This window comes from Ceratotherium simum, chromosome 35, assembly GCF_057802395.1.
Source record: "Ceratotherium simum simum isolate JZ-2026a chromosome 35, ASM5780239v1, whole genome shotgun sequence".
Taxonomy (NCBI): domain Eukaryota; kingdom Metazoa; phylum Chordata; class Mammalia; order Perissodactyla; family Rhinocerotidae; genus Ceratotherium; species Ceratotherium simum.
The window spans coordinates 6,372,325-6,443,117 of record NC_141934.1 but is presented as its reverse complement, the minus strand read 5'-3'; the positions used below and the strand labels follow the sequence as shown (position 1 = coordinate 6,443,117).

At 46.5% G+C, this 70,793-nt stretch overlaps 2 protein-coding genes and 1 long non-coding RNA gene across 4 annotated transcripts in view; 1 reads left to right on the top strand and 2 right to left on the bottom strand.

The window, feature by feature from the left end:
• The window catches only part of ZNF280A (zinc finger protein 280A), a 5,640-nt gene extending 2,226 nt beyond the window's left edge, over positions 1 to 3,414 (bottom strand). The window contains exon 1 of the mRNA XM_004444036.2: positions 2,525 to 3,414. The gene's annotated coding sequence lies outside the window, so the exon portion shown is untranslated. The remainder of the gene's footprint in view (positions 1 to 2,524) is intronic.
• Positions 3,415 to 22,978: 19,564 nt separating this feature from the next.
• On the bottom strand, positions 22,979 to 36,725 carry PRAME (PRAME nuclear receptor transcriptional regulator). The gene is made up of 6 exons (XM_087423927.1): positions 36,546 to 36,725; positions 35,821 to 35,948; positions 28,381 to 28,447; positions 26,021 to 26,340; positions 24,994 to 25,602; positions 22,979 to 23,862 (listed from the first exon to the last, which is right to left on the bottom strand). Exons 3-6 carry the CDS (start codon positions 28,414 to 28,416, stop codon positions 23,286 to 23,288), a joined length of 1,542 nt encoding a protein of 513 aa, XP_087280053.1. The 5' UTR covers positions 28,417 to 28,447; positions 35,821 to 35,948; positions 36,546 to 36,725; the 3' UTR covers positions 22,979 to 23,285.
• Positions 36,726 to 48,719: 11,994 nt separating this feature from the next.
• LOC147912442 (uncharacterized) lies at positions 48,720 to 56,377 on the top strand. 2 transcript variants are annotated; one of them, XR_015549859.1, is made up of 4 exons: positions 48,720 to 49,425; positions 49,702 to 49,926; positions 52,418 to 52,519; positions 55,921 to 56,377. It is a non-coding gene; the product is annotated as an uncharacterized LOC147912442 (long non-coding RNA). The 2 variants fall into 2 exon arrangements; XR_015549860.1 differs by lacking the exon at positions 52,418 to 52,519.
• Positions 56,378 to 70,793: the final 14,416 nt, after the last annotated feature.

Below are 70,793 nucleotides of genomic sequence, written 5' to 3'. Positions count from 1 at the left end.
ACACAAGATTTAAGGGCAAGATTTAAGGAGGCATAGATTCCACATCTCAGAGTACCTGCCTCCTTCATTTTTGCACCCTGGGTGTCTCACTGGCCTCCTCCTACTCCCAGATGTACCCTCAGGGATAGCTAAGATTTCTAACCAGTCTTACCAAAACTCAGCTCTAGACAGTCCCCTAAAAAAATTGCTCCTCCTGCAGTGTTCCTTTTCTCAGTAAACTCTTCTAGTCACTCAGGTCACAAACTTTGGAGACGTCCTTTGCCAGTCTTTCCCCCACACCCTACAGCCAATCAATTAGCAAACCCCGTCTGCTCCATCTTCCAAAGGTACCCGGAATCTGACCACTCTCTACTACTTCCACTGCCCCCTCCCTGTTCAAAGGCACCATGTTCTCTCCCTGGATCATTGCAGAAGTTTCCAACCTTATACCACCTTTGTTATTTCTCCCTATGGCAGCCCCAAATGCACCTGTTAAAATATGTAGAAGAGCTGGCACGCACTCTCCAATGGCTTCTCATATCACTCAGAAGAAATGCCAGGGAACATAAAATGTCCAAAAGAGCCCTAGACCACCCATCCACGCCCACTGTTCCTCATCTTTTCTGCCCCTCCCTTTCTCCACTGCAGCCACCGAGCTTCATGTGTCTGGAAGGCACCAGACCCTGTACTTTCTCAGGACTTTTGTTGCTCCCTCTGCCTTGGAGGCTCTTTCCTCAGATATCCCCAACCCAGCTTTTGGCCTTCTTCAGGTCCACAGCTTCTCAGCAAGGCTTCCCTGACCAAGCTATCAAAAATCAGAACCTCCCCCAATGCACATGCTCTCTTCACTCCCAAAGTTACTTTTCAGCTTAGCATTTTTCACTTGCCTAACACCCAATATATAAAATATATTTTGCTTCTTCTCTATCTCCACCCACTAAACTGTAAGCTACTTGAGGGCAGGGACTCGTGTTTCATTTACTGCTGTGTCCTTAGCTTCTACAGCAATGCCTGGCATACTGTCAATGTCAAATCTTTGCTACATAAATAAATAATAGCTGTTATTAATATGATCATTTTTGTGTACAACAGCCCAGAATCCACTAATTCCAGGCTTTCCAAGCATTTAGTGAAATTCAAATCTAAATGATTTAACAATATCATGCAAGGGTGAAATTCAGCCAGTATGTAGGGATATGTGTGTGTGTATGTGATTGAATGAAAAGTTTTATAAACTAATATCCTCCCTTACAATGGATATGATGATACCTTTGTCAATGCAAATAACTAATGACCAATCTATAGATAAGAAAGATAGAGTGATATTTATTGAGCTAATGTGAGCACTAGCCCAGAAACACTCTCTTCCCCAGGAAAGAAAGCACTCCAGGGAAGCCTGGTTTACAGCATGGTTATATACCATTTCAGACCAGAGAACATACATCAAGCATGATAGGAATACAATTTTTTTCCCAAAGTCATAAGGAGATGTTTTGCTGCAGTTTTAGCACATACACAGCACGTCAATTTGGCCTTAGATTTCTGGGAAGAAAAGCTTATCTTCAAAGAAGTACTGGTATCAGTGTCAGAGAGAGGGAGACATTACATGCCTATCTTTAAAGAGTGCATTCTTAGCTTTGGGAGAAAATGTTTGAAGCAGATGTACCATGCTTTAGAGAGCATTGTACATTATTTGGTTGGGCCATAAGTCAGGTTCCTCCGGGAAAAAACAAGTTTTAGGTTGAATCAGATTTAAACCAGAATGGCTTCCCGATATAATTCAATATGTGAAAACTTTTTATTATTCTTATTATTTTCATCACCTTCTATGCCATAAATACATTTCATTGATGCTAAGGGACATGCTAATATTTACATTTTACCATTTCTGAAATCAGATTGTACCTCATCAGTAGCATTTCATAGTTTGTTTGGCAGCATATGTTCTTTTTATTTTATACTGATATCAGAAATAATGTATCTTACAGGTGATGGCATCTTAGATTCATCGAAAAATTCTATTTCTTTTCATAAGCTGAATACAGCCCACTGAATTTATTTCACAATTCACTAAGGGGACGCTAGCTGCATTTTGGCAAATGGTTTAAGACAGGGACTGGCAAATTGGCACATCCCCTGTTTTTGCATGGCCGGCAAGCTAAGAGTGGTTTTCACATTTTTTTGGGTTTTTTTAATTTTCTAAAACATTTATTTTTTTAATTGGGGGAGGGACCCAAAAGAATATTTTGTGACACGTTAAAATTATATGAAATATAAAATTATATTCACAATATAAAATTATATTCAAGTTTCAGCGTCCACAAATAAAGTTTTATTGGAACACAGCCGTGATCACTCATTTACAGCTGTTGTCCATGGCTGCTTTTGCATTCCTAGGGCAGAGTCAAACTGTTGCAACAGAGACCACAAGGCGAGGCCCTGTACATAATGCTTTAAATATTTACTCTGTAGCCCTTTACAGAAAAAGTTTGTGGACCTATGGTTTAAGAGAACAAAATGGAGAATACCAAATTTCTTAGCTCACCAGTTCCTGAAGTTGTGTGTCCAGATGATTCACTGAGGCTCAATAGTTCCCATTCTGGGCCACGAAGCCGGGTGAAGCTGGGGAGTCCTTGACTAGTTCCTTGTCTTCATGTCAGGGTGAAATTTCTCTAAAGTCCAGGAGGGCTTCTTCCTGTGCCCATGGAACTCTTACCTTGCCCTCTAAAGGGCTTTCTGAGTGAGGCCAGATCAGAAGATCCCACCCCCTTTTAAACTAAAGCCCATTATAATCCAATCTATAGCCCCCAAACCGGGCTCCAATCACATTCCGGAACCAGTTTATCCTGATTGGATTTTTGGCTGCTGTCCAGAGTGATGGCTGAAAGCTTTTATCCAAATTGCCAAAGGAAAAACTGTGGGCAGGGCCTCAGGGCCAGGCCCTGAGGTGCCTTCCTGGGTGGGTCCAGTGGCGAGAGGCCCCCCTCCTCTCTCTGTTGTCCAGAGCCCCACCAGCTTATCACCAGTTTACCTAAATCTTGAGCTGTTGAGGGTCAGCAGGGACAGGGGACGGCGGTCCACACAGCTATTCCAACAGAGCTCGGGCTGAGGTAAGGAACCTAAAAGGGCAGATGTCTTCTTCCAGATGCCAGGAGGTTCTCCCCTGATCACTCCAGCTGCAGAGAACAAAAACCTGCTCTCTTCCTGTCCCCAGGGGCAGCCAGGGGGCAGATCTGACTCCCAAGTTGACCAGGTGGTCTGCACTGAAAGACTCAACTCCCATGGGATTCCTGGATGCCCAAGGCGGGTCCTCACTGGGAGTCTTCACACTTAACCTCAAAAGCTTTTTCTAGATAGGGGCCCACTCCTTTTTTAATCTATTTTTCAGGGGTCAAAGGTCATGCTCTGGCTTGCTCTGGTCACCCTTCACTCTCTCCCCTCCACTGTCCCTCCTCCTCCTTCACTGTCCCTTCCCTCAGCAACTTCTAGATTGAATCTCAGGCTTTCCCTCCCACTGAATTTACAGCCCTTTGCATACAGATTCTTGAGGGAGGGGACTGCTTCAAGCATCCCTGACAGGCAAGAAATATTTGTACTTCCACTCCATCCAATGCAAGCAAGTCACAGAATTAAAACAAAAATTCAGTTTGTTAATTAAACTGTTCCAAAATGCCTTAAACTTACACAATGTTATATGTCAGTTATATCTGACAAGAGATTTTCACATATTGAGGTATATGGGGTAACTGATTTGGCTTGAACTAAAAAGCCTGACTTACGGCCTATCAAGCAGGCATTGTACACCTGCTTAACCATTAAAGTAAAGAATGCCCTCTCATAAGATAAGAATGCGTACTTCCCCTCCTACGCCCTGTTGGTAACACCCAGATTAGTCCCTTTCCTGACATCAGGGTCATGTTGACCTGCTAATTTGCAACTAAATACCTCTTTGAAACTTTGATGAAAATGTATCCTGGGTGTGTTTAATGTATGTTCTTTGTTCTAAAAAGATAGAAGACTACTGAAAACCATGCTTCTCTGGAACGCTTTCTAAGGCATTCGCAGGTTATAATCCTCATGCTGGCTCATATCTCAATAAAAGTGGAAAAATTAAAAAATAAATAAATGCGTTTCTGTGTAAATATGACAAGTGACACTCAAGGTGGTATAAAAGTATATAACAGAGGGTCGTTAACCGTTTCTGGGGGCTACAGAAGGGCTGCCTTTGGACCTTTTAAGTAGCCAAGGGCATTTCCTGTTGGACAGCGGGGTTAAATGAAGTGACAAGGTTTGAACAGTAGAAAGTCCTTATGGTGACCACAGGCCTAAGCCATCTGGCCCGGCCGCTCCTGGACCCCCAGGGGCTCCTATTACTTTGCCCTTTGCCACTCTGTTGCAGCCACACTGCACTTCTTACCCCAGAACCTTTGTAGTAGGGAATAAATATTCCTTATGTCTTGAATATTCTTCATCCAAACATCCTCTTGGCTCTTTTCCCACATCCTCCAAGTCTTTGTGGCAAAGCTGCTTCTCCATGGAGCCCACTCTGACCACCCTATTTAAAATGGCCACTTTCCCTCACCTAGAATGCCCTGTCCCCCCTGCCCTGCTATACATGTGTCCTGTCTTTTTCCATGCTTTCCACCTCTTCTAACGGCATATGTAATTACTAATTTGTTGTGCTTATTACTTGCCTCCCTTGATGGAACGTAACCCCCATAAATTAAGCAACCTTTTGTCTGTTTTATTCTCTAATATGTACCTGGAATGTAGCAGGCATTGAGGAATATTTGCTGATTAAATGTATGTAGTGGGTTTAGAAATAGATTCAGGGGCCAGCCCCGTGGCTTAGGGGTTGAGTCCGTGTGCTCCGCTACTGGCGGCCCGGGTTCGGATCCTGGGCGTGCACTGACGCATCACTTGTCCGGCCATGCTGAGGCCGCGTCCCACATACGGCAACTAGCAGGATGTGCAGCTATGACACACAACTATCTACTGGGGCTTTAGGGAAAAAAAGGAGGAAGATTGGTAATAGATGTTAGCTCAGGGCCGGTCTTCCTCAGCAAAAAGAGGAGGATTGGCATGGATGTTAGCTCAGGGCCGATCTTCCTCACAAAAAAAAAAAAAGAAAAGAAAAAGAAATAGATTGAGCCATTAAAGGGATTAGATGCTATTTCATTTTATATGATTTCCCGCTGGTGGCCATGCCAGTAGTTGCCGATGTGTTTTCCAAGCACAGCATTGAAAATTTGAATTTTTATGTTGTCTCCTAATTTTAAAACACTAGAAAGTAATTTGTAAAGTTGTAAAACGTGGTGAAGACAAATAAAGCACGTCAGTGTGCTAATGTGGTCTGTGAATTGCCAGTTAGCCGCTTCTGGTTGAAAGACATGTAAATGTTATAATTCACCAGTTTCTGACGTGGTCAGTAGTACCAGGGAAGGTGGGATGATGTGGAATGATGGGGTCCTGGACTCTCCATAGAAGCTCCTCTAGTGATTGTAGTAGCTCATTCTCATAGAGTCAGCCCAACTCCCATCTCCCACCCCAAATATTTTAGTGTATCACTTTTGTAAGCCATCTCATCTATGAGGTTTTCATTCTGTTACACCTTAGGATTGCCCGGGGAACTTGTAGAAACACCAGAGCCCAATCCCACTGCCGGCCAATTAGATTACAACTTAAGGGAATCCCTTTCCAAATCCTCCATGGCCATGTGCCTTCCACCTGAGAAAACACCAGCGGTTGTGGGAGTTCTTCTTTCCACCTCCACTTGACAGGAGAAAGGCTTTCCTTTCACTTTTTCAGATTCTTTTTAGGGTGCATAGCCCAGGGTATAAAATTCTCTGGGGGGATTGGCCCGGTGGTGCACGGTTTACGTGCACACGCTCTGCTTGGGCAGCCTGGGACTCGCAGGTTCGGATCCCGGGCACGTTATCGATGCACCACTTGTCAAGCCATGCTGTGGCGGCATCCCATATAAAGTAGAGGAAGATGGGTACAGATATTAGCCCAGTGCCAATCTTCCTTGGCAAAAAGAGGAGGATTGGTGTTGGACATTAGCTCAGGGCTGATCTACCTCACACACACACGAAAAATAGTCTTTAAGGGGCCGAGGCGGTGGCGCAGTGGTTAAGTGCGTGTGCTCTGCTTCGGCGGCCCAGGGTTCGCAGGTTCAGATCCTGGGCGCGTACTGACACACGACTTCTCAAGCCATGCTGTGGTGGCGTCCCATATAAAGCAGAGGAAGATGGGCACAGCTGTTAGCCCAGGGCCAATCTTCCTCAGCAAAAAGAGGAGGATTGGCATTGGATGCTAGCTCAGGGCTGATCTTCCTCACAAAAAAAAAATATCTGGGTGCACCAAACAATGGGGCAATTTGAATAGAGATGGGAACAGGAATGCCACCTCTAATGACTGGACAATAATTCTTTTGATTTTTGGCATATAATTCAGAGGACATTCAAATGAGTAATTGAAGCTCCCATAAGAAAACTCCTGTTCTCATCAACTTATTTATTATATATTTCTCACCATTTCCATCCAGAAAAACTAAATGTAGAAATAGAATAGAGGCTGAAGGCTGTCTCATTCTAAAGTGGTGATTCTCAACTAGGGGGAATTTTGCCCCCAAAGGGACTTTTGACAGTGTCTGGAGACATTTTTCTATTGTCATGATTTTTTAAAAATTATTTTTATTTATTTATTTACTTATTCATCTATTTATTTTTATTGAGGTATAATTGGCATACAACATTATATTAGTTTCAGGTGGACAACATAATGATTTGATATTTGTACATATTGTAAAATGATCACCACAATAAGTCTAGTTGACATCCATTGCCATACATAGTTACAGAATTTTGTGTGTGTGTGATGAGAACTTTGGAGATTTACTCTCTCAGCAACTTTCAAATATGCAATACAGTATTATTAACTACAGTTGCCCTATTGTACATTATATTTCTATGACTGACATTTTATAACTGGAAGTCTGTACCTTCTGACCCCCTTCACCCATTTGCCCATCCCCTACCTCTGCCTCTAGCAACCACCAATCTGTTCTCTGTGTGTCATGGCATTTTGATTATTACTACCAGTATCTAGTGGATAAAGACCAGGGATATGCTAAGCATCCTACAATACACAGGACAGCCCTCTCGCCACAAAGAATTATCCAGCTCAAAATGTTAGTAGTGCCTAGGTCAAGAAACCCTGGTTTTGTCCCACTCCTAGTCTGCATGATGTCCTTGGCAACTTCCTTGTAGGAAGAAGTTAACATTCTTGGCAAAGCACTTAAACAATTATCTGATATACTTTAATGGGACCAAAATTTATTTTCAAAAATTAGTCACTCCTCCCCCTAGATGCCAGTGAAGTTACTAACATCTAATTTTTTCCCTTTCATATTTAGTATAATGATGATGATTACCAACCATTCTATTTTCCTACAAAATGTTCCTAACAAGAGTGAATCTTTGATTTGGCCTTCTTAAAACCTTTGCTTTTGCAACAAGATTGTACTAAAATTTAAGTGCTCATACGTAAATCACCCTGACTTTTTTCTTCTCTTTTTAGAGCAGAATGTTTTGTCTTTTTTCCTTTGGTGAGGAAGATTGACCCTGAGCTCACATCTGCTGCCAATCTTCCCCTTTTTGCTGAGGAAGATTAGCCTTGAGTTAACGTCTCTGCCCATCTTCCTGCATTTTGCATATGGGAAACTGCCACAGCATGGCCTGATGAGCGGTGCACAGGTCCGCACCCGGGATCCGAACCCCCGAACCCCGGGCCGCTGAAGCAGAATGCACGAACTCAACCACTAGGCCATCGGGCCAGCCCCTTTACGGCAGAATTAAGACCTATTTTTCCAATAAGATTTTATTATGTCTGAAAATTACCGACAAAAACTTGTATTTACATTGTTTTATCAATTATATATTATTAATAATTATAATGATGGCTCAATCTAGAAAAAAAGAGCCTCATGCTTCCAGGAAATTTTTTTTTTAATTTAAATTTCAATTTATAAATATATTTTGGTGAAGAGAAAGATGAGAGGGTAAACAATAAAAGACTTTCAAGCATAAAATAGATCACATTATATAAAACCTTGTGGGGGTGAAATGTGTGTCCAAATTTCCTCTTATAAGGACACCAGTCAGGTTGAATCTCATCACACACACCCTAATGACCTCATTTTAACTTAATCACCTCTTTAAAGGTCTTATCTCCAAATATGGTTATAGTCTAAGGTACATGGGGTTAGTCAACACACGAATTTGGGGGGCACACCATTAAGCCTTTAATGGGAGTGATTATGACGGCTTCCTTTGCACAGGGTGCTTCACCTAGTGAATGTTGAGCAGGGGCCATCACCATCTGGAGCGGTGGTTTTCCACCCTGGCCATCATTAGAAATATCTGGGAGTGTGTTTTTTGTTTTTTTGTTTTTTTTTTTTTTTTGGTGAGGAAGACTGGCTCTGAGCTAACATCTGTGCCCATCTTCCTCTATTTTATATGTGGAACACCTGCCACAGCACGGCTTGATGAGTGGTGCATAGGTTCACACCTGGGATCCGAACCTGCAAACCCTGGGCCACCAAATTGGAGCACATGAACTTAACCACTACACCACCGGGCTGGCCCCTGGGAGCTTTAATAATACAGACTCCTGAGTGTCACCCCTGGAGGTACTGGTTCTGTTGCTTTGGAGTAGAATCCTGCCCATAAACAAGTGCCCATCCTCCCTGATTTTCCAGGAAGCAGCCTGGTCCTACTCCTCCTCTGAACTATTTCCTGGAGACCACTGCTGGTAGGGCCCCTACTCAACATTCTCTCTGGCCCCAGCTCCTTTTATTTCTCTCCTAGACTGTGAAGGACAGAACCTTAAGGACAGAGTGAGTTTGATTTTCATAGCATCCCAGATGTGAGGGGAAATATCTATGTTCTATTCTTCTACGATAGCTAAGAAAGGGAAGAGAGCAAACTGTAGCTGTACAGCAGAATGGTCTGAAAGCTAATCGCCTGACATACAAAAAGGCCTTAACATGTTAAGTTAGGAAGAAGCAGAGGGCATTAAGTTCAACCTGCTCTGCGGATGCTGGAACGGTCATCTGCAGATGTTGGGCAGGTTTCCATGGAGAAGGATAAGATGGCTTCTGCAGACAGGGTTGAGAGAAGACAAACTTAGAAGAATTTGGGCCTGTAATAGGTAAAGGAATATGAGTAGAGGGAGGGCTAGGAAGTGGGAGTATATGATTCCTCAGTTCTCTCCACCCCCAGGAACCTCCACAATATGAGCCTTGGGCGTGGGGTCTCCCTGGAGCCAGGGAGAGGAATGTGTGGTCCTGACTTCAGCTAAGCCGGTTGCCATAGGGGCTGCCTCTCACCAGCCGACATTAGAATACTTCTGGGCAGCATACCAGGCTCAGGAAATGACCTGTTCCCACCTTTTCTCCCATAGGCGGCCCCATAGCCAAAGGAGGCCACACAGCACTGTGGTCAAGGAGGCAGCTCCTTGACCTCAGTGTTGTCTCTAGGACCTGAGGTCATGACTGTGAGGGTGATATGTGGTCAGCCTGATTATCCACCAACAGGGCTGGGCGTCTCAGACAGTCTGAGAACTTTGTACCCAGGAGGTGAGCAGGCCCACAGCACTGAGGGGCTGGTGCCTCCTTACATGCAGACCAAAACCACGTGAAAAGTGGTCTCTACTTTATGGCATGGCCCAGGGTGGCACACCTGTTCATGAGCGCACTAACCAAGCTAACCTCTGTCCCTACCTCCAACTCCAGGGGAGATCGTGGCTCTCCCATTGTTCTCAGAAGCTTTCCCCCTTCCCTCTCCCTTGGAGAGCTTTATCTCAAGAGATTTGGGCTTTTGTAATCAGGTAAGTGCCTTTGGATTCCTGCTGCTTCTACTCTCAGCTGGAGTAAGAAATCACAGAGGGATGCTTTTGCAGTTTAAACGCAAGGGTGGCGCAGAGAGGGATCAAAATGTACTGGAATAGGGCCGGCCCGTGGCTTAGCAGTTAAGTGCACGTGCTCCGCTACTGGCGGCCCGGGTTCGGATCCTGGGCGCGCACCGACGTACCGCTTGTCCAGCCATGCTGAGGCCGCATCCCACATACAGCAACTAGAAGGATGTGCAGCTATGACATACAACTATCTACTGGGGCTTTGGGGGGAAAAAAAAGGAGGAGGATTGGCAATAGATGTTAGCTCAGAGCCGGTCTTCCTCAGCAAAAAGAGGAGGATTAGCACGGATGTTAGCTCAGGGCTGATCTTCCTCACACAAAAAAAAAATGTACTGGAATAAGACACACTAAAAAGTTCACTAACTAATGACTTACAGCACCTACTTAACAAAAGCAGGGAAATGTTAATTTCCAGGATATTCCTAGACAACAAATTACAGTGGCCCATGTTAGCCCCAGCTCCTTTAGACACAAGAAAGGAGGGAGATAGAGGGAGCCCCCAACTCTAATGGGTACCCCCAAGAAAGAGGACTGGAGAACTTATCACAGCAAAGTGCTCTGATGGGCAAGGTGAATTAGTTAAAAGCCTTAGTGCTGCAAGGTTGGCAGAGAACTAGGCTTTGAGGGAAATGCTCAGTCTTTACCAGGTGGATTAGGGCAAAAACTCCAAGTTACAGATGAATTATGCAAGGAGAAAAACTTTAGGTTACATCTAACACTGAAATCCTGAAATCAGATGTGACCCTCTTTGGCAATTGAGAATGGATTCCAGTCAGCTATTTTGTACGAGTTTTTGTTAATTTAAAAACAAAACAGGGCCGGCCTCTGCTGCTGGCGGCCCGGGTTCGGATCCCGGGCGCGCACCCATGCACCGCTTCTCCGGCCATGCTGAGGCCGAGTCCCACATACAGCAACTAGAAGGATGTGCAGCTATGACATACAACTGTCTACTGGGGCTTTGGGGGAAAATAAATAAATAAATAAAAATTATAAAAAAAAAACAAAATATAGGGCCGGCCCAGTGGTGTAGTGGTTAGTTTGCATGCTCGGCTTTGGCGGCCCGGCATTCATGGGTTCGGATCCTGGGCGCAGACCTACTCACCACTCATCAAGCCATGCTGTGGTGGCGTCCCATATACAGAATAGAGGAAGATGGGCATGGATGTTAGCTCTGGGACAATCTTCCTCACCAAAAAATAAATAAACAAATAAATAAATAAATAAATAAATAAATAAATAAAAATAAAACGTGGAGGATATTAGTGGCATAAAAGTACATTTATATAATAGATTCAGGGTTAATGCATTGTGCCTTAAAAACCACTTATCAATTAAAAGTAATACTTATATAGAGTTAAAAATAAAATCAAACAACATGAAAGATTGTTCATCAATGTCGTCTCCCTGCTGCCCCAGACCAGTTACCTGTCTCCATTCCCAGAATAAATGATGTTAAGAATTTCTTGTGTGTCCCTAAATGCATACTCTCCACAACTACAAGCATACACTCCTCCTCCCCCAACTTTTTATATAAGTGGGTGTATATTATTCACATACTATTGATGAAAATAATAAGAATAATAAGAAGTTTTCACATATTGAAGTATATGGGGAAGCCATTCTGGTTTAACCCTGATTCTGCCTAAAACTTGTTTTTCCTGGAGGAAGCTGACTTATGGCTCGCCAAACATGCATTGTACATCTGCTTCAAACATTTGCCCAAAGCAAAGAATGCACTCTTTAAAGATAGGGTTGAATGCCTCCCTTTCTCTGACGACAATATCAGTACTTCTTTGAAGATAAGCTTTTCTTCCCAGAGACCAAGGTCAAGTTGACCTGCTGTATATGTGCTAAACTGCAGCAAAACATATTCTTGTGACTTTGGGGAAAAAAATTGTATTCCTGTCATGCTTGATATACTTCTTTGTTCTGAAATGGTATATAACCCTGCTGTAAACCACGCTTCTCCAGAGTGCTTTCTTCTCTGGGAGAGATAACACTTCTGGGCTAGTCTTCAACATTGATTCAATAAATATCACTCTATCTTTCTTGTCTATAAATTGGTTATTGATTATTTGCATTGACATTATGCATTGAAATTGTGTTTTACTAACATAATTTTACTGAATGGTTTTAACATGGATGGGGAGAAATCCATTAGGGAATTTGATGATTATAATCATTTGATTTCAAGTGTTCAGAAGCAATCATGAATGCATCTTATCTTCTGAGGCGTTCGTGGGGAAGTACTGCAAAAGGAGACATGAGATACTTCATTAACACACACCCAAAAGTCAAAGTAACTTATGGATAAATGTCAGAGGATGCTATTTGGGATTACCTGTGTTTTCTGGTTGTATGTTTCTTTTTTTGTGTGTGAGGAAGAGTAGCCCTAAACTAACATCCAATGACAATCCTCTTTTTTCTGAGGGATATTGGCCCTGGGCTAACATCCGTGCCCATCTTCCTCTACTTTATACGGGACGCTGCCATGGCATGGCTTGACAAGCGGTGCATCAGTTCGCACACGGGATCCAAACCTGTGAACCCGGGCCACCGAAGCGGAGCATGCGCACTTAACCGCTGCGCCACCGAGCCGGCCCCTGGTTGTGTGTTTCCATTAGAAAAGATTCCAAGGCTTTTCCAAAAATGGCTCATATTGCCATTAGGTGCCGTGTATCCCCTCAAGAATGACTGAGTCACTTAAAACCTTAGGAACAGGAGATATTGTTGGGAATAATAATATCAATAACAGCAATTAATGTTTATTTAGCACTGATTACGACCAGGCACTATTATTGGAGCTCTATGTCTTTATTCCACTTAATCAAAATTGTGAGAGGGTGTATATATATTATTATTATTATTATACCTATAGTAGAGATTTTTTTTTCCCCCCAAAGCCCCAGTAGATAGTTGTATGTCATAGCTGCACATCCTTCTAGTTGCTGTATGTGGGACACGGCCTCAGCATGGCCGGAGAAGCGGTCTGTCGGCGCGCACGCAGGATCCGAACCCGGGCTGCCAGCAGCGGAGAGCGCACACTTAACCGCTAAGCCACGGGGCCGGCCCAATATAGTAGAGATTTTACAAAAAATACAGAGATGTTAAGAAACTGATCAAGATCACACAATAAATAGCATCCAAGATTTGAATGTAGGTAGTGGGACTATAGATCCTGAGCTCTTAATCCCACAGGTGCATCTCTCTTTCAACAAAGTCTCAAATGCCTATGGTCTTCCAGACATGATGCCAAGTTCTGGGGCACTTGAGGTAAATGGTAACTACCTCCCTGGATTGCTATGACTATTAAAGAAATAATGCATGCAAAAGGGTTTTTTTCTGTGTTTTTTTTTTTTTTAATTTTCTTTTTTCTTTTTAATTTTCCCCTAGTTTTACTGAGATATAATTGATATATAACGTTGTAAAAGGGTAAGGTACACAACATAATGATTTGATATATGTGTATATTGCAAAAGGGTTACCACAATAAGTTTAGCTAACATCCATCACCTCAGCAAAAGGTTTAATGCTATTGTGAAAGCCAGCCTTCAAGATGGCCCCCAATGGTGCCCATCTCCTGGTATTCACACCTTTGTATACTCCCTCTCACAATGAACAGAGCACCAGCAGGATATTATGGAATGATGGTGTGTGATTTCCAAGACTAGGTCGTAAAAAATATTCTGCCTTGCTCTCTTGAATCATCTGTTCTTGCGGAAGCCAGCCAGGCACCAGGTCATGAGAACACTTAGGCAGCTCTATGGAAGGTACACGTGGTGAGGAACTGAGGCCTTCTGCCACCAGCCCAGGGAAAGACCCATCTTGGAACAGGATTCTCCAGCCCTAGTCAAATCTGTCAAGTCTTCAGATGAGTAAGCCAACATTTTGAGTGGACCTTCATGAGAGACTCTGAGTGAGAAACATCTTGTGAAGCCACAGTAACTGTGAATTTATTGTTGTTTTAAGCCACTAAATTTTGAGGTAATTTGTCTTGTAGCAATAGATAACTAATACAGCTGTCCTTGTTGTGTCTGGTTCTCAATTATTATCACCACCACCACATCGTTACTATTAATATTACCATCACATCAGTACATTGTTGTAGGAAACAAATTTTATGTATTAAACTGTTTATCCCCCCTGCTGAAATAAACTGGCTGTCAGTGGGGGAAAGTGCCACCAGAGTTTTTGAAATGATCTGACAGATTTCAGTAAACATCATGTATTAGTTTGCCAGGGTTGCCATAAGAAAATATCACAGACTGGGTGGATTAAACAACAGAAATTTACTTTCTCATGGTTCCAGAGGCTGAAGTCCGAGATCAAGGTGTCAGCAGGGTTGGTTTCTTCTGAGGCCTCTCTCCTTGACTTAGAGATGGCCGCCTTCTTGCTGTGTTTTCATGTGGTCTTCCCACTACGAGTGTTTGGGTCCTAATCTCCTCTTCTTATAAGGACACCAGTCATGTAGGATTAGGGTTCTCACCCATGTGACCTCATTTTACCTTAATTACCACTTTAAAGGCCCTATCTCCAAATATAGTCACATTCTGAGGTTCTAGGGGTTAGGACTTCAACATATGAATTTGGGAGGAAACAATTCAGCCCATCACACATCATAACTGGCATTTAATATAGACTATTCTACTTGAAAAAACTCAGTAATATACCATACATTAGACACTGGCTTAATTTTTCACTTAAGGGTCTATTTATTTATTTATTTATTTTGTGAGGAAGATCAGCCCTGAGCTAACATCCGTGCTAATCCTCCTCTTTTTGCTGAGGAAGACCGGCTCTGTGCTAAGATCTGTTGCCAATCCTCCTCCTTTTTTTTTCCCCCAAAGCCCCAGTAGATAGTTGTATGTCATAGCTGCACATCCTTCTAGTTGCTGTATGTGGGACGCAGCCTCAGCATGGCCGGAGAAGCAGCGCATCGGTACGTGCCCGGGATCCAAACCCAGGCCGCCAGTAGCGGAGCACGCACACTTAACCGCTAGGCCACAGGGCTGGCCCTTTTTTTTTTATCATGATAAAACAAGTCTTTTTATTTTTTTTTACTAAGGAAGATTCACCCTGAACTAACATCCATTGCCAATCTTCCTCTTTTTTCTTTTCATGTGAGCCACCGCCACAGCATGGTCACTAACAGATGACTGGTGTAGCTTTGTGCCCGGGATCCTAACCTAGGCTACCAAAGCAGAGCACACCAAACTTAATCACTAGGCCACCAGGGCTGGCCTCAAGTTCTCTTAAGAAGGCTGAGTTGTGCATCCAGCTTGGTCAACAGGAGTTTGGCTGTTTCTAATACTTGGTTTTCTTCATTCTCAGAGAATGAAATCAATGGTAAGTTATTGAGTATATTCTATATCCAATCTCCATGTAGCAATGAATAAGAAAAAACAATTTCTAGTGCTGAATGCAGCTAAAGAGTGAACTGAAAACTGTTATCTTCCAGTCAAGATCACTGTCTTCCAAGCTGGACACTCAGAGTTCAGGGTTCTGAGCTGTGCTATGCTCCTTGACTTGGTATTTGATAGAGCACTTAGTATGATGATCATCTACAGGGTGCATATGCAACCTGAATGGGCAAAATTCCCTGATAGAGCCTCCATATACTTGTTCCTGGAGACTCTTTCTTTATCAGTGAAGTGGAAATAATACTCAGATTCTGGACACCAATTACATGTGTTGGGGTGGGGAAAATCCCCTTTCTGCCCTTCTTGTGCTCTTATGGCTAATAATAAAATTGACACAAGACCACATTAACAGGAGAAAACCAAGTTTAATCCATACATATTGGAGATCATAGAGAAATGATGCTCAAAGAGTGAACAAAGCAGGCAGTATATATGAATCTTTTACACAAAGAAACAATAAATTTGTCAGGAATGACAAGACAAAGAAACTTAGATTTGAGGTAGGTAATTAGTGAAGAATTTAAGCAGAGTTTAGGCTTGAGGTAGCAAATTAGCAAGGTTTGTTTATACAGCCTTCTCAACCTTGAATTCCCTAGCTCTGGTGATAAGGATGCAGAGTGAGTACCTTTTTTCACATGGGAGATTTATTTCCTGCCATCAGTGAGGAACAGAGCCAGGAAGGTCAGAATGTCCTTTTTAAAAAGATAAGTAGGGGGCCAGCCCTGTGGCTTGGTGGTTAAGTGTGCGCGCTGCGATGCTGGTGGCCCGGGTTCGGGTCCCGGGTGCGCATCGAGGCACCGCTTCTCCGTTCATCCTGGGGCCGAGTCCCGCATGCAGCGGCTGGAGGGATGTGCAGCTGCGACATACAACTGTCCGCTGGGGCTTTGGGGGGAAAAAATAAAATAAATAAAAAAAAAAAAAAAAAAAAAAGATAAGTAGGGCCAGCCCCAGTGGTCTTGTAGTTAAGTTCGGCGCATTCCGCTTTGGTGGCCCAGGTTTGGTTCCCAGGCACAGATGTACACCACTCGTCTGTCTGTCAGTGGCCATGCCGTGGCAGGGGCTCACGTACAAAAAGAGGAAGATTGGCAGTGGATGTTAGCTGAGGGCGAATCTTCCTCAGGAAAAAAAAAGAAAAGAAAAAAAAGAAGAAGTAACTTTAATTCGAAATAATCAATATGCTGTTGTTGGATATTTTGGGGTGGCCTGCCCTGGGCCCCAACAAATGCATGGGGGCATTTCCTGCACCACCAAGCAATTCTGCAACACCAGTTAGGTGTCCCATGATTCAACTCCATTCTGACATTATCTACCAGGAGATAGAATCAGATTCCACAGGATAAGGGCTCAGTCCAACAAGACTGCCCTCCACTTCAGATGCCAATCTCAAGTCCAGGTATTACTTGTGCTTCTAACCAACTAGATATAAATCAGAGGTTCTCATGAGCCCCTCCTTGGGTTTGATTAGTTTGTTAGAGTGGCTCACAGAATTCAGGAAACCAGTTTTACTCACTAGATTACTGATTTGTTATAAAAGGATATAACTCAGGAAAAGCCAGATGGAAGAAATGCACAGGTCAAGGTATAGGGAAAGGGTGTGGAGCTTCCACGCCTTCTAGGAGCACACCAGTCTCCTCAAATCTCCACATGTTCACCAATCTGGAAGCTCTCTCTCACTCTTTTTTTTTTGGGGGGGGGGGAGGAAGATTAGCCCTGAGCTAACATCTGATGCCAATCCTCCTCTGTTTTTTTTGCTGAGGAAGACTGGCCCTAGGCTAACATCCGTGCCCATCTTCCTCTACTTTATATGGGACGCCACCACAGCATGGCCTGACAAGTGGTGCATCAGTGCGCGCCTGGGATCCCAACCTGTGAACCCCGGGCTGCCGAAGCGGAGCACGCACACTTAACCGCTGCACCGCCAGGCTGGCCCCTCAGAGCACTCTGTTGAACTGTTTTCCCAGGGTTCGAACTCTTCACGCTGATTATTGAATAAACTCCTTCACTACTTTCATCCAGACTCTTTATTTCAGTTGACGTACTCAACAGGAATGCTCTTGGAATTAAATGAGTTTATGTTCAATAAATGGTATCTCTTGTTCCACATTAAAAGTTCTGAAACAGGGAGCTAAAATCTCAGCCTCTCTTCTAATTCCCTGGGCCCTGCTACATAGGTTGTGTTTCTAGAAGTTGCCATAGGACTGTACTAGGAAGCGGAAATGCGTGAGGGGTAACTTCACGTCAGGCGCTGGCCTATGGAGGCTCGTAATCACACCCTATGTTTCAGCCTCTCTATATTCCAATACCAAGGCCTCCATGTCCCTCCAAGTACTGGGAGGGAGGCAACCATATTACCTTATGCTCTAGGTACCCCCAGCACCCAGTGCAGGATTTAGGATGTGGAAAATGCTTAATAAACTTGTTTATTTGGCTAATGGCTAATGTTGGGGCCCAGGGCAGGCCACCCCAAAATATCCTACAATAACATATTGATTATTTTGAATTAAAGTTACTTCTCTTTATAAAAAGGGCATTCTGAATCTCCTGTCTCTGTTCCTCCTGAGAGCAGGAATAAATCTCCTCTGTGAAAAGTACTCTCCCTGCATCCTTATCACCAAAGCTAGGGAATTCAGGGCGGAGAAGCCTGAATAAACAAACCTTGCTAATTAACTACCTCAAGCACAATCTCTACTTAAATTCCTCACTAATTACCTACCACAAATCCAAGTTTCTTTGTCCTGTCCTTCCTCACACATTTTCTTTGTTTCTTTGTGTAAAAGATTTATATATACTGCCTGCTTTGTTCACTCTTTGAGCATCATTTCTCTGTGATCTCCAAAATATATATATTAAACTGGGTTTTCCCTGTTAGTCTGGTCTTGTGTAAATTTTATTATTAGTCCAGCCATAAGAACACAAGAAGGGTAGAAAGAGGATTTCCCCCATCCCCACATTAATAAACCTTTTTATATTTGTTATCGTAAGAGTGAATGAAGCAGCACGTCTTTCTTCCCTGACCCAGCTTTCTACCTCCTATGGGTTAATGCCCATCAAGTAGAAGAGAAACCCTACTGTGTAGCATGGGCTCCTTGCTCAGTGAGGAAGAAGGTTTGATAGGCAATAGCAGTTATATGTCAATCAAATCTCATCTCTGTCCAAATCCATTCTCGCCCTTTTAAAGAGATTTCGTGGAAACATTTCGCTATCCTTCAACTAAAACGTGGGCAGAACTGAGCTAAGGAGGAATAAAGAAGCAAGTGGAGCTTATGGATCTTCATCTAGGAGTAAAATGAGGAAGACATGGAGCCATCTCATCAAAGGAAGATATGCTATTGAACAGTCTGTGGGCTAGGACAAAGCTCTGTAGGTGTTTGCAGGGCCATGACAGTGGGCAGCCGGCAGAGGTCCGACAGACACCAGGATCCACCCGGCACTGGCGCATCTCGTATGAAACCCACTCTGGCACTTTCAGATCCACGCAGTGCCGACAACCTGCACTTCTGCAGTCTGCAGTTTGCCAAGACACAGATTCAGGGATCCGTGTCCCTGCTCTGACTTTCTTGGGATTGGAAGGTGATTTATTGAAGAAAACATTCTACAAAAGTTCTGTGAGTGATTGCTTTGTTTGCCAGCCAAGCTGAGGTCTTGCCTCTTCATCTTATATTAAATTCTGCTTGTCCAAATGCTGGATCCCCTCTCCCTCTTGTTCTTCCTCTTTCTTTCTAAAATAATCTTTCTCTAGCTCTTAGGTGGGCCTGGATCAACCTCTTCCTGCAACAACCCCAGGTTTGTCTCCTGATGCTGAAGTTCTGCTCTCTCTGGGCAGAGGATGAATCCTGAACCAGAATTCAGCTCAGCCTGTGAGGCCTCCCCCTGCTTGGCCAATTTCTCTGTTTTAAGTTTCAGGGCCTAAGACACAAGATCACCAGAAAGACAGGAGATTGGACAGGTGATGAAAATGTGCTTCTCACAGTGACTTCACGTCTGCTGCAGAGCCTGAGCTATTTCTCTCAGAACCTGGTTGTATAGCCCCTCACCTCTTATTGTCAGTGAATCCCGTGGACAGTTAGCCATTAATGATTAGGTAGCTAGTGACTAAAATTTTTTCCGGTAGTTATTAATTGCAGCTTTTAGTTGTTCACCCCCCATTGTTATCCGTGCTGCTTATTTTTAAAAGTCACGCAGATAGGCAATATATTACCCGACTTCCACTAGGTTCCTCATAGATAACATCCCTGATGCCTGGGTCACCATGGTAATGGGTGCCTGAGTTGTTTTTCAGGAACTAAGAGTCAACCCCAGTCCAGTTCAAGCCAGTCAACACCACCAACCCACCAACTGGGCTTGCGCGGGTGTCTGATAAGTGACCGCCTGATGTCAGGGAGTTAAAAACTCCACCTTCAGATCATGCCAGTGCCACCACTTTGTGAGCGTGTGTCCTATGAAGAGCCACGAAGTTTGACTACACTTGTGCAGATCATCAATCACCTCACTTCTCCTTTTCGCCAATCATCTATCCCCACACTTCAGACCACCCTGACCCTTTACCCCATAAATATCACAGATTCCCTATTTTCAGGGAGGCAGATCTGAGATTTGTTCTCCCATCTCCTCGCTTGGCTGCCTTGTGAATATACCCTTTCTCTGGTGCAAACCCGTCTTGGTGATTGGCTTTTCATGTGACGGGCAAAATGAACCTGGTTCAATGATAGCAGTAGTAGTAATCTGGGTTTCTAACACTGCTCTGGATTGGGGGTCAAGTCAGCAGTTCTTTTCGGCATTAGGAAATAGTTCATTTGGCATTAGGAAATAGGAAGTAGTTTTAGGATCATGAGTAGGAGAACTCGTGCTCCTAAAACTACTTCACCTCTTTGTTCTGCCTCAGGCCTTGTTTTGGTTTTATTTCTGCTTCTGCATAATTCCCTGGGCATAGCTGCCTTAGATTGTGCTCTGGCTCTTTTCTATTCAGATTCTTCCCTCTCACACCCATGTCTTCCAGCCGCCCTAAATCCAATCTGCCTGTCTCTGTGCTGATCAGGTGGCTCCAGGGTGAATTGTTAATACCAAGCAACATACTGTGTGTGCCATACTCTCCTTGGTTGCTTTCTAATGATCTAGAGACCTCCCCTTCAAAGGGCCACCAGCAGCTACCACCTCCTCATGGCCCTTAAATGGCCATCCTCACTGATGAGGTATCTCTCCAGCCAAACTCAATTTTTCAAAACTTCATTGTCTTGATATCATGTCTCTTTGAATATTTTGATGGCAAAGTCTAAATTCTGAATAAAGAATCTTTTTTTTTTCATGAGGAAGATCAGCCCTGTGCTAACATCTGCCAATTCTCCTCTTTTTTTTGCTGAGGAAGACTGGCCCTGGGCTAACATCTGTGCCCATCTTCCCCCACTTTATATTGGATGCCGCCACAGCATGGCTTGCCAAGCGGTGCCGTCAGTGCGCGCCCAGGATCCAAACTGGCGAACCCCGGGCCGCCGCAGCGGAACGCGTGCACTTAACCGCTTGCGCCACTGTGCCGGCCCCCTGAATAAAGAATCTTGCCAGATTTCTCTCTCAATTGAGGTCTCTAGGCCAAATAAAGTCCCAACTGTAGGGCACCCCGCTTTAGAAGATGCAGCATGGACTTCTGTTTTTCTTCCTCTGCTTTGCATCAGGTGGCTCATAATAATCGCTATCCTGGATGGGGTCAGCCATGAGTGGGGAACCCCAACAAGTGCTTTATATAAGTAGCCCCATAGGTGAACATCACCACAATGTTATGAGGTGATCATTACTATCTGTGTTCTGTGGTTGAAGAACCTGATGCTGAGATGACGTGATGCTTCACCTTTGCTATTCTTCCTAGAGAGCCTGTGCGTTTTGTACACTTTCCCTCAAATTCCAGATGTGCTGGTTCTTTTTTTAGGCAGATTGGCCCTGGGCTAACATCTGTTGCCAATCTTCCTCTTTTTCTTTTTCCTCCCCAAAGTCCCAGTACATAGTTGTATACCCTAGTTGTAGGTACTTCTAGTTCTTCTATGTGGGACGCTGCCTCAGCGTGGCTTGATGAGCGGTGAGTAGGTCTGCGCTCAGGATCAGAACTGGTGAACCCCAGGCCGTCAAAGTGGAACACGTGAACTTAACTGCTATGCCACCGGGCCAGCCCCATGTGCTGGTTCTTGTTCTGGAAAATTTCCCAGTAACCTGGGTCTATGTCGGGGATGCTGAGACAGGGTGCATTTCGGGAAAGATGACATCTTTTCCTGATCCCCTTTTGTTGGGCACACTATTGGTTTCATGGATTTCTGTTTCCTCCTCTTTCAGAAATGGCAAAGTGTGCTCACAAGCTGATGGGCCCATTTCTGGTTCTTTCTTATGGAGCGTAGGGTAGGAGGCTGGAATGGAGGGACAGAGGGTAACTGCTGTGGGAGGAGAGTGGAGAAAGGCCAGCTGCTGTGTCTAGCAAGATAGGAAGTCAATGACATCCAGCAAAGACAGCAGCATGCACACGAGAGGCCAGCACCACAGGAGAGGCAGTGGAGAGAGAATAAGGAGGACTGACCTGCTCACACTCACGAAACGTGCAGATGCAGCCCTGCCCCTGGGCCTTGACGTGTGGTCTGCTCCCCAGGTGCTTCCCTGGGAGGCCATGCAGTGAGGGAGGCGAGGCAGCCTGGGGCCTGAAGGCAGTGGCATGCGGGCAGCAAGCCCTCTCGCTCACCAGGCAGCCAACTGCCCACTGACCACGGAGTCCCACCCCACAGTGTGACAACTTCCTTTCATTTGGATGGCTTGTCCAGCAGGGGGGCCCCTCCACACCCCCAACTCTCAAGTCTGATGTTCTCCTGCTTCCACCTAAATGCTCCCCAGGATCTGGCATGGGTTTGTTCATTATTGGGACCCCAAATCCACTCAAATCTCACTGGCTCAGAGTTGGCTTACCAACTCCTTGATAGGAAGGAAGGGAAATCTTCTGGGGAGAAAGCCATTCTTGCGTTGATATTAGTCCCCCCAAAAGGATACCACATTTTTAATGTGGGATACAAATAGTAAACAAATGTTACATGACTATACAGTCTTAGTATTTTGCTAAAAGGAATTTAGATGTTTTTACCAGCCACAACTAGTTGAATTCCATCCCACTGGACCCAGTGGGATGTCAGGCATGGCCTGACATGTGCACAGTGAAGCCTTGTCCTGGCACCACCAAGAGCTAGGGATGGAGGCTTTGGATCCACTGGATCCATAGGGAGGACTGCTCCAGTCCAGGGCCTCAGTGGAGTTAGCAGCGAGGGTCCCTATGAAAAACTTTTACTCCAGTAGTGCTATCAGCTACTTAGTACGTTCCTGAGGATGCACCTTGCGTGTGCTGACCAATTGAACAGCCACAAAACTAAGTGAGGAGGTAACAGATGCACCAGAGAGAAGAACCAAATTGAGGGAATGATAAATGGTGCTGTGAACTCCTGGAGCTGAACCTCATCCAGCCTAGTGTTGGGGTGTCATGGATGCTCGTGCCTCCTTATTTAATCAGTAACTGGAGACCCCTGAGGTTCAAACTGGAGAATCATGTTAATATATCATAGAGGACACCAGATGGTTGACATTGAGGTTCTTTTTATTTCTGACCATTTCTTTACAACCATCCATGCAGGGTTAACTCCCACATCTACTTCCCAAACCAGAATTTCCCCCTAGAAATTCAGATTCATATTTCTAACTCAATAAGACGCATCTCCCCAAAGATCCCATCAACTCCCAACGCAATATCCCCCAACTCTGAATCACTCTTCCTTTTCCCCTGCTCACATTGAGAAGCTATTTGAAATTGTGGCTTCTGTGTTACTTCAAGAGGCACTTATGTCTGGGCTTCAGCGTCCAAGTGCCCAGAATAAAGCCTATGATATGTGCACCCAGCTAGGCAGGCAGGTAACAGGGGCACCGAATGGGCTCCGGGTCATAGAAGGTCCTGTCGCCACAGTGAGGACAGGGGTTGGCACTGAACCAGACCATGTTGGGCCGTCCCAGCTCCTGCAGCATCTGCTTCAGCCTGGCGTGGAGATGAGCCAGGATGCCCAGATGGAGGGTGCCGTAGACGTCCTCATAACTCTCCAGGGGGGCGGGGTACAGCACGTGACTCAGCTTGCTCAGCCCGATGGTGTGGCGCAGCAGGTTCTCCAGAACGGCCATGGAGATGGGGTTTCCACAGAAGCTGAAGATCGTGAGCTGGGAGCAGCGGCTCAGGGCAGGCAGGATGGCACTGAACTGGGAGTCCATGATCCCACACTCATCTAAGTCCAGATCCTGGAGGGTGGCGGAGGCTCTCTCTATTAGAACTTGAAGGGGCTCAGCACTCATACAGGTCAGGCTGACCCCGCTGAGATCCAGGTCCTTCAGCTGACTGACGTTCGGGCACTGGGACAGATGTGTCAAGTCTAATTCCGAAAGCAGGCAGTTAGTTATTGACAGGGTCTCCAAGGGGGTCCTCAGGCACCTGAGGAGAGACAGAGCAGTTAGTTCCGGGGGATGTAGGTGGTGGGTGGAGGGAGGTGAGGATGACTCAGGCTTTCAGGGAAGAGATGCCCATTTCAGCAAAACGCAAAGCCTTCCAGATGACAGTCAACTCCCAAGGATGCATTCAAGTCAGTCCAAGTTTGAGTGGAGTTCTTTTTCCATCCCTTATTTGCGGTGTGACTGAGTCAAGTGAATGAAACCTTAAATGCTCCCTTTGCTCCTCTGTCAGCCAAGCATAACACACTCCTCATAGGTGTTGTGAGTATCAACCAAGGTACCAATGGGAGGTGCTCAGAGGGGAGCCTGACCCCATGTCTCAAGCAGAAGAGGGAATCAGGAAATCTTAGTATTGGGAGGCACGACTGGAAATGCTTTCAACTCAGGGTTCCTTCTGCTGCTGCTCGGACCTCCACTACTGGTATTTCTGTGCCTGAGGCTACCGGGAGATGTGCATAAGGGCTAACTTGGGCAAGGAACGGCAACATCCCGCGGGGGTTGCCAGCCTGCAGAGACTAACCTAGATCACCGTATCATCCACAAACCACCCATCACTTCTCACAATCCTTTACTCGGTTCCCTCAGCTCCAGAATGATGCATTTCCAACATATTAACTTAGCTGGAGCCTAAAGCAACCCTTTACAGGCAACTTGAGGCAAGTTTGGAGGGAGAGGCTCGTGTTGATGAAGCTGCTGAGCACAAAAGCTCACACTTTGAAACCTCACGTCTGACGGGCTTTCCCTTCGTCAACATCCTCCTCACTTAGTTATTTCTAATCATCTTGACTTAGACATCACTTCCCAATGAAGAATTCCCAAAGCCATCCTCACCAGCCCCAAAGCCACCGTTATGTATACAGATTGCTAGCAAGGGGTCCCTTTTAATGGCATCTGTCCTAGATCATACCTCTAACTTCTATTTGGTGGTTATGTGACAACACACTTGGGTTATGTGATAACGTGCTTGGGTAGAGAGCAGTGACAATGTGTGGAACTTACAGTGACTCATGCACTCTGGCACTGCTGACGGCTGGCACACGGCAAATGCCCATCACTCTTTGCTGAAAGAAAAGGGGCTTGCCCTGGTCTGCAGAGAAACCTCGCCAACCCTCACCTGAGCAACTGGTCCAGGCGGCCTTCAAGGAAGGAGATCGAGTCCAAATAGAGCTCCTGGAGGTGGTGCAGACTGAGGAACTGCGAGGTGAACTGGCTGACACACTGCTCCTCCTTCACCTGGGTAGTGTGGGAAGACATGTGGATGTGGGACAGAAGGAGCCTGCGCAGACTGCCCATCTGGCCCAGGTGAGGAGCAAACTGCCCCAGGGTGGACAGCTTCCAAGTGCAATTCACTTCCAAATCCTGGATCGAGTCCAGCTGCACCATTTTCAGGATCTTCTTAATATTCTGCAACGGCATTGCAAAAATCTTCAGCTTCTTACAGCACAGATGTAGCAAACCTCTCCTCTGCTTGACTTTCTTAATGAGATAGGTGAGGGACTCGTCAGGGGTGCCTTCCTTGAGGCAAAGGTCTATGAGCACCTCCACTGGAGCCAAGGGCTGCTTCAGCCCCACCCTTGAACCATCCACTTTCTGCCTCTTCCTCATGGGTGGGGCCTCCTCTGGCTCCAAGAAGGAGCATATACCAGTCCTGGTTCCAGACCACACGGTCCAGAAGTTCTGGCGAGCCTTCTTCCGTAAATCCAGCACTTGCAGTTTCCACCTCCTGCGGGGGGAACAAGAGACACACTGAGATGCTTTAAGATCAACAGGGAATAAGACCGCGATCTCAGAATCTAGGCAAGGAGCAGACGCCTGACCTGCGCTTTTACTCCACAGCCCAGACGACAGCTGCTCCTTGCACTACTGGGATCTTTCCTGGTCCCCACTTCTTGCACCTTTAAGTGCCACCGGGAAGGGCTGGGCACATGTGCCTTCAGTCATCTCAATATCTTAATCAGCACTACATGTCCAGGTGCCTCTTCCCGGAGTGACCCCAGCAACGGCCCCAAGGCTTCCCTTTGCTTCCTAACTGGTGCCATCAGAAGCCTCTGGCTAGCCCTTTGGGCCCTGCACCCTCTCTGACCCCAGCTGTATCTTGCTTGGGTTCCCAGGGCCCTACCAGGCTACTGAATCACCCTCACCTGGGGCGAACCTCCTGGGCAAGCAGGACATCGAGTCCATCTAGCGCAGCTTGGAAGGTCTCCTGGTGAGGCTGCTGCTCCCTCATGAGGGCCCCCAGGGGGAGGCAGGCGAAGGGCCAAGCCTGGACCATCGCCTTCAGGATCTCGTTGTGTCCCCCGGCAAAGGCGGCTGTGAACAGCGGCGGAAAGAGCTCCATGGGCAGCTCCTCCAGAGCAGCGATGGCCAAGGCCTCACTCCTGAGCAGGCTCTGACCTGCCAGTTCCAAGAGTCTGCGGGGAGCTCTGATGCTCATCCTGAAGAATCTGCTACGAAATGTATCCTGGGGAGACATCCAGGGAGCAGAGAATCCTTGTTAAGGCCGAGGACAAGCAAGCCCCATCATCCCTCCACCCTTCAGAGGAACCAACTCACGGCCAAAGTCACTGGTCTGGCAACAGTCAGAGGATCCTCAGTTTACCAGATTCCATTCTCCACTTGGTGGCCACAAAGCCACAGCTCTGCCCCTGCCCGCAGCAGGACAAGCATCTCACCAGGCACCCAGGAGCAGGCGAGATGACCAGTGGCCCCATCCTATATCCACTCACAGCTCCCTGTAATTCCAGCCCCACCATGAAGTGAGTACCCAGCAGCCTGAGGGCTGACCGCACTCTTTTCAGGGAAAAGTTCCTGACTATCACCCAAGGACTGAGAACAAGTGAAATAAGGAGCTCAATGTGGCCCAGCATCGCCTCTTTCTAAGCTCCAACAAATAACCCAGATTGGAGAGATGAAGGAACACGTATATAATGGGTGCTGTTAAATCATCAAAAAAATTTTATTCATTTATTTATTTATTTTGCTGAGGAAGATTCGCCCTGAGCTAACATCTGTTGCCAATCTTCCTCTATTTTGTACGTGAGCTACTATCACAGCACAGCCACTAATACACGAGTGGTGTAGGTCCACACCCGGGAACAGAACCCAGGCCACCGAAGCGGAGTGTGCTGAACTTAATCACTAGGCCACCGGGGCTGGCCCTAAAAAAATTTTAAAATGAGAAATCACAAAAGCAACATAACAGTATTATATGGCATGTGGAAGTTGGAGATGAGAAAAACAAAACACTAATTCCAAGATGTCCATTTTATTGCACGTCTCTTCTACAAATATTAGAACAATTATCACTTCATTCAGGGAAACAAAGAGCTCACACTGAGAATAAAGCCTCTGCTCTTAAAAATATTTCATGGAATATTTTTTAAGCTCTTAGTTTTTTTAAAAAAAAAAACAGTTTTAACTAGTAAAATCAAAAAACCATAAACATTATGAGCTCTAATTACTAGTCACAAAATATTTTAAATGTCATCAAAAAATTACAACTAAATAGATGTCTTTCACTTAAAAAAAAAAAACTCTAGGGCCGGCCCCATGGCTTAGCGGTTAAGTGTGCGCGCTCCACTGCTGGCGGCCCGGGTTTGGATCCCGGGCGCGCACCGACGCACCGCTTCTCCAGCCATGCTGAGGCCGCGTCCCACATACAGCAACTAGAAGGATGTGCAACTATGACATACAACTATCTACTGGGGCTTTGGGGGAAAAAGATAAATAAATAAAATTATAAAAAAAAAAAAAAAGGGCTGGCCCCATGGCTTGGCGGTTAAGTGCGTGCGCTCTGCTGCTGGCGGCCCGGGTTCGGATCCCAGGTGCGCACCGACACACCGCTTCTCTGGCTATGCTGAGGCCGCATCCCACATACAGCAACTAGAAGAATGTGCAGCTATGACATACAACTATCTACTGGGGCTTTGGGGGGAAAAAATAAATAAATAAAATCTTTAAAAAAAAAAAACTCTATTTGGTTAAGAAGTATTATAAACACCTCTAAAACGACATAAACCAAAGCAGAAATCAAAATGTTTGGGATTAAGGCAAAACTGCATTTAAAGGCAAAATCAAAGCCCGCTCATTCATAAGGAAAGAAAGCGAAACTCCTAATGCTATCCTAGCCATAGGGTCCATGGAGGCCCTGACTGAGGGCAGTAAGATGGGAGCGTGCTGAGCCTGAGGCTCCTGACTCACCAGTTAGGGGCATGGTGCAGGGAGTCCTCGCTCAGGCCAGGGGAGGACCAGGGCAGTGACTCTAATGATCCAGGCCTCAGGGTCCCTCCTCTGGCTCCTCAGAAGCAATTACAGTCCTTCCTGGCCTCACTTCCCTTTTCAGATCCTAGCTGAAATTTCAATTTCCAAATGAAAGTGAAATCTTATTACTGGCTCTCCATCCAATTAACCCTGACTTGGCTTCTGACCTTCTCCATATAACTGACTGAATCATGTCTATTCATGAAAGGAAAAGAAAAAGTACAGTGTTCAGTTCACCAACCTGAAAGTGCACTTGTCGTGGGAGTTTGGGCCACATCAAAATTTCCCAAATGTTTGAATTAAGGCAGCTTTATTCAGAGAGTAGTGTCATCCCAAAAGAAAAAGAAAGAAACAAGAAAAATTCCTGAGTATCAAATAGTCACTTATACTTTACATTACCTAAAATAGCAAATAACGTGCCCATTCACAGCGGAAGAGAGGTACAACTGAGGGACTGTCAGGTCAAACGTACAGTGAAGAGCTGACCAGAAGAGGGCGTTGGGCGTCTGTAATAGGACCAAGGGCATTACTCCAGACAAGGTAAAGTAATTCAGACTTTCGATTGGATGGACTTGAACTGAAAGGGCAGTGGCTACAGAAGAGACCAGGGGGAGCCCTTAAACCCAAGGTAATCAGTTGGGTAGGGCAGGGAGGAGATTCCATCTTCCTCCCTCCCTGGAGGTAAAGGGTGTTTCCTCCCAGAAAGTCTGGATCAGCTCAGTAAACTGGATTGAGAAGATTCAGCGCAGGAATGTGGGCTAGAGAGAGGCCAGAACAGTACTGGCGATCAAACCCAGGATATGACTGGTCCAATTCCGAAAGCCACTGACGGCTGAGAGCTATGGGCTCTTTGGGATCTTGGAGGCAGAGAAAGAAATAATCATGGGCCAAACACATGTATCCTCGTCATCAAGGAGCTGCTACCATGGGACCTTCTCTAGGCTCAGGTGTCCTCTTCCATATCCCGACCTCTCACAGGCAGATCAGGTCCAGGCATTTTCCAGGTGCCTTGACTGCAAACACGACCTCCAAAGGCACATTCCCAAGTATATGTTGATAACTGCTGTTTCCTCAATCTAGGAAACTGATGCAAATGCAGCTTCAAAAAGCCCCTTCTGGCCGCACCCCTAAGCTTCTCAGATACAAGGATTCTGATCACAGCCCCATTAGGCACATGAATAAAACTGTTTTTCTCTCTCTCCATATTAAGCCAGGTGCACAAACACCAGTACCTTTTTCCTCATGAGATTTGAAGCTATGTTTGGCATTTAAGGATATGCCAAGTTAGGGAGGCTGGGCTGGGTCACATATTGGTTCTTCTGAAGTTTCAGAACACAGAAAGAAGCTCTCCACCAAAAGAATTCTCCAGGCTATTCTCTACCCTCTGCATTGTGGTGCCTAAACAATTCTTCAATTCCACTGGTGAGGAGGCATTCTCTGAAGGATGTTCTCCATTTTAGTATCTTTCCCAGAGACCACTTTCTCCAGATCTCTACCATCCATATAAGCAGCCTTTGCATAAAATAGGGTTAAGCTGGAATGTACACTATGGGCATTTTAACTTCTAGGCAATCATCTTTACCAATCAACTGCAGCAGATTGAGATTTACAACTCAATTGTACATTTACAAAGATAATCATAAATGTCCCTGATAACTGAGCAGCCAGTGGGCGCAAAAATAGTGCTGGCACTTTTCATCCAGTACCTCAAATAGCCTGCTCAGAAAATCTGAAGTTCACTGTTGATTTTATTTTTAGCCTGGTGAATCTGGGACTCGGCTCCATGCAGGGAGTAACTGGTAGACACCCTCAGGTGAGGGGTTTGGATGGATCTGCCCTACCGAGTGGCTGCACAATCTCAATGCTAGAAAGAGCTGACTGACAGGCTTCACAAGGACCTCGGGGAAACAGGAAAATTGCAGACATCCAAGTTTAGGTAGTAGATATAGGATCTCAGTATCTAGGAGGTGCAAGGAGGCAGAAGGGACCACTGTCTTCAAATGATCTAAAAATGTGAAGTATGAGTGAGAAAAGTCTTCCCTCACGAGGCAAGGGACACTCCTCTGTCCACTCCACGCAGAGCCTGTTTGACCAGGTGACATGCTGTGGCAATGGAGGCAGGAGCACCAGGAACACATCTGCAGGAAGGGCCATCCTTCCTGCCCAGTATCAAGACTCACCCAGGACTCCCAGGGCCCAGGCATCGATTTAAGGGATGTTTCTACCACATCCTGGTCACCTGTTATCCTTATGGTCCTGAGTTGTTGCACAGGCCAGTGCAGCCTCCGAGCTCATCAGGGGGGTGTCCTACCAGCCACACCTTCTTCACTCACAGAATTCCTACTGGGATCCCAAAGCACCTGCCCCCAGGTCCTTATGGGGTCTTCAAAATGCTTCTGTGCTTCCAGTTTTCTTCTGGCCTAGGCTGACTGGGTAGCTCTATTTTTTTTGGTGAGGAAGACTGGCCCTGAGCTAATATCTGTTGCCAAGCTTCCTCTTTTTGCTTGAAAAAGATTGTCCCTGGGCTAACATCTGTGACAATCTTCCTCCATTTTGAATGTGGGATGCTGCTACAGCATGGCCTGACAAGCAGTGCGTAGGTCTGCACCTGCGAATCCCAGGTTGCCGAAGTGGAACGCATGAACTTAACCATTACGCCACCTGCCCAGCTGGCAGCTCTCTTTCTGCATCCCTGGCATGTCAGCCCACCTCTCTTGGAGGCTGCGGTGTGGCCACAATGCTGGGGGACAGCCTTCCACTGGTATCAAGAGAAATCAAGGAATTCTATCCAATTCTACTGAGTTATTTTGGAGAACACAAGAAGCCACAAAGTGTAGAAGAAAAAAAAAAAAAAGCCCAGCTCCTGCTCTGGATCTAAGAGGCACTGGGGGAATGCTGGAGGATGGCCATTCCAGGGTTCCAGAGTTGGGGCCCAGGGCAGACCACCCCAAAATATCCCACAACAGCATATTGATTATTTCGAATTAAAGTTTTTTAAGAAGCAAAAAAGGGCATTCTGACCCTCCTGTCTCTGCTCCCCCTGAGAGCAGGAAATAAATCTCCTCTGTGAAAAGTACTCTCCCGGCATCCTGATCACTAGAGCTAGGGAATTCAGGGCTGAGAAGCCTGCATAAACAAACCTTGCTAATTTACTACCTCAAGCATAATTTTTGCTTCAATTCCTCACTAATCACCTACCTCAAATCTAAGTTTCTTTCTCCTGTCACTCCTCACAAACTTACTGTTTGTGTACTATATATATACTTCCTGCTTTGTTCACTCTTTGAGCGTCATTTCTCTATGATCTCCAATACGTACATATTCAACTGCGTTTTTCTCCTATTTACCTGGTCTTGTGTCAATTTTATTATTAGTCCAGCCATAAGAACACACAACAAGGGGCCGGCCCCATGGCCTCATGGTTAAGTTAGGCAGGCTCCACTTCGTCGGCCCAGGTTCAGTTCCCGGGTGTGGACCTACACCACTCATCGGCAGCCATGCTGTGGTGGCGACCCACATACAAAACAGAGGAAGACTGGCAAAGATGTTAGCTCAGGGAGAATCTTCCTCAGCAAAACAAAAACAAAAAAAACACACACAAGAAGGGCAGGAACAGGATTTTCCCCACCCCAACAAGAGGAAGGCTCCAATTCCGCTGGTCTTCAGAGGAGCCAGGCTGATGGGAGGCCCTGGGGACTGGCCTGATGCAGCAGCTCTCCCCTCTTCAGCTCTCTTGACCCAGCCCTTGAGCAGAGAAGATTCCACCAGGGATCCAGTACATCTTCTTTCCCTCTGCAGTCAGATCTCTCCTTATCCTGAAATATTTTGCCTTTTTAAAAATTAAAGGTCTCTGCTGGCCCTCTCTGCTCTTTCCCGTACTCAACAAGATGTGGTTTCACTTCAAATCCAATAAAAACTAGACCTAACCAAGGGATTGTCCCTCTTTCTTCCTCACCAACGAGGACCTGCTTGATGTCCAAGTCAACCTGAGCCTGGCGAGTTAATCCTGAAGAAGGTGCTTCTAGAGGCATGGTGGGGTGGGCAGGCTGAGGGCTCACTCCAGGCTGGGTGACACAGAGGGACTGAGGGAAGGAGGCACTGGGCAGGAAATGGCCCAGAGGATCCATGTGGGCCCAGAATGAGGGGGAGGAGAGAACTGACAGCAGAGCAGGTGGCCAGGTTCTCCCTGAAATGCTGGAGACCTGTGTCTGAGACCACTGGGGGCACTGTGGACCTGGACCTGGGGGCTGGGAGTGCCTCCAGGGCCTGCCTTTGTTAGCCCTGGCCAGGTGAGGTGCCAGTGGCTGTACCCCTACTCCCACCCCAAGGGCACATTCAGGCCAACAGAGAGTCCTGGGAGACAGTGGCAAGCACTGATCCCTGACACAAAGATGAAGGGGAGGTTTAGAGGGAAGGGGAGGGCCCCAGACTTGGCATTTGGTTCTAGAGAACCATTTTCCTTGGGGACTTTTGCACTTCAGCCTCATGAGACTCATTAAACCATAGAATTGTGCTTCTGAGGAGAGAAAGAGAGAATGGGGTCTGGTATCACATCCAACTGACCCCAAATCTCCAACTCCAAGCCATAGGAAGGTCATCGTGGCTGAAAGCAAAACCAGGTACACCAGGCTGTCCAGCACTTTTTTCCAGGGGAATTTGTTCCACTGGAGGGAGAGCAATGATCCTCAGGATTCCAGGAGCACTGGCTTCACATTTGACGGGAAAATCCTCTCTGTCATGAGTTGAGGGCTGGCAGGAAGCACTGGGGCAGAGTGGACATGTTCACAGGGGTGTCTCCGGCACAGCAGACCCCTTCCTCTCATACCCAGACTCCTCCTCTATCCTCAATCCTTGGCTTACTCAAAAACATTAACTGAGGGCCTAGAGCACATCAACTGCTATTCTGGGTGACAGGCTGGGACACCCATGGTCTTCCTCTCGGGGTAACTCTGTGGCATAGACCTTGCATTCTATTGAGTAGGCAAACGAAAAACAAGCAAGCTGAAAAATAAATTAATCACAGGCTGACCCTGCTTTGCACGGTAGACTAGGGCCATGAAAACGACTGTGCAAGCTGAAACTGTGCAAGCAGGCTTAACAATCCATAGGCAAAGTTTTTTTTTTTGTGAGGAAGATCAGCCCTGAGCTAAGATCCATGCTAATCCTCCTCTTTTTGCTGAGGAAGACCAGCCCTGAGCTAACATCTATTGCCAATCCTCCTCCTTTTTTCCCCTTTTTCTCCCCAAAGCCCCAGTAGATAGCCGCCTCAGCATGGCCGGAGAAGTGGTGCGTCGGTGCGCGCCTGGGATGCGAACCCGGGCCGCCAGTAGCGGAGCGCACGCACTTAACCGCTAAGCCACGGGGCCCGCCCTTTAGGCAAAGTTTTGATTTTTCTGTGGCCACTGAATTTTTTTGTCAAAACATTAGGAATTCTCTATCAGTTATAAATAAATGGATAAAAAAGTAAAACTACTATTTAGCACACTGTGATTTTAAACTTTAAAAATTAAAACTGTTTTGTTTCTTTATAAAAAACTTATCAAAAGCACTTTGAACATTGCCTGTGGTTCTTCTCACCATATAACTTTTGATACAGAGTGAGCATCTTTTCCCTACCTTGGTGAACTGCTTTCCAAATGTGGATAGGCTTCCAACATTTTATCCTTCGTGCTTTCAATGTCATGCCAATCTCTGAGATAGTTCCTTTAGTGTGAAGATTTTTGCCAGCATCACTTCCTCTGGGACATCTTCTTTTTTTTGGTGAGGAAGATTGACCCTAAGCTAATATCTGTTGCCAATCCTCCTCTTTTTGCTGAAGAAGATTAGCCCTGAGCTAATACCTGTGCCCATCTTTCTCTGTTTTGTACGTGGGACGCCACCACAGCACGCCTTGATGAGTGGTGTGTAGGTCCACCCCCAGGATCCAAACTTGCGAACCCTGGGCAGCCAAAGCAGAGCGCGCGAACTTAACCACTACACCACTGGGCCAGCCCCAGGGACATCTTCATCCTTTTTGTCACAACCATTTTCTTCATTTATACTGCTCTGGGAGATGGCGAATGTGAGCTTGAACCTGGACTCTGAATCATGATGACGAATAAAAATAATTGCTCACATTTGGTATAACTTATGAAATTACCAAAGTATTTCACTTTCCTAGTCTCATTAGCTTCTCTCTTGAGACGGGGGGCTTAGACTGATTTTTCCTTTCCATGTACACTAACTGGGGCTCAAAAGGGTGAGTCACCTGCATCTGAGTCACAGAGCAGGCCATGGGAAGGTGACACAGGAATGAAGCCCCTGGCTCCTGGTCTAGGCCTCCCTGTGGCCGTCACTTGTGCCATCCTGTTGTGGGGAGTGCCTCGAGAAGTAGCTTTAGAATGGGAACATCCCATTCTCTATGTGTGGCAATAGTGGACAAGGTTAGGGACAAGAACAGAAAGCCTCATTTTGGTGACATCACTCACCACAGTCGGGGGTGCTCAGCAGGTCTGTGCTCAGCTGAGGTCTGTGGGCCCTGCCAGGTCATATAGGAGGACAGGGGGAGGGAGTTTGATATTCCCAGAAAGAAATTCAGAAAGATCTTTGCTGTCTTGAGGCACCTCAGCTCAGCAGCTGGTTTCTCTGGTGCTCCAGGCTCAGAACAACTCCTGGGAAAAAATACTTCTCCACCCTGCACCCTCCTGGCAGGAGCAAGTAAGCAAATTTGCTGATAGGGTATCACCTGCAGGATTTGGGGAGCAGATGTGCATCGAGGACCCTCCACATGTGAGGCAAGGAATAAGAAGGGTGTGGGGAGCCCAGCCCAGCGCTGGGGCTGCAGGAGGCAGAGTTCTGGGGCATCTCCCTCATGGCCTGGGCTCTGCTCTGCTCATCTTCCTTGCTCTCTGCACAGGTCACAGACACTAAGGAGGGAACCTCTGGCAGCCCCAGGCTGACCCTTCTCTCCCTCCACCCCAAACTCCTCTGGAGTCGTGACCTTGACCTCTCCTCTCTGCAGGTCCTCCTCCTCTCAGGGTCTTGGGCCCAGTCTGTCCTGACAAACTCAGTGTCTGTGGTTCTCGGACAAAAGGTCACCACTTCCTGCTCTGGAGACAGTAGTGACACTGGGGGTTATAACTAGGTGTCCAGATACCAACGCTCCCAATGCACAAGGACATTCTTGGGCCTCAGGTCCCCGCTCCATTCTCCAGCTCCAAGCCAGGCCACATGGCCTCCCTGACCTCCTATGGCTGTAGCCAGAGGACAAGCTGTGCAGTACTGTTGCTATCTTTCAAGGAGTGTTGTCCCTTACCCCCAGCGATCCAAGCCCATGGGGACATCAGACCAAAACCTCCTTGGGCTTACCCACTCTGTCCCTGCTTGACACCAAACAGGAGTCCAGTCTCTGGGCTCTGATGCCAGCCCTGCTCCTTCACCCCGAGCAGAGGTTCTGAACATAACCATGCCTTCAGGAATGGGAGCCCTAACTCACTACAAATGATTCTTATAAAACGGCAGCAGGACAAACGCTCTCTTGGGGAAATCACTTGAAAAACATAAAGGCTGCTCGTGCGTCTTCCTCCCCACTGTGAGGAGCCTCAGCATGCAGACTCTACCCAACGCCTCGATGGGGGGGGAGGGGCGCGGGCGACAGGGCTTCTTGGGACAGCCGACACGACGGTTCAGGAGACTAGCTTACCTGAAGTCGTCTTCCGTCCACTCCGCTCTAGCTCAGACTGGCCTCAGGTCCTCCAACACCTGGTTTCCCCGTCTCCTACCGTCTCAGTCACCCGTGTCCACCCACGTCTGAGGGCGAGAACCAAAATGCTCCAAACACAGAGAGACTGTGTGTTAACACGTGTATTTCAGAAGCCCTGGGCTCCTGAGAAAATCTCTAAGAACGCTGCCTAGGAAACTGAAAACTGGAGACTTGATCCCTCCCTCACAGAGAGACTCTCCTCTTATCTCCAGAACTGACCACTAATTTCTCATCAGCTGAACCAGAGGACAGTCTGAGTGGCAGACCTTGCGCTCGCTCAAAAGCGACCCTTCCCTCCTGGACATGGACCCCTTTCCTGTAGTCACATTTCTGGCCCCCACACCTCCAGAGGGGCCGGATTTCTAGAGCAGCTAGCCCATTTCAAGTGCAAACCCACCAACTAACGAGATCAAACAATAAACGCAGCCGCCTGAGTTCGAGGAATTATTACGTGTGAAACTCAGGACTGCGGCCGCTTTCACGGAGCGGGCGGCCTGGCTGACCCAAGTCCAGCACATTATCTCCTTCGGTCTTCACTCCAACTCCCCGTTGTGATAACTCATTTTCAGACGGAAAATAGAGGCGTGGGGGTGGAGGGAGGGTTTACCAGTGACTAGTCCAAGGTCACGCTGCAAGAAAATGGAGGAATCAGGGTTTGAACTCACGTTTTTCCCAGCCCGCGCACCTCGCCACGTGGCCTCCCTGGCGCAGCGTCTAGCAGAAAAAAACCGGGCGCTGACTCAGCAAACTCCGCGGAGCCCACTGGGAAATAGCGGCATCGGACCAATCCTGGTTTCTCTTTCCTTCTAGGGCAAATCTCACGAGAGGCTCAGTTCACGAGTGGGGTCGCCTAGAGAGTCCAGAAGGGGTTTGTCTTAATAGGCTGGGAGGGGACGGGGAGAGGGGGAGGGCTGGCACTTGTGGCCCGGCCCGCTGGACTGCAGGGAGTGAGAGAGTGGGGGCGGAGTGGGATGGGGGATGGGGTGGGGGGGGTTGGGAGGATGGAGGTGGACTGGGATGAGGCGTCTCACGGATGGGGCGGGAGAAGGGGGTGGCCTGACTCCCCGACCGCCAACTCAGCCCCCCAGCCCCTGGGCCTGCGCTTCAGACGACCCTTTTCTGTCTGTGGCCAGGGCCTGCTCCTCCCGGGTCCTCTGCGAAGGTTCTCGCCCCATGTGCACCTCCCTGGTCTACAAAAGATGTCTCTATCCTTAGGTGGTCCAGTGCCCTCTACCCTGGACCTTACCATTTATGTAACCCCTGGGGCAGAGGACACCCTAGCCAGGATTCAGTTAGCTTGTCCTCTCGCCAGAGCGTCCTTTCCTCAGTCTCCCCCTCGGATTTGGTTTTCCAGAGCTTTTTCAGATGCCAGAATTTCCTGCGTTTTGCCCTACTCACCTCCCCCGATCCTTCAGGTGACTTTGGCTTTCGCTAGTCCTAAATGCAGGGCTTCTCCTCTTTTCACCAACAAATCCCTTTGGACAAAGTCACAGCTGGGCCTGAAAACTGCAAATGTGGTCCAGATCTTCCTCAGGAGGGAGCAGGTCAAGGATGCTGAGGAAGGCTGGCCCAGTGGCGCGGCAGTTAAGTGCTCGCACTCTGCTGCGGCAGCCCGGGGTTTGTAGGTTCGAACCCCGGGCGCGCACCGACCTACTGCTTGTTCAGCCATGCTGTGGCGGCATCCCATATAAAGTGGAGGAAGATGGGCACGGATGTTAGCCCAGGGCCAATCTTCCTCAAGAGTGGGGGGAAAAAAAAGGGAGGATTGGCATTGGATGTTTGCTCACGGCTAGTCCTCCCGGCAAAAAAAAAAAAAAAAAAGGATGCTGAGGAGAGGTGGCTAGGCACAGCGCCAGGGCCTGGTGTTTGGCCTTTCTCAGAGCTGTGCCCCTTAACCATGGGATCTGTGTCTGGGGCCACTAGGGGGTGCTGGGACCTGGAATCCTGTACGTTTGCAAGGCCTGTGTCAGGTTTTGGTGCCTGCTTCCCGCCAGTCCCTTTAGGGGAGGAAACTCAGGCTTCTGGAGGGATGGCAAGACCCAGATGAGTGAGGGTTCTTTCCAGGTGAAGAGAGAGGGAGGGGTTAAGAGCAAAGCACAGGCCCCACCCCTGTCATTCAAGCTGGCCAGAGGGACCTCCTTGGGGTCTTTTGAAGTTAGCTTCCTCATTCAGTCCTGGGAAGTACTGGGCCTCCTCAAACTTCCTGACTGTGTTTTTCTGAAAAGGGTCCTGGGAATTGAGTCTGGCACTGTGTCCTTGTCATGCAAGTGACCCTAAATCTTTTACCACAGGCCGCAGGAAGGTCGTGGTGGCTGAGAGTAACAGGCGGGCTGTGAGCCTGGCTGTTTTGCATGGATCTACCCTGCCTTTTCCCCAGACATCCCTAGCCTGTGAGCTAACAGAGCTTAAGGTTTCCAGCTACACAGATGAATGAATGATGAATGAATATATAGGTACTCACAAACAAGGTCATTGCATTGATCCCCAGTGGACCTGGGATTGTTAGCTAGAACTGAACTGATTAAAAACTCAATTTTTTCACATTGGAACTGGAGACTCTCCGCCTCCCCCTCCCTCCTCTTCTGGACTCATTCAACAAACATTTGTCCTTGAGTGGCTGCTGATGGAACGCTTAAGGACATCAATGAGTCTGGCTCTTCAGGTTTAGAGTGAAAACAACAAAAAAAACCCAAAACAAGAAGTCCATTGTTTTAAAGCAGGAAGTTGTAACTAATTCTCTGAAGAAAACAAAAGGACTGGTATGAAAAGTTACAAAGGCAGATGAACTGCCAGTTGCTCAGGAACCCCTGTCTGAGGGCTGTGCAGGAAGCAGCCGTGGCAGCTTGCAAGGATCCTGTTCTGGGCGTGAGGACAGACTGCACAAATCCTGATAAAGTGCTTGGCCAATTTGAAAATAGAAAGGAGACTGGGGCAGAGGGGAGGGTGATGAAGAGTGCTGGAGAGGGCCGCTGATGGGTCTGTGGGGCTTGAAATGAAAAGGGGATCCATTTGAAGATTGCCCATTGGTATTTTCATTATCTGCTTGCTGTTTTAATGCTCATTGCGATTAATACACTAAAAAGGTGATGTCCGTAATATTTGAAAGCAAAATGCATGTCACGTGATTGTTTATAAAATGCAATCCTATTCATGTAAAATTAAACGTGAATATAACGTTCACTTATTCATTGCTTCAAGTAACACTTACAAATGTTTACCGTATTGCTGGGCCTCCACTTGATATAGAGGAGGGAATGAAAGTTACAGGGCTCCACTCCCCTGGGATATATGTAATTCACATTTGTGAATTTTTTAGATAAGCAAACTAAAATGTCCAGAAGATGTCCACTAAGATGATAACACTGGGGCCAGCCCCGGTGGCCTAGTGGTTAAATTTGGCATGCTCCACTTCAGTGGCCCTGGTTCGGTTCACCTACACCACTCATCTGTCAGTGGCCATGCTGTCGCAGTGGCTCACATACAAAAAAAGAGGAAGATTGGCAACATATGTTAGCTCAGGGTGAATCTTCCTCAGCAAAAAAAAATATATATATATATATGATGACACTGGTTATGGAAAAGACTTTTCTGTACTTTTTAAAACTTTTAGTATCATAGTTTTTTTCCTTGACTAGAGATGAAAATAGAGCTATTTTTGTTTTAGAAACATGAAAAAATAGAATTATAATGATCACAACTGAGACTTTAAAAATCTTTAATGAGTGAAAAAAGGGCAGGGAACGCATTTGAATGAGCACGTTCTGCTCTGTCTCTGGAGTTGAGAGATGCTGGTTTAGGCTGACCTGTCTGGGGGATGAGATAGAGGAGAACTGAAAGAAGAAAATATTGTTTTCTGTGACCCCCTGCAGTAAACCTGAAGCTGAAAGGGCCTGAACTCTCCACCTAACCGTGCTGGGGATAAAAGTCATAGACCGCTTACCAATTCATGGAAACATTTATGTTTGGATTTTCTAGCCAGACTCCTGCCAGGAGGCTGTCAACTTGAATGCTGGCTTAGTTTTTTTCAGGTGAAGATGCTGAGACTAGGAAGGACAAGCCACTGGTCCAAGACAGAGTGGACAAATCAAGAAGGAGTTTGGGGCTGTCAAGTCCTGGTGTGGGTCTCCCTGCCCCCAGGGTGGGGCTGTGTTGCCATGAGACCCGGTGCACAATGGCCCCTGATTTAATAACACATGCCTGAAACAGCCTCTGAACTCCCAATCTGCTGCAGGATTAAGCTGGTGCGGAAGGTCTTGGAGAGAATTTAGGAGGGCTGGTGTGCATCCCAAGGCCATGTGTCCTGATGGGGGGAACCACCATTTTTGAAAATTCTTTTGGGGTGGCTATGAATGAGCTCAGAAGGAAAGGCAGGAGCCTTTGGGCAGTGGTCAGCATCCTGTCATCTCAGACTTAGGCTTCCTGCAGAGACTGGGCTTGCAGAGGGCAGGAGGACCCTCCCTTAGTGTGTGACAGGGGAAGGCTAGGAGTGTGGGGAGGAGAACTCACTAGAAGGCCAGGTGCTCACTGAAGAGTGGTGCTTCCCCAGCTTGTGTCCCTCAGATCCAGCCTCAAAGCAACTTTTTGGGAAGAGGACCCACACACACCTTTCCTGGCTAAGACAGAGCATCTGCACACTCCCCTGGGTGACAAGCCTCAGGGCTTAAAGCTGTGGGGTATCAAGATATGGCCATCCTAAAATATATCTCTTTATCTTGATTGTTTTCTCTAAGGGACATTTGACCTCCCCCACTAACTGCCTAAAGAATTTGACATGGTGGCTCCTTCCCGGAACAGATCTATCATGATGGCTGTAAAGATAATGTAGGATAGAGGTTACAAGAGAAAAGGCACCAACAAGCCCATCTTATCAGAAGTTCTGTCTCTCTGGCCACATTCTCTGGATGGCCCTGTGAGGAGTTGCCAGACAATCATTTAGGTTTATAAGAGAAATCTCCATTTGTAAAGGTATCTCCCTCTCTGTTTTGGGAAGAGGGGGGGATGGCCTCATTTCTAGAGGCTTATCAATGTGGAAGGTGAGGCCTTAAATCTGCATAATGACCTTACTCTTGTTTACTGTGCTTTAGTGGTAATCTCCTGTAACTGACTCCCCCACCCCCAAAATCCTCCTTTGTTATTGGCTGAACATGGTATTTAAGATGAGAATTTCTGCTATTGTGTGGAGAAACGCAGTGTCCCTGCTTTCTCCCATGTATACATGTTATTAAACTTGGTATTATTTTCTCCTGCTAACGTGTCTTATTAATTATTTGGCCAGCCATAAGAACCTTAAGGAAAATGGCAGAGGGAGATTCTCCCTCTTCCCCCGACAAAGCAAAGGAGGAACTAAGAAACTTCAGAGCTCAGGAGCAGCTTTGTGTGGAGGCCCCTCCTGCATCTCAGAACACGGAAAGAGGATGAGAGAGCATTGAGTGTCCTGTTGGAGCATGGGGATCTCAGGAGGTAGAGCTCTGGGCCATCTCCACCATGGCCTTGGCTCCACTCCCCCTCCCCCTCCTCACTCAGGACACAGGTGACAGTCCTCAGAGAAGAGTCATCTGGGTGCCTGGACTGACCCTTCTCCCCGTCCTCCTCAGGTTCATCTGGGTCACCCCTCTCTTCATTTCTCCTCCTCTCAGGGTCCTGGGCTCAGTCTGCCCTGACCCAGCTTCCTTCAGTGTCTGGGACTTTGAGACAAACTGTCACCATCTCCTGCATTGGAAGTGAGATAAGTAGCTAGGTAGACATGAGTGGGGGATCATAGTTGGTGACATTGCTGCATCAGTGGAGCATCTTACTGGCATCCAGAGACGAGCGGGGGATCACGGCTGAAGACTTTGCTACATCAGTGAAGTGTCTTGCTGGCATCCCACAAGATGCAGATAAAGGGGAACTGAAACCTGCCTGGTGCCGCCACCGGCATCTGAGGCCATCAACTGTGACGATAAAAATAACAGGTGCACAAACATCACATACAAAGTCTTCTGCTATATATCTATAGAGGACATTGACCTTTCTTTAATTTACATACAAATTCCATGTGCGTTAGCCCCCCTTCCACGGGGGATGACTGCCATGACAGTTCCAGAGATTCCCCTAGAAGGTCAAGAACTCCCCCTCCCGACTTGTGGGTGGAGGTAGACCATTGCTGAACCAAATGGGCTCACCTCCTGGTGAGTTAAATAAGACTCTACACCAGTGGAAGTTGTCTCACAAAGTCAAGTGTATTTGCAGCAAATAGGGGGCCATGAGGAATCATTTCCAAACTCATGGCGTCCCTGAACAAAGGGAAGGAGGAACTTTTATTTGGTTGGGGAATGAATATTCAAAAGGGAGAGGCAAGTACACTGCAGATTATGGTAATAAGGCTTAATCTTCTCTTGAAGAGATCTTCACACAAAAAATAAGGCGAGGTCATGGGCGCAGTTCCTGTAGGGAGGCTTGGTTAGCTTCAGGGTGGCTACTGGTTGTCTCCTTAACATAACAACAGTTAAATGCCTCCAAATCCACCCTTGAGTTCCTCGGGGCACTAGTCGGTGACAAGACCACTGTTGGCAGATAACCAGATAGTGCTAATTCCCTTCTTTTTTTTTTTTTTTTAAAGATTTTTATTTATTTATTTTTCCCCCGAAGCCCCAGTAGATAGTTGTATGTCGTAGTTGCACATCCATTCTAGTTGCTGTATGTGGGACGCGGCCTCAGCATGGCCGGAGAAGCGGTGTGTCGGTGCTCGCCTGGGATCCGAACCCGGGCCGCCAGCAGCGGAGCGCGAGCACTTAACCGCTAAGCCACGGGGCCGGCCCTTCTAAACAGCCCAAATAAAAATAAAACTAACCCAAGGCACGGGGCAGATGCTTTCTGTGGCATGGCCCGCTCCTCACTTGGAGTGTATGTGACCTTCTCTCTAATAAATATTTGCTTGCTTGCTGTTGCCGTTGTGTCGGTGTCTGAATTCTTCTCTTATGCTGACCAAGAACCTGGGCGATTGGACTCTCCAGTCTGGTTACAGAAGCAGTAGCCACGCTGGAACTTATAACCTTGCCTCCTGGTACCAACGATGCCCTGGGAACTGCCTCCACACTCCTGATAGATGCCATCAGTTCTCTGTCCTCAGGGCTTCCAGCTTGATTCTCAGGCTCCAGGTCTGGCGGCACACCTCCTTGACCATCTCTGGACTCCAGCCTCAGGGCGCCGCTGACTATCACTGTCCTGGACAGCCTTAGCATTTACGTCCAATGCTCCAAGTCCATGGGGAACTGAGACCAAAACCTGCTAAAGCGCTCGGTGTCTCAGTGGGGCAGTCAGACTGGGATTTCTGCTGTCCTTTCTTTCCTTCTTTTTTTTGGTGAGGAAGATTCACCCTGAGCAAGGGTGGCAGTCTGACAAGGGGTCCCTGGAGAGATCCTTAGGCCTTCCCTGATGCCAGCTGCTCTCTGCTCTTTAGCTCCATTTACGTAACCCCAGGAGTGGATGCCATCCCTGTGGGCATTCAATTAGACTTTCCTCTCTCCAGAGTGCACTCTCTTTGGTCTTTGCTATGGTCTGAATGTTATTGTCCTCCCCAAATTCATATGTTGAAATCCTAACCCCTAAAGATGATGGTATTAGGAGGTGGGGCCTTTGGGAGGTGTTTAAGTCATGAGGGTGGAGCCCGCATAAATGGGATTAGTGTTTTTATAAAAGACACTCCAGAGAGATCCCTCACCCCTTCCACCACCCGAGGACACAGTGAGAAGCTGCCAGCTGTGAATGAGGAAAACGGCTCTCATCTTGGACTCCCCAGCCTCCAGAACTGTCAGAAATAAATCTGTGTTGTTTATAAGCCATCTAGTCTGTGATATTTTGTCATAGCAGCCCGGATGGCCTAAGACTGTCTTCGAAGGCTTGCTCTTCCAAGGCATCTCCAGTCCTCCCCATACCATGTCTAGTTTCACGAGGCATCATGTGTCTAGGCCACCAAGGGGCGCTGTAGGCCCAGACTGGGCTGCTGTTGAGGGGCCCAAGGAAGGAAGGTGGGAGGATCTGCAGCCCAGTGAACTCAGCGGGGAGGAGGCTGGAGACATGGGACAGGAAAGCTGGAGGAAGGGGTTTGCTAAGGGGAAATTACAAGTTTGTAAGCAGGATCTTGACATAACCTGAGGTACATTTTCAAGGTCCCTATGTTCGCTGTGTGGTCTTTACATGGTTCTTGGTGGGAGATCTGGCTTGCACCCCAGTGGCGGTCGGCAGCTTTGCGGACATCTTGGAGGTGAAATCAGCAGCCCTTCCTTTTGGAGGGTGCAAATCACGAGAGTAAGTGAGGGGTCAAGGGTACCCCCTAGAACTTCATCTTGACTGCCTGAGATTGGGAAGAACAAGAGGAGAAAGTAGGATAAAATATCTAAGAAGTCTTTTTTGGGCCATGTTAGAGTTGCGATGTCTCTACTGTTGAGTGAAAAAAATCAAGTACAGAATAACACATACAATATAATCCTCTTCAAATAAGATAACGAATATATGTAATATTTTATTCATTTCTTCTATTCGATAACTATTTGCCAGTGCTTTCCGTGGACTTTATACTCTGGTGGTGCTGGGGAGAGAATCATGAACACAGCGTTAAAATCTGGGCCTTAATGGATTATACCTAATTTATACTTGCAGACGCTTTTTTGGATGCGTAATGATGTCTAGAGAATGGTCACTAAAAGAGGAGGACCTGTGAGAATTAAAAAAATAATTTTAATATATTTTATTATATTGGCGTATCTATACATTGGGTTAAAATGTATTAAAAATATTATCATTTCAACAGGTAACCAATATTTTGAAAACCATTCATGAGATTTTACCTTCATTTTTTTGTACTAAGTCTTCTAAATACGATGTATGTTCACAGTTCACCTCAATTCGGATGGACTTTTAATTTTAATCTGATAGGAATTTTAACTTTAATCGGAAATGCTTGGTCTGTATTTAGATTTCATAAAATTTACGGTTGAAAAAGTAGATTCATTCACATACCCAAGTTGTTCCAAACAATAACTGAATTATTATATTTTAAATTTAAATGTAGATTAAATTAAATTAAAAATTTGGCCCCTCAGTGGACTAGATTTGCTTCAAGTGCTTATTCACCATGTGTGGTTAGTGGCTACCGTATTGGAAGTGAGCCTGTGAGTGTCCAGTCTGCATCACAGCATGTAGGACAAGGATGAGTCAGATAGACACAACCCTTGTTTCCAGGGGTGGGCGGGGGTGTTGTTGTTGAGACTGTGGCCCAGGAGGAGACAAGGCTAGCACTCTGTTTACCTCTGTGTGGCAGCTGCAGCCACAATCAGGGTCACAGCACAGAGTCTTTATTTAGGCTCCAGGGTCCCTCACCACAGTCCAGGGGCTCACTAAGTTCTGCACTGAGCAGAGGTGTGGGGGTTCTGCAGGTCTCCAAGGGGGGTGAGAGTTAAGGCTCACTGGTGCACTAAACCGCTCCTGAGATTCCAATTATACTAATAGATGAGAGAATGACTTATTCTATGCACATATACCATGAACATTTGTTCAGACTGTTATGGAACTTCTTTTTTAAATTTTATTTATTTATTTATTTTTTGGTGAGGAGATCAGCCCTGAGCTAACATCCATGCCAATCCTCCTCTCTTTTTGCTGAGGAAGACAGGCTCTGAGCTCACGTCTACTGCCAATCCTCCTCCTTTTTTTCCCTTTTTCTCCCCAAAGCCCCAGTAGATAGTTGTATGTCGTAGTTGCACATCCTGCTAGTTGCTGTATGTGGGACACCGCCTCAGCATGGCCAGACAAGCAGTGCGTTGGTGCGCACCCGGGATCTGAACCCTGGGCCGTCAGTAGTCGAGCGCACGCACTTAACCACTAAGCCGCGGGGCCAGCCCCTGTTATGGAACTTCTGAACGAACCTGGGTTTACACTTCTGGGGTCCTGGGGTCTCAGCTCTTCTCCCTTGAGTAACTTCTGCTTAGTATCTCTGACTCCCTCGGGACCCCACCTCAGATCTACTTCAGAGGTAAACACATCTCTTAGATAACTCTGGAGGGTCCTACCCTCTGGGGTCTGGAGCCAGAGGGGGCAGTGAAGATGGTCAAGGCTTGGTGAACAGATATGCATGAAGTCCCCCCACCCCCACCCCAACACAGGGCAGCCTGGTGGGATAAATAACCCCACCCAAGGCTACCCTGCCCAGCTAGGGGGTCAGGAGGCGGGTCCAGGCACCTCCACCATGGCTGGGCTCCTCTGCTCCTCACGCCCCTTGATCACTGCACAGGTGAGACCCTGTTGTAGATGCATGGGTGGCCCCTTCTTTTATGCTGGCTCACCTATGGCCTTGGTCCTGAACTTACCAACCTGTCTTTGTTTTTGTTTTCAGGCTCATGGACTCAGTCTACCCTGACTCAACCTCCCTCAGCATCCAGGGTTCTGGGACAGAAACTCTGGAAGCAGCAGTGACATTGGGGATTATCACGAGGTGTCCTGATACCAATAAGGCCCAAGCACTGCCTTAACTAAACTCCTGATCAATACTGTCAGTTCTCAGCCTTCTGGGATCTCAGACCATTCCTCTGGCTCTGGGTCCGATGGCTTGGCCTCCCTGGCCTTCTCCAGGCTCCAGCCTGAGGACGAGGCAGATTATCACTGTGTGTCGTATATAAGCAGTGGCTCTTGCCACAGTGCTCCCAGTCCACTGGGGAAGTGAGAGCAACCCCTGCCCTGAGCTCACAGAATCCCTCCTTGCTCTCATCCCTGCTTCCCTGTGTGCAGGGATGTGTATGCCTCCTCATCTGGAAGGATGGGTTTCTCTGTGAACTCCTCTTCCATCTCATAATGAAGGACAGCAGAAACCCTCTCCAGGGTGGTGGTCTCTGGGAAAACAAGCTCATCACTGCTGGGTGACAAGGCTCAAGGTGTAGATGCCATCCCCGGCGTAGAAGACAGGAGCAGGAGACCCAAAGACTCCTGTCTGGTCCAATCCAGATGCTCCCAGCACAAGCTGACAGCTAAATGCCTCCTATACCCCCTGGTCCAGACCGATTTGGTACACCACAAATGACACTGTGTATTCAACTTTGCTTGCACCACAATCTGGTCGAGATGGCCCTTTACTGGGATCATTCTTCTGTAGGTCTGTTGTTAAGGCCTGGTGACTGGGGAAAGTCTTGAAGAGTTTGCAAAGGGAATGAAGAGAAGGGGAACATATGAGATCTTCCCTTTAGGGTCTCTCTTTCCTTTTTTTTTTTTTTTTTGTGAGGAAGATCAGCCCTGAGCTAACATCATGCCAATCCTCCTCTTTTTGCTGAGGAAGACCGGCCCTGAGCTAACATCCATGCTGATCTTTCTCCACTTTACGTGGGATGCCGCCACAGCATGGCCCAACAAGCTGTGCATCGGTACTTGCTTGGGATCCGAACCGGGGCCACCAGCAGCGGAGTGTGCGCACTTAACTGCGATGCCATGGGGCCGGCCCCTCTCTTTCCTGTGACAAGACACTCAAGCAGTATTTCATGGGGGCTGAGTTGGGGGAGAATTGGAGGGACAGACCTGTGCTCTGTACCGAATTGCCTTCCCCCAGGCCCCGATCTGCTGTCCTCATACCAAGCTTTGTACATTCATTGTCCCCCTTCATCTCGATGAAATCTTTCCCAATTTGTTCCTTTATCCCATCAGTGAAAGGATAGCTGGTGGGTTTGTGTGGTGTGCAAACCTCCTCCAAACTAGGATTCCAGTTATACTACTAGATGAAAGAATGAAGAAATTAATACGTCGACATATGTCCTGAATGTTTGCTCAGCCTCTTGTGGAACTTCTGAAGGAACCTGGGCTTATGCTTCTGGAGTCTTGTGTACTCAGCTCTTCTCCTGTCAGTATTTTCCCACAGTCCAACTCTAGCCATCAGTTGGTGCTTCACACTTCTCATTTCCTCCTCCTAGAGCAGCAGCTGCTTCACAGGGACCAGCAGGGGAGGCTTCCTCTGCCAGGTGGCCTCACATACTGACCATTTGTCCTTTGTCTCTGTAACACCAGTCAGAGGCTGGGCCTGCTATCTTCGCGGACATTGAGGAAGGAAAGGGCAGGAGGTTGGAGGTGCCAACCGGGACATCATGGGGATTTCACACCAGCAACCCTTACATGCCTGTGATGGGAAGGATGGAATCCCTTAAAAAAGAACCCCAGTGGGGACAAGTGTGAGAATGCATAAGTGACTTCCTAAGATTTCTTTGATTGTGGAAGGAAGATGTCCTCTTAGATTTACGGTGAGACGTAGTTTATCGGGAAGGAATAAAGAGAGCTCCAGTAGCTAGACTGAGAGCAGGACAGGATTGCAACAGTGGGCATTTCTGGAACTTTCCCTTTCTTGTGAGTTCTCTCTTTGTGGAGACAATAGGGACAAGCAATAGGGACAGCTTTCTAGGTTTCCATGAATACTGAAACTATTTGAAGACAAGGACAGACAGGTCATTTTATAGTGACTTAAAATTTGGTTGCAGATAGCTCCTGTTTCTGGAATATATCAGTGTGCTACTGTGCACAGCATTCTGAGAACAGCCCCTTAGAGCATTTCCTGTGTGTGTGCCTCAGGAGGATTTAAAGGCTGAGTAATGGCTTCCAAAGATATCCAGGTCCTAATCCCTGGAACCTATAACTGTTAACTTACATGGCAAAAGATACTTTGCAGATATGATTAAGCTCTTGAGATGGGGACTGTGGTGGTTAATTTTATGTGTCAACTTCACTGGCCATGGGGAGGCCGGATTAAACATTATTTCTGGGTATGTTTGTGGGAGTGTTTCCAGATGAGATTAGCATTTGAATTGATGGGCTCAGTAAATCAGGTTGCCCTCCCCCGAGGTGGGTGGGCATCATCCAATCCATTGAGGGCCTGAATATAACAAAAGGTGGAGGAAGGAGGAATTTACTCCTTTTTTTTCCTGTCTCATTGCTGAGCTGGGACACCTCATCTCATCTTCCTCTGTCCACAGACTAGGATTTACACCATCAACTCCTCTGGTTCTCAGGTCTTTGGACTTGGACTGAACTACACCAACAGCTTTCCTGGGTCTCCAGCTTGTAGACTGCGGGATTTCTCAACCTCTATAACCACATAAGCCAATTCTTTATAATCATATATATATATATGGAGATGTGTGTGTATATATATATATATATATATATCCTATTGATTCTTCTCCTCTGGAGAACCTTGACTAGTACAAAGTCAATGGACGATATCCTGGATTATCTAGTATGCCCTAAATATAATCACAAGTGTCCTTATAAGAGGAAGGCAGAGGCAGATTTGAAGACAGAAAAGGAGACGGAGATGTGACGATAGAGCAGAGACTGGAGTAATGTAGCTACAAGCCAAGGAAGGGCTTCCAGCCTCTGGCAACCAGAAAAGCATGGAAACAGATTCTCCCCTGGAACCTCCAGAAGAAACCAGACCATCTGACACTTTGATTTCAGCCCTGTAAGCCTCACCTTGGACTTCAGGCTCCCAGAACTGCAAGAAAATAAATTTCTGTTATTCTAAGCCCTAAGTTTGTGGTAAGTTATAGCAACAGTAGGAACCTAATATAGCTGAGTGTCATACATTTGACACCTTCAAATGCTGTACCCTTTTAATTGGACTGTGCAAGGCTGCCTTTGTGCTAATGCCCTCTCCCTAATAAACCTCAGGCATACAGGGCATTATTTTTGAATACTCTTTAGTATATTCACTTTGGTTTTATAGGTTATAAGTTATGTCTTGCACAGATTATCATTTTGTTTCTTAATTTGCAGGAATTATGCTTATGTCTTGTTTCATGTCTGATTGTGTAGGTACATTATTCTAGAAAAAATAAAATGGATGGTGATTCCTGCATCTTGGAGTGCCTGAAAATCCCCCAGTAACAGGAGATCACAAAAGAGAAACCTTCTGTTTACTTCTTGAGGGAAGCACCCAGCACCTTCTAGTGCTTTCCATGGGATCTCTCCCTTGTGGACCCCAAGCAATCGGGACTGGCCTTGGGGTCCAGCACACATCTGACACACTCCTCCAGTCTGGTGAGTCTATGACCTGGTTATTTACACACAGGTATTTTATTGTTGTTATTCCTTTGATGATGTGCTGATTTCAAATTATGCCTAAAACAGCAGGCATATGATCTTTGAAGGCCTTTTTTCCAACTGACCAGGGGTTCACATGGTTAAAAGTTTTTAAATGTGTCATACATTGTAGTGGAAATGCTTTATATGTTTCCCACTCCATGGGACTTCTCGTTCCCAGCCTTTATAGGAGCTCATTGACTGAGAGAAGTGAAAATTTCCATTTGCTGAAGGGCCAAGGAAGGGGACGCTGTGATGAGTGGCCCAGATCCCACGAAGGGCATGTCAGTCCTACCGCTGGATGTGCAGACAGTCCTTCTCTGCCAGTGCTTCCCCAAACTGACCTCCCAGGAGGGATCTGCCCCTGCAAGGTCACGCCCCTTCCCGGGGCAGCGTGGGTGCAATGATTGGTGGATGCACCAATATACAAGTGAGGCTGTCTTGCTGCAATGTGGAAGCACTGTAAACGGTTGTCTCAGCTCCAGAGCCCCCTGGAGTTGGCTGAGACTGCACCACAGCCCAACTAGGGCAGCTGAAGGCTGAGCTGCTCAGATCTGCCTGCTTGAGGAAACCCGACACAGGGATGCAGCTGACAGCCGCCAGGTGCCATGCTTTCAGGATCTGCCTAGCTTTCTAGCTGAGGGTGTGTGTTTCCCGGGCAGCCTCCTGGCAGTGACTGAACACATCCTAGTGCAAGGGCTCACCCATCTGCTGAGCTGGGACTCCTCGATGCTAACCTTTGCTTTGGAGCTCCCCGTGGGGCAGGCTGAGATTTTCTCACTGCTGCTCCTGATTCTGAGGTCCCTGCTCTCCAGCCCTCCTTTCTGGCCCTTCTCCCTTTTCAGGGCTCATATCAGCATTGCTGTCTGAAGTCTCCCCCTGCCTATTCCTGCTCTCTCTCCCTTCACCCTTCCCAGGTATTATCCTTCCTCAGTCTCCTGCATGTCCCCTTTGACTTGGAGATCCTGGAGTGTCACACACTGGGTCTCATTCCCTGATCCTCCTCCCTCCCATCCCTTGCACAGGGGTTGATGCCAACAGCGCTCCCCAATAAACCTCTATGTGCTCACCTCCACCTTAGCATCTGTTTCCAGGGAGATCTGGCCTGTGACAGATGGTGTCGGGAGGGTGACTAACTAGCCCAATTTGCCTAAGACTGATGGGTTTCTCAGGACAGGGATCTTTCAGTGCTAAAATGGGGCAGTCCTGGGTTACCCAGGACAGGGAGTGCCTGAGAAAGGAGGTACAGAGATGATCGGATTCTGGAGCAATGAAGACCCCAATAAGGGGGGTAGGAGCTCAGAGAACTTCTGCTACAGAGGAGCAATGCAATTGTTTAAATTTTTACCAGGGGTGAACAGGGGTGATTTACCTGTAGGAGGAAATGCAAAAGTGGGACCCTTTTGCACTTCAAATTTGAAAAATTTGAAGAAAAGAGTACTTCTAAGGAATGTGGAGACAATCATACTACTTCAGCTTTTGGAAGAGTGTGGTAGCATTGTTTCTAAGTGCGATAGATGATTTGCAAAAGTTAAAAGGCTGGGAGTGAAAATCAGTGAGGACAAGCTAAGTGTGAAAGCCAGAAAGCCTCCTTGTTGGCTGAAAACCTCTCTTCTGCTGAGACAGAGGTCAGGGAAAGCGGATTCCCAGAACTTAATCTTAAGAGCAGCAGAGCACGGAGAACAGTGAACACTCCCCTGGGCAGCTTTGCTCTGCCTGGTCAGTGCCCTGAACGGATAACAACAGGGTCCTGAGTCCCAAGAAGCGGCCCTGTGGATCCAAGCACACCAAAATCTTAAATCAATAATTCTCTGAATATCCAAGCTTGCAGAAGTGGCCATCTCTCAATCATTAGGGCCCATGCCTACTCTCTCTTTGTTTGAAGATGGTGCAGAAGCTTCTGCCCTATGGGATAATATTCACCACCCCCAGCACCCCTGGAATCTGTCCCTTCCTCCTATGAAGGCTTGTGGGCCAATAAGTAGGATTAACTCACCACAAAACCTGGGCAGGAATGTGCTGGGCCTTCTAGGGAGGATAAGAGCTGCGGAACCAGCCAACAATGTGCGATGGGACCCAGGAGAGTGTTCACGGGATGGATTCTGAAGGTGCAGGATCGAGGGGCAGAATCTAAGATTGGATAAGGGGAGTTCTGCTGGAAGCACTCTCAACGGGCAAAGACGCTGAGACAGTCTGCAGGCGGACTGCCAGGATGACCCTTAGAAGGACTGAGGAAGTGATGGCTCCAAACGTGCTGGACCTGTCCCTTGGGTTGATGGTCCTCAGGAGACCCTATAGAGGACACAGTGTTTACTCAGTAATAAGGAGTGTGCTGGCAGAGAAGTACCAGCATCATTGAGAAGTTCAGTGGGCAGCTCTCCTCTAGGCCAGGGCCAGTGGGGCACATCTGTGTGTGTCTGTGTAATCTTTCTGCCTCTGTCTCTCACAGGGACACGTGCGATGTAATTTATCACCCACTCGAATAATCCAGGACAATCTTGCTATCCCAAGATCCTTAATCATATTGGCACTGGACCTTTCCCCCAAAACGGTAACAATTATAGGACCTGTAAATGACTACATCTGATATCTCTGGGGCCACAATTCAGCTCTCTACTCCTCACATACAACTCTGTAGAAAAATATTAAAAAAAAATCACATATCTCTTCATGGGTGGAAGACTTTACTCAAGGTAGGTGAACTGTTCTCAGTTCTGACTTTCCCAAGATGGACGCAAAGTATGATGGTGATGCAAAGGGAGGAACCAGAGACCGAGTGTGTCCAGACAAGACTCCTCCCTGATGGGAGGTCCTTGGAGCTGGACCCTCAGTTGGAGCCCTGTCCTACATCCCCTTGGCTGCTGAGAAGATAAAATCCTTTTGAGGGTTCCTGGAACCTCCTCAGTCTCTGCTACTCGGTTTTATGCTAGACATTTTGAGATTTCAAAATGTTTTCTCCTTGTCTCATTTCTCTCCTGCATTTCAGGATTGGCTTCAATTTATATCCAACATTCCCCTTACCCCGAATGGAGGTGTACATCCCAAGCAGTGATCCATTGACAAGGGTCCCTGGGTTAAGCCAGTGGTGCTGAGGGGGGAGCATCTGGGTTAAAAGGTGTGACAGGTGACAGATTGCATTGTAGATGGAGCTGCTGGAACTGAGCCAGGGAGCACGGAGTCGATCAGATGGAACATAGGAAGAGGGGCGTGGAGGTGGAGGTGGAGCAAATTCTATTAGAGAAGGAGAAGGAGGAAAGGTGGAAGGGAAGCAGAGCAGTGATTCCTGAATCTTCTCTGGTTATCCTTGGGGTTGGGCTCACCATCTGAGCCACCAGGGGGCAGTGAGGGTCTGGGTTTGGGGACTGCAATGGCCCCAAGGCACTGCTGAGGATTTTCCTGGCTGTAGGAGGTTCCAGGAGCTTCTTTCTCCCCAGTCACTCCAAAGAGGACACACTCACATGTCCCTGTCCCCACTCAGTCCCTTCTCTGCACAGGACAGTAAACTCCCCAGGCCTCAGTTTCAGACCAAATCTCAGACCACTGCAGTGGCTGGGGACAGAGGGTGTGAGCATCCACCCCAAGGAGAGGTGGAGAGGGAATGCCAGGTCCCCAACCTGCTTTGTCCCTGGGAAGGGAGCTACTGGACATTTTCTCAGATAGATTGGAATCCTCTCCCCAACCTCAGCATTCAGAGCAAGGGGGAGTAAGTCCTCATCCTTTTCTGTAGTCAGAATCGTGTTTTCCAGGCAGGGATAACATGGGAAAGATCAGATCCTATGTCCCTTCCCTCTTCTAAGCCATGGGCCACTGCAGAGAGAGAGCAAGAGAGTGTAAGCAGAGCCCCAAGTGTGACATTTGCCGGGGAGACATATGAGGAACCTGCATCAAAACGCATTTCTATTTGGCGTCCTCTCTCAGACCTGGCTGGGAACATTTTCTAACCTGCCTGAATGTGGTCTGGAGACTCTGGGCAAATGCAGCAGCTCAGCTTCCCCACCCAAGCCCTTTCCTTGGTTCATTCAACAAACAGGCATGATTGAGTAGGGGGTGGGGTACATTCCTGTGTCCTCAGAAAGATCCAGGCATGTGAAGTATGAAGATGTGAGAATTCCAGACAGAGGAGCAGCCTGTGCAAAGACACTGAAGTAGTGGGAATATGACCAATCGAAGGACCAGAAGGAAATCCAGTGGGGCTGAGGAATCATCAACTGGGGCCTGAGAGGAGGGAGATGAGGAGCAGTTGTGGAAAGCACACATTATATGATGACTGAGAGCCCCGGTAAAGAGGTTGGGTATTTTTCTAAATGAAAAGGGAATTTATTTGGGGATTTTCCATAATTTTTACATGAGTTTCAGGGTCAGTCCTGCTTGGAAACTTTACCCCAAACCCATTCCTTTCTAGAAAAATGCACTAGATCAAGCAACCTTCTGTGGATGGAAGAGACTTTACCTCAGGAAGGCACACAGCAATGAGATGAGGTTGTTTCAGTGCCCACAAAGAGCGGAATAGGCAGAAAAGTCCCCTCTTCCCCGTGACACCAAAACCTGCTCTGAGGTCCCTGGAGATGGGCCCTCAGGCCAAGTCTGACCCTAGTGCCCTCCCACATTCTCAAACACTGGAATCTACCTCCTACTTTCCATTTGGTCCTTCTTAATCCTACAGAGCTTTCTCTTCCTCAAGCAATATTTTGTCTTTCCACACGTTGAGAAGCCAATCTATCTTCACCTGGTCTCATTTTTCTCATCCAGCCTTCTACTGGGGTTGGTTTATTTCACATAATGTTTCTTCAGTCCTAAGCCCAGAGCTGCCTCACAATTAATAATCCCATGTGAGGCTGTGCTGGGACATGCTAAACAGTCCTGAGGTAAGCGTCTGGGCCACCCAGCGTGGGAGGTGACACATTCCATCCTGAAGGAAGTTAATGGACAATGGGAACTGAGCTTAGATGGAATAGAAGGGGTCTGGGGTCCTGGTACTGAGCTGAATGGGGAAGGAGGGAGGAGGGGATGGTAGCAGAAGAGGGATTTCCAGCTCTCACTCAGCTGTCTTCCCTGGTGCTTGGGTTGTACCATCTGAGGCCACCAGGGGGCAGTGAGCTCCTGAATTTGGGGAAGGGCTTCACTGTGACTTGTGCTGTCTTGGATGATGTCTCAAGAGCTGCTTCCCTCTGAGCCCCTCTTGTGTCCCCAATGGTGCCCCCAATAAATCATCTTCTAAAAGTGCTAATAAACCAGCCAGGGCTCAGCCTCTGGCCTCAGTCTCGAACTACTGCAGAGACAGAGAGTAGAGTGATGCTTGAAGACCCATCCTAACTGACAGGAATAAGGATTGAGGAGGATATGGGGTCCCCAGCTCTGCCTTTGCTACCAGGATAATGGAGCAATGGGATCTCTATCAGCCAGTCTGGGACCCTGTCCTCACTTTTGCCCCACACAGCACAGAGGGCAGTCCTGGGATTTCTCACCCAGGAAGCACCATGACTCCACAACAGGAAAGGTGGCGATACCCCTGGGCTGGATCCATTTTTGCATACTGTCATAGGCTCAGGCTGTCCGTACTCAGAACATGTTAGAGTGTTTTAATTCATGAGTACGTTCTGCTGTTCAGGGATGCAGAAGCATCTAGAATCAAGAGCCAGGTCAGAGGGGATGAGGAGAGGCAGGTGCAGGAAGCAGATTTGCATGGAGGCCCCTCCCTTCTCTGAGGCAGGGGGAGGGGATAAGAGAGGTCTGCAAGCCAGACCCAGGGTTGAGGTCTCAGAAGGCAGTTCTCTTGGGGTGTCTCCACCATGGCCTGGGCTCTCTCCTCCTTACCCTCCTCACTCAGAGCACAGGTGAAGCCTCCAGGGAAGGGACAACAGGGACATCTAGGCTGATCCTTTGTCTCCTCCTCCTTAGGCTCACCTGGGGCCCAGCACTGAACTCACCAGAGTGTGTTTTTCCTCTTTTCAGGGTCCTGGGCCCAGTCTGCCCTGACTCAGCCTCCCTCTGCATCCGGAGCTTTGGATCAGTCGGTCACCATCTCCTGTGCTGGAAGCAGCACATTGGGGGTTATAACTATGTCTCCTGGCACCAACGGCACCTGGGGACAGCCCCCAAACTCCTGATTTATGATGTCAGTTCTTGGGTCTCAGGGATCCCTGCTTGCTTCTCTGGCTCCAAGTCTGGCAACACGGCCTCCCTGACCATCTCTGGGATCCAGGCTGAGGACGAGGCTGATTATTACTGTAGCTCATATGTGGGCAGTTACACTTTCCACAGTGGTTCAAGTCCATGGGGAAGTGAGACCAAAACCTCCTCTGAACTCACTGGAGTCCCTTCACTCCTAAACTCAGGCTTTCATTTTTTTCTTTGTTACTATTTTATTTTGAAATAATTACAAACTTAAATAAAAATTTAAAGAAACCACAAAGAACTCCTGAATAACCCTTTCCCTGATTCACTAATTTTTAACATTCTTCCATATTTGTTTTTCATTATATCTCTATTTCTCATGTCTCTCTCTGTATATATAGGTACGTGTATGTGTATGTATATATGTACATACACATACATAAATATACATACACAACACACACACACACAAAACTTATTCATTTTCTGGATCCTGCGAGAGTAAGTTGTATCCACTAGCACCTAAGCCTTAATACTTTTTTTTAGATAGAATTCACATTTCGTAAAATTCCTCATTTTAAGGTGTATAATTCAGTGGTTTTTAATACATTCACAGTTCGTGCATCCATTAACACTCTATAATTTCAGAATATTTTCATCCCCCTAAAGAAACTCTCCCATTTCCCTTGTCTCTCAACCCCTCACAACCCTTAATTTACACCTATGTCTATGGATTTGCCCATTCTGGACATTTCACATAGAGGGAATCCTACACTAAGTGGCTCTTTGTGTCTGGCTTTCTTTGCTTGCCATAGTGTTTTCAAGGCTCACCCATATTGAAGCATATAGTATCAGTACTTCATCCCTTCTTATGGCCAAATAATTATTGCTTTGTATGCACATACCTCATGTATTTATCCATTAATTAGTTGATGGAATCTCATTAATCTTTCTGTCTTCTCTGTCACAACCCAAGGGTGAGTGATCCTTTTGGGATCTAGGGCATGAAAATTCTAGGTTCCCATCACGTCACATGACAAAAGAAAAATATCACATTCACTCTCAGGGAAATGTTTAGGAGGCAGCCAAGGCTCCCTTCTCTCACTCTTCGACCCTCCTAAGGATTCCACATCGAGGGCACCTCTCCTTCTTTTCTAGCTATTGTTTGAACAAGTCCTGGAAATGCTGGAGAGGGCAGAGCAGGGCGGGGGGTCTGGGCCTCAGCTTCATCAAGACAAGAGGAGACTTTGTCCCACTACTGGCTCTTTTCCTTTTCCAGTTTCTTTGTTGAAAGTTTCTGAGTGGATGATCTATCATCTCCAAAATCTAAAAACGCAGATGTTTCACCTTATACTTGCAGTTTCTCATGAAAACTTTCTCCACATCTACTTTTGTTCCGAGTTCTTGTCTATGAAGCTAAGGAAAGGAAAAACATTCAGTTCCATTTCAGTTTATTTTTCTAAATTCCTTTTATTATGACATGCATCATTGCTAAAGAAGAGGGTGTGAAATGAATATTTACAATCTAAGGGAGAATAATAAATGAAAACCACATCGACCCATGGCTGCATCTACCCACCCAAAGCCTCTCCATCCATCCCACTCTTCAATTAGTCCCTGTGTTGACATTGGTGTTAATTGTTCTATTGCTTTTCTTCACATTCCTTCCCCGCACCTTCCTAGTTTACATCCCCAAACAACATAGTTTGAAACAGTGAGAACTAGCAACAAACCAGCTGAGTGAGGAAAGGATAATGGGTCTATCAGGTGAGGCCCCAGGAGACACTGACACTAAGAGGGGCTCCGGCTCAGTCTTGGGTGGAGCTTCCCTGGGATCTACTGGAGCCCCTCCTGGAGACAGCAGACAAGGCCCCAGAGGAAGAGAAGTGACCGCTAGACTTGGGCATGTGTCCCTACTGGATGTGGGCAGGTCCTGGGTCTCTAGCAGGAAAATTGTCAGGGGATTAGCTGCCCCACATTTTCTTCTACTGAGCTCAGCATGAACTCCAGGAGTAGTCTGAGATCACTTCACTGGGAGGAAGAGAAAGAGGTGATTCTTTGCTCTTGGGGGCACTGGAGAATGGCTCATGTCAAGGCAACCCTAGTGCAGACAGGAAAGTACAAATGAGAACCCAGGCCACTCAGACCCGAACATTACAAGATGGTGTCATTGCTGTCAGCACCTGGGGGATATCAGCTTCCTCTTAGATGAGTCTTTCCATCTATTGCCTGTCAGGGAAAGGCATCAATGCAGATGACCATTAGAGAGAGGTGGGTAGAGGCTGCAATGCTTGTGTGGAACATGGGGTTCTCATGATGTCCACAGACTCCATTCCGTCTGGCCTCCCCTCATCCAGAGATGTAAGTTTTACCCTCTGTGCAGGGAGGGGTAGTGGGCAGTCATCTACCAGCCTCACTACTAGGAAGATCCACCTGCTTCTGTAACAGCTGCCACTTATTTTAATTTTTTATTTATATTAACTCATTACTTCCACATTCACAACTGATTGAGAATTAAAAATGGTATTTGAGGTTAAAACTTTTGCAGACTTGGGACTGGGCTTTGTGTGGTCTGTCGGTTAACACATGTCGACATGCATCCTGGCTTCCAAATTTGTGTCGTTGTCTATGTCCCTGTTCCTATGTCTCTTACAGAAAACTCTGGGATATAACTATAACCTTCAATACAGGTTTAGCAATGTGTAGGAAGAACAGACACATTTGGGTGTTCATTCAATTTCACCCACAATGGCCAGAGTAAGGATCCTCTTGTGACTGGAGTTTGTGTCGTGAGGGTTGGGGAGAGGTAGAGAAACAAACGATGTGACAGATTCCTCAAGGAATAAACTTTAGTTGACATTTTACTAACAAATCAATGGTCAATGAAGCCAAAGAGGGATCTGGAAAGGTGTCCACACAAACAAGAATTGTTTATAATGACCCTTGAGGTGGTTTCTTTCACATTTCTTATGTTTGGGGTTTGTTGAGCTTCTGGAGATGTGGCTTCTTTCTGTCGCTCTGTCTCCTCTCCTTTGGGAACTCCAATTACACGTGTATTAGGTCACTTGAAGTGGCCCCACATTTGCTGATAATATTCCATGTTGTAAAATTCATTTTCCCTCTTTGTTTACCTTGGATTTTCCGTTGCTACGACTTGGACGTCATGAGTTTATTGCTAATGTGCAATCTGCTGTTAATCCTGTTTAGTCGGTTTTCATTTGCAGTTCTTCCACTTTGTACTACATTGTATCTTATACCTCTAGCCTGAAAATTTCTATCTTCCATTCCTTCCAGAAGCTTTGTTCTTATTTCTGGTATAATTATTGAAAAGCTGGTTTGAAGTCTTTATGAGACAACGCCAACATATCTCTCAGATAGGAGTTAAACTCTGTTAATGATCATTTCCATTGTAGTTGACCTTTTCCTGGTTCTTCGTATCTTAAGTGATTTTGGATCTTCTCCTGGGTAAATCCAATATTCTGTGAAGAAACTACGCGTCTCGTTTAAATCCTATCTTGATATTTTTGTGTTAGTTGACTATCTGCACAGTTGAGTCTAGGCTGCTTGTTGTATCATTCTTTTTGTGAACTGCGGTTTCTATGTCAGTAAAATTTATAAAATTTTTGACCTGCTATTGGGGTCTGTCCTGAGTGTGAGCTGCACAGTGGCTCATCTGGTATCTGGGTGGTTGTCTCTCCTTAAAATCTTTTCCTAATATCTGTCTTATCATATTAGAATCCATGCAAGTGCAGCTCAGAGGGGAGCCTGGGAATCATAAACAATTTTCTGGATTACTTTCCAAGCTTCTTCCACTCCACGATCTCCACAGTATTTCTACCTTCCTGGTCTTTACTTTTTGATTTTTGTTCAAAACAAATTGTTACTTTAGTTACTGTGCTCTGTTAGGCACCTCCTATGATAGGGCTTGTGTCCATGCCAAGTAGTGGAATGACAAAGAGAAACAAATGCAATGGTTTGATTGTCACCTTGTTGGGAAAACAGCTCCTAAGGAGTAAAGACTGTCTTCTTGGCCTCCACTATCACTGCTGCCACCACAGGAGACTTGCCTGGAACCTGGGGCATGGGGAACAGGGAGAGGAAAAAACAAAAGTAAAGGAAACTGTGAGTATCTTTAATTTGCTCCAAGGATTAGGAGCTCTCTTTCTCATCTTTAGGCCAGAACAAGGGAAATTCTCCTGGGCAGCTCTTTCTGCCTCACGCTGGTTCCCCTTCCAGCCTTCTGCTGCTTTGAGTCCAGGCCATGGGACCCTGAAGGAAAAATGGGAAACTTACCCAGTGTCAGTGAGATTGCAAATACCAGTGTCTTCCCACTGTCTGCTTGTACGATTAACTTTTCTAGGTACTCAGATATCTCCCCATGAATTCTGCCCAGGTTTTATAGCTGCATTGGGTGGGGAAAAAGGTACTGTACACTTTCTACATCTTTTTAAAAAATTTTATTTATTTATTTTTTCCCCCAAAGCCCCAGTAGATAGTTGTATGTCATAGCTGCACATCCTTCTAGTTGCTGTATGTGGGACGTGGCCTCAGCATGGCCGGAGAAGCAGTGCGTCCATGCACACCCGGGATCCAAACCCCGGCCGCCAGCAGCGGAGCGCGCGCACTTAACCGCTAAGCCACGGGGCCGGCCTCACTTTTTACACATTAAATGGACCTTGTACCTGATGAAACTATTTTAATTTGAAAAATATTAAATCAGTTTGAACCATTGGTAATAGAAAAACAGAAAGAGGAACAAGAGTTTTAAAAGGCATTTAAGGAAAGAAACAGGAAGAAATTTTTCACAACGGTTTTTCCGTGTTCCAGGGTTTGGGAGGTCATTTTATCTTGGCCTGTGGACATGGCAAGGTGGAGGAAAACAAGCAGAAAACACATCTTGGTGACCAGACCAATAAATCAAAGGTAAAATGGAGTGCAATCTTTGGATAATATAAAGTCCATAATAAATATCACTGTTGTGTGTATAGATGTGCCCCATTATCAAACCTGCACTCTCATCTCTCATTAATCTCTTCTTGGCTTATGTTTAAAGGCCAGTGGCCTTTATAGTTTTCATTTCTCATATTGTGAATCAGAAGCTGAGAAAGGAAAAGTCACCTAATCAAGAGTGGAAATGGCAGAACAGTGAGAAACAGATTCAGGGTGAGGATTGTGGCTCCGCCCAGTGCTCCTTGTCCCCCCACGGGGCTCCCTCACACCTCTGTACCTGAAGTTCTGTGCTGCATGTAGGTGAGTGGCCTGGAAGCTACCGACCACTTTGCAAAACTCGATGCTGGAGAGGCTTCAGAACAAAGAAGTAGGGGTAGGGAAGTGAAAAGCCTGCAGCTGGGGAGACCCACCACCACCCATCAACTACTATAAAGCAGGTGTTTCCCTGGGGGTGGGCAGTGACATTTTCCTAACAGTAAACAGTCCCTGTAGAGGGGTCAGCCAGCAGAAGGCACACAAGGAGTGTCCCAGGCCAGGGATGGTCACAGAAACACAGTCATATCACAGCAGAGACTCTGAAGGACTGGGAACTCATTAACATGAGGGACATCAGCTGATCTTTCTCTCCTGTGTAAATCAGGTATAAAAAATCCAAGTTCCCACCTTTAGAAAATACATGTCAAAATGTTTTAATATCTTTAGATAAGCTGTCCAGGGATACAGAAGTATCTAGAACCAAGGACCAGGTCAGAAGGAGGAGAGGCAGGTGCAAGAAGCAGATTTGCATGGAGGCCCCTCCCTCCTCTGAGGCAGGGGGAGGGGATAAGAGAGGTCTGGGGGAGCCCGGCATCGGGATGGGGTCTCAGAAGGCAGTGCTCTTGGGGCAACTCCACCGTGGCGTGGGCTCTGCTCCTCCTCACCCTCCTCACTCAGGGCACAGGTGAGGCCTCCAAGGAAGGCACCAGGGGAAATCTGGGCTGATCCTTAGTCTTCTCCTCCTCAGGCTCAGCTTGGTCCCAGGACTGAACTCACCGGAGTGCGTTTTTCCTCTTTTCAGGGTCTTGGGCCCAGTCTTCCCTGACTCATCTCCCTCAGAGATGGTCACCTTCTCCTGTGCTGGAGGCAGCAATGACATTTGAGGTTGTGACCATTTCTCCTGGTCCCAACAACACCCCGGCACAAGCCTCCAAACTCCTGACTCATAAGGTCAATACTCGGACCTCAGGGATCCCTGATCCCTTCTCTGGCTCTGAGTCTGGCAAAAGAGCTTCCCTGACCATCTCTGGGCTCAAGGCTGAGGATGAGGCTGATTATTACTGTGGCTCATATTCCATTGTTGACACTTTCCAAAGTGGTCCAAGTTCATGGGCAAGTGAGATCAAAACTTCTGAACTCCCTTGAATCCCTTCACCCCTAACTCAGTCTTTCTTTTATTTTTTTATTTGTTATTTTTTTATTTTGAAATTATTACAAACTTAAAGATAATTTGAAAACCTAATATAAAAGACTCCTGCATATCCTTTTCCCTGACTCAGCAATTTTTTCCATTTTGCTGTAATTGCTTTTCATTAAAACAACTACTCTCTCTCTGTCTCTATGTGTAATATATACATAATATACACACACTCATGCACACAAGCTCACAGATACATACACATAAGCACACAAACACACACTAAACTTATTCATTTTCTGAACCATTTGACAGTGGGTTGTATCCATCAAGGCCCTAGGCCCTAATACTTTCTGGAGGTATAAATCACATTCCACTACATTCATTATTTTATGTTGTATAATTCAGTGATTTTTAATATTTGTTCAAGTGTGTGCAACATTTAACACTCTCTAAATCCATAACTTTTTTTTAAGAAGTATTAATTATTTTATTTATTTTGTGAGGAAGATAAGCCCTGAGCTAACATCCATGCTAATCCTCCTCTTTTTGCTGAGGCAGACCGGCCCTCAGCTAATGTCTATTGCCAATCCTTCTCCTTTTTCTTTCCGCTTTTCTCCCCAAAGCCCCAGTAGATAGTTGTACGTCATAGTTGCACACCCCTCTAGTTGCTGTATGTGGGACGCCACCTCAACATGGCCTGACAAGTGGTGCGTCGGTGCGCTCCCGGGTTCCGAACCCCGGGCCGCCAGTAGCGGAGTGTGCACACTTAACCGCTAAGCCACGGGGCCGGCCCCTAAATCCATAACATTTTAAATCACCCTTAAAAGAAATGCCTCACCCATTAACAATCACTCCCATTTCCCACTTCCTCAACCCGTGCCAACCATACGTCAGTCTGTGAGTGTGCCTCTTCTGTCCATGTCACATACATAGAATCCTAGAAGATGTGGCCCTTTGTCTCTGGCTTCTTTCACTTATAATCATATTTTCAAGGATCCTCCATGTGGGAACACGTATCTGTACTTCATTTGTTTCTATCACTGGATAATATTCAATTGTATGGATATACCACTGTTGTTCATCTATCCAGCAGTTAATGGACTCATTCGTTTTTGCTGTCTCTTCTTCTGTCACAACCCAAGGCAGAATGATCCTTTTGGGATCCAGGGCATGAAAATCCTACATTGACGTCACTCCTCATGAAAAAATAAAAATATCATACTTAATCTCAGGGAAATCTCTAGGAGGCAGCCAAGTTTACATTCTTCTCTCATTCTTAGAGTCTCCCAAGCATTCCTCGTTGAGGCTCCTCTTTCTTTCCTTTCCACTTGCTGTCTGGACATGCCCTGGATGTGCTGGACAGGGCAGGGAGGGGGTCCGGGATCTGGGCCTCACTTTCATCAGAACAGTATGATATGGTGCTCTGTTAAGCCATTGGCTCTGTCTTTTTCTTTTCCAGATTCTTTGTTGAAGGGTTCTGGCTGACTTTATTTCCACCAACATTCAAACAATCCACAAAGTCAGTTCTTTCACCTTTTTTTGGTGGTTTCTCGTGGAAATTTCTCCACTTTTACATTTTTCTGAGTCATTGTCTAGGTAGTCAAGGAAAGTAAAAGAATTCAGATACCGTTTACTTTATTTTTCTAAATACCATTTATTGTGAAGTGTTTCCTACCTTAAGAGGAGTGCATGAAATGAATATTCATTATTTAAGGAAGAAGAATATATGGAAACCAAAACCACCTACCCAAAGCATATCCATCAATGCTGATCTCCAAGTTGCCAGTATCTGAATTTGAGGTCAATCATTCCATTGCTTTGCGTTCATTCTTTCCAACTATATCTGCATCCCTGTATAATGTAGATTATATTTCTGACACAGTGGTTAGCAAACATGAACAAGCCAAGGAGGGAAAGGACACTGTTTGCACAGATGTGGCCCACAGGAGACATTAGGCATATCAGAGACTCAGGGTCAGTGTCTGGCTGAGCTTCCCTTGGAAATTACCAGAGCTCCTTCTGAGAGTTAGAGCAGAAGTTGGGCCCACAGGTGAAAGACAAGGATCTAAACAGTTAGGCACCATCACTGATGGGGTGTGAGCCTAGTACTGGGCATCCAGAAAGAACCCTGTCAGGGGATTATGTACCCCACATTCTCTGCTTCTCAGATCAGCATGTTCTTCCAGGAGTAGTGTAAGATCACTCTCTGGGAGGAGGAGAGGTGTAATTATTATTCTTGTTGATGGGGACTCCAGTGCATGATCGTGATCAAGACATGCAGGTAAGATTCTGAGTCAGAGGCAAGCAAACTTCACATCTTTGGGGGTAGAGATGTTCTCATTGCTGCCAGCAACCTAGCAATGTCAGCACCTCAGAAGTAAGCTGGGCTTTCTTGCCTGGCAAGAAACGTCTGAATTAGTGACAATGAGTGGAGCAGGTGGTCCCAGAACGCAACTCTAGTGTTCCCCTCGCCTATCTCAGCCACACCCACAGACAAGTGAGAATTCCACAGGGATCTCGAGTGGGCTCTGCCTGCTGATTTGGGACTGGTCTCCCTCAGGTCTAAGTCAGGTAACACGTGTCCATCTGCTTCCTGGCCCCTGAGTGTGTGTATCCTTATGCTCCTGTTCCTGACATCCTGGTTTATGAGCACACACTGTAATCCCTCAGGACAGTTTTAGTGGAGTTTCAGGGAGGACACACTCAGCTCTGTGTTCACTCACTTTCAATACAGTGGCCTAAACTGTTACTGCCCAGGCGCATTTTCTCTGCAGTCCCCCAGGCTCTGCAGAAATATGTCTCCTGGGATGTCAGAACCAGGACCCAGCAGTCACATGGGCGGAGTGAGCATTAACCTTGGGATTGGAGTTTGGCTTCTGAGCTTGGGTGAGAGAAGGAAATTTGTTGATAGAACATTCAAGGAACCATCCTCTATTGTTGACATTTTACTAACAGCTGAATAGTCACTGAGGAGAAAGAGAGTTCTAGAATGGCTTCTGCTGAAAAAAGAATATTGTTTATAATGAAACTTGATGTGGTTTTTTCCATGTTTCTTGTGCTTTAAATTCATGGAAGTTTTGGCTCAGTGAGTTACAGTTTTCATTAGACTGGAAAGTGTTTTTACCATTATTTCTTCCTCTGTTTCCTCTCCTTTCATGACTCCAGTTCTATGTGTAATAGGACATTTGATGTTATCACACAACTGACTGATATTTTTGTTTTTGTTCTAACTTTGGGGTTTCCTTCTTTTTCTTTTTTTTTTTGGTGAGGAGGATTGGCACAGAGCTAGCATCTGTTGCCAGTCTTCCTCTTTTATTTGTACGTGGGATGCCGCCACAGCATGGCTTGATGAGCAGTGTGTCAGTCTGCACCAGGGATTTAAATCTGAGAACCCCAGGCCGCTGAAGCAGAGTGTGCCAACTTAACCACTATGCCACTGGGCTGACCCCAGGGTTTCCTTTTTTTCGTATGTTTTTTTGATTCGTCTCTATTGCTGTGCTTTCAAAGTCCTAATGTTTTCTTTTGTAATCTTCTGTTAATTGCATCCAGCATAGTTTTCGTTTCTCACAGTTCCATTTCATTCTTTTTTGTATCATCAATTTCTTTGTGGAAGACTTCTGTCCATTCATTTCAACAGTGTTCTCTCTTACTTCTAGGATTATTTTTATGATCGTTGCTCTAAAGCCTTGGTCAGATACTTTCAACTGTAGTATTATCTCTGAGTAATAATGCTTTGAATCTCTTTCCCATGTCAAGTGAGATTTTTATGCTTTTTATAGGTTAAGTGATTTTGTGTTCTATCCTAGACATTTCCAGTACTTTACAATGAAGGTCTGGGTCTTCCTCAAGTACTATGATTATATTTTGTATCGAAAGACAATATACCCAGCTGGGCGAAGGCTAGAAATTACAAATAGACATCTGTGGGTTGTGTTTTCTTTGTCAGTTGAATTACACAACCTTTCCAACGCTATTTGCATCTGTCCTGGACGTTCACCACCTAGTGTCCTAGCTGGGATCTGGGTGGTGTTCTCACCCTTAATTTTGTTCTCTTAGCCATCTAACTGAGAATTCAATACACTCAGGCCCAGTATACAGTTGGGGCTAGTTCTTCATATACTTCTGCAGAGTTGCTTTCCCAAGCTGAGCCCTCTCCACAACCCCTCTAGTACCACCCAGGCCCTGGGCCTTTCCTTTTTGCTCCTCTGTTCAGAAAACCAAGACTTTAGTTACTTTGTGCAGTTGAGCACTTCCTGGGTCTGAGCCCATTACCTGGGTTGGGTAGCAGAAGGACAGAGGAACCAAAGCAATGCTGTCGTTTCAATGTGCCTAAAGAGGACAACAGGAAAAAATTCCTTTTCCCCTATGACAGACAGACATGCCTTGATGAGATGTCCCTGGACCTGTGGCCCTTGGGGACAATCTTGACACCAGTCTCCTTCTTCCTGAAACTCAAACAGTGAGACTCTCTTCCTGCTTTCCAAGGATCCTCTCAATCCTACTGAGCTCACTTTCCTTCAAGCAATAATTCTTCTTCATCATTTTGAGAATCATACCAGTCTATTCCTCTTCCATTTTTTTCATCCAGGCTTCCTACTGGTTTGGTTGATTTTATGTATCATCTAATGTTTCCTCAGCCCTGAGCTGAGAGCTGCATCATGAGCACTAACTCTGTGACAAGGCTGTCCTGAGACAAGCACAGTGGGACCTGAGGGGGAGTGTCTGGGCCACCTGGTGTGGCAGGTGACACATTCCATTCTGGAGGGAGTTATTGGACAAAAGGAAAGGAGTGTAGTGAGGATTAGAAGGGGTCAAGGGGCCCAACTGAGATGGGAGGAGGCGAGGGGAGCAGAGCAGGGATTTCCAGCTCCCACTCAGCTGCCTTCCCTGGTGCTTGGGTTGCACCATCTGTGGCCACCAGTGGGCAGCAGGGGCCTGGGTTTGGGGAGGTCATTGCTGTGGTTTACCCTGACCTGTATGAAGTCCCAACATCTGGTTCCTCCTGAGCCCCTGCAAAGGGGGATGAAGTATGTGGTGATCCAAATCTACTGTGCCTCAATTAGTTCTTTTTTTTATTGTGAAATTTTTATTGTACATTATTGTTTATCAGTCACCATATAAGTGCATCCCTCAGCCCCTTGTGCCCACCCCCCACCCCCTAGCCCCTGGTAACCACCAAACAGTTCTATCTGTCCGTGTCCTCAATTAGTTCTTTGTGAGAAAGGCCAATAGATGTCCCCAGGACTCAGCCTCTGAGCACTGCAGGGTCAGGGAACAGAGAGACAAATGAGGACCCATCCTAACTGAGGAGGATAAGAAGGGAGTGAGGGAGAATGAACAACCTCCAGCTCTGCTGGTGGTGCTTGGGAAGAGAAATGGTTGAATTTCTCCTAATCTCAGCCCTTCTGGACCCTGCCCTCACCTTTGACTCCCATAGCACAAAGAGTTACTACTGGGATTATTAGCAACCACATTGTGATTCCTGCAATAAGAACAACAGGGACATTTCAAGTTTGGCACCATTTCCTGGGCACTATCATGGGCTTATTTTAGAAAATCCATGTCAAAGGATTTTAATCCCTCAGAGTAGCTCTGCTGTCCTGGGTGAGGAAGTAACTAGAGTCCAGGGCCAGGTCAGAGGAGGGTGAGGAGAGGCAGGTGCAGGAAGCAGATTTGCATGGAGGCCCCTCCATCCTCTGAGAAAGGGGAGGGGATAAGAGAGGTCTCAGGGAGCCAGGCCCAGGGTTGGGTTCTCAGAAGGCAGCACTCTTGAGGTGTCTCCACCATGACCTGGGTTCTGGTCCTCCTCACCCTCCTCACTCAGGGCACAGGTGAGGCCTCCAGGGAAGGGACTGTGGTGACATCTGGGCTGATCCTTTGTCTCCTCCTCCTCAGGCTCAGCTGGAGCCCAAGCACTGAACTCGCCAGAGTGTTATTTTTCGTCTTTTCAGGGTCCTGGCCCCAGTCTGCCCTGATTCAGCCTCCTTCAGTGTCCAGGGCTCTGGGAGGGACAGTCACCATCTCCTGTGCTGAAAGCAGCAGTGACATTGGGGATTATGATGATGTCTCCTGGTCTCAACAGCTCCCTGGCACGGCCCAGACTCCTGATATACTATAGCAGTATTCAGCCCTCAGGGATCCCTGATTGCTTCTCTGGCTCCAAGTCTGGCAACACGGCCTCACTGACCATCTCTGAGCTCCAGTCTGAGGACGAGGCTGATTATTACTGTTGTTCATACACGAGCAGTGAAACTCACTACAGTGGTCCAAGTTCGTGGGGAAGTGAGATCATAACCTGCCCTGAGCTCTTAGGCTTCCTCCGTGCTCTGAAGATGCTTTTCCACCCTGTTCAGAGGAGCTTCATGTCAAATGGTCTTGGGAACTCAGTTCTCCTTCAGCTCATTTCCCCTCCAGCAATGCAGTAAAAGGAAACGCACTTTCTGATGAATTGCATGGGAAATGAAAATCCATCTTTGTAAGACTTGTCCCCAGAAGACAACCCTTTCCAGTTCTTCAATGGCAGGAACAGAGCCACAGGTTGATTTCTGCTCAGTGAAGTTTCACATTTTTAGTGAAACATCCACTGTCAATGCCTCCATCTCCCACACAGGTACAGAGTAGCCTGGGTTCAGATGTCGGGAAATGATGTTTTTTTGTCCAATTCAGTGCCTACCATGCTCCAGTCAGGATGGCCCTCCATGCTGCGTTATTCTTCTGTTCATCTGTTCCGGAAGCAACAGTAACTGAGAAAGGATCTGAAGATGTTGCTGAAGGAATGGGGACAAAGTGAAACATGCTTTTTTTGTCTCTCACCTTTCACCCATATGCGTGGTTGCTGAGCTTGGAGAATTTGAGTGACAGACTGTCATCTGTAAGAAATGCCCTCCTTTCAGATCCCTGAACCATGTCCTGAATGCAGCCCTGCATGTGGACTGTCTCCTCATTAGGATGGTCTGTTTCCAAAGTGGGTTCTTTGTTCCACAAGGGAAGAAATACCAGGTTGGTCTGTCCCCAATTTTTCTGAGAACCACGTGTACGCCCTTATTCCTGGGCAAACTAGGATGAATACTCACCTCACCTAATAGCTTAACATTCTCAGAATGTTCTTTGTCTTCAATTATTGTCCAATCTTTTTCCACTTAACCTTCTTTTTTCCCAGAGAAAATGGTCAGTCCCTTAATGCTTCAGTTACCTCCTCTTGGAGCAGTGTACACACATCGAGCTGTTGTATTTGATTTGGTAATATTTTCTCCCAGTTGATGGGTTGTCCTTTTGTTTTGTTGATGATTCCTTTTGCTGTGCAGAAGATTTTTAGTCTGATGTAGTCTCATTTGTTTATTTTTTCTTTTGTTTCCCTTGCCTGAGTAGACATGGTATTTGAAAGGATACTGCTAAGACCTATGTCAAAGAGTGTACTGTCAATATTTTCTTCTAAGAATTTTATGGTTTCAGGTCTTACATTCAAGTCTTTAATCCATTTTGAGTTAATTTTCATGTATGATGTAAGATAATGATCTACTTTCATTTTTTTGCATGTGGCTGTCCAGTTTTCTCAACACCATTTATTGAAGAGAATTTCCTTTCTCCATTGTATGTTCTTGGCCCCTTTTCAAAGTTTAGCTGTCCTCAGATGTGTGGTTTTATTTCTGGGCTGTCAATTCCATCCCATCGACCTATGTGTCTGTTTCTTTGTCAGTACCATGCTGTTTTGATTATTATCACTTTGTAGTATATTTTGAATTCAGGGAGTGTGATACCTCCAACTTTGTTGTTTTTTCTCAGAATCTTTTTGGTTGTTCAGGGTCTTTTGTCGTTTCATACAAATTTTAGGGTTCTTTGTTCTATTTCCATGAAGAATGTCATTGGGATTCTGACTGGGATTGTGTTGAATCTGTATATTGCTGTCGGTGATACAGATAGTTTAACTATGTTTACTCTTCCAATCCATGAACATGGAATATCTTTCCCTTTCTTTATGTCTTTGATTTCTTTCAAGAATGTCTTATAGTTTTCAGTGTATAAGTCTTTCACTTCCTTGGTTAAATTTATTCCTAGGTATTTTATTTTTTTTTGTTGAGATTGTAAATGGGATTTTATTCTTGATTTCTCATTCTGCTAGTTTGTTATTAGTGTATGGAAATGCAACTGATTTTTGTATGTTGATTTTGGACCCTTCAACTTGACTGTAATCATTGATTATTTTTTAATAGTTTTTGGAACAAGGAATGTTCCATGTGCACTTGAGAAGAATGTATACTCTGCTCTTTTTGGATGGAATGCTCCCTACGTATGTATTAAATCCACCTGGCCTAGTGTTTCATTTAAGGCTACTGTTTCCTTGTTAACTTTCTGTCTGGATGATCTA

Bases quoted from the DNA above. Each gene is read 5' to 3' on its own strand.
- PRAME (XM_087423927.1), bottom strand. From the start codon at position 28,416: ATGTGGCCCAAACTCCCACGACAAGTGCACTTTCAG. The intron at 26,341-28,380 runs GTTGGTGAACTG...ATGTCTCCCCAG, and splicing joins CACGACAAGTGCACTTTCAG to GATACATTTCGTAGCAGATT. The intron at 25,603-26,020 runs GTGAGGGTGATT...TTCCCCCCGCAG, and splicing joins GCCCAGGAGGTTCGCCCCAG to GAGGTGGAAACTGCAAGTGC.